General features: G+C 40.9%; 1 protein-coding gene and 1 pseudogene across 1 annotated transcript; one reads left to right on the top strand and one right to left on the bottom strand.

Annotated features, from left to right (window-relative positions):
• Window positions 1-7,656: 7,656 nt before the first annotated feature.
• On the bottom strand, window positions 7,657-34,633 carry LOC147451498 (uncharacterized). Its single transcript, XM_086520391.1, has 5 exons — window positions 34,423-34,633; window positions 34,231-34,297; window positions 8,364-8,461; window positions 8,160-8,288; window positions 7,657-8,065 (listed from the first exon to the last, which is right to left on the bottom strand). Exons 1-5 carry the CDS (start codon window positions 34,552-34,554, stop codon window positions 7,958-7,960), a joined length of 534 nt encoding a protein of 177 aa, XP_086376517.1. The 5' UTR covers window positions 34,555-34,633; the 3' UTR covers window positions 7,657-7,957.
• LOC147451499 (uncharacterized) lies at window positions 27,456-30,568 on the top strand (annotated as a pseudogene).
• Window positions 34,634-72,089: the final 37,456 nt, after the last annotated feature.

The raw sequence follows: 72,089 nt of genomic DNA on the forward strand, positions 1-72,089 counted from the left end.
ATGCAATCCACAAAATGTTGTGTATGAGAACAAGACCGCAATAAATGTAGAATATTCTCATTGCACGCATCACAACAAAAACATCTCAAGGAAGTTAATCTTTTGAAGCGCAAAAAGTTGCTAGTTGGGAGAGGATTGAAGAACCAATGTAATGCCAATCACAAATTTGATCCTTAGTAGCAATGAAATGGGAGATATGGGATCAACCATATCCTTACTGGTGTTCAACATGTGTCTATAATGCATTTCAAGACCAAAAGTAAGAGTAGCTTGTCTAAACGAGAACACTTGTCCATCAGCGTCGATTACATTTGAGATATTTTCAATGACTTTCTTGCTACCATATACATGTGGTAGTGATGTTTGTGAACACACCTAGGACCGTCGATGCATCTTTCCCCTCACTAGGAGTTTTTTCCCCCCGTGCATTGTATATATGCCCATCACTCTAGGGCTAAGTTATCTTTCTATTGCACACTAAGCAATATTAATCTCTATTGTGTACCTTGAGCTTCTTCATCTTCTCCAAGTTGTGTGTGTTTTCGCGCAACCCTATTTCCAACAATTGGTATCAAAGCAGGTTGCATTCTCCCGGGCATAACTGCTAGCATCCCCAGCACACGCTTCCTCACTTTCTCCGATTTGGGTGAGCTTTGGTGAGCGTCAATAGGTCGACAAGTATTTCGGCCTCCGTTTCCACTAGAGGAAGTACTGCACATGCAAATTTGTCCTTTTGTGTAGAATTTTTGTTAGTGCCATTTTGTGCATAACAGGTCCCTTAGAGTCTTCTTTGGGTTGTGTTATATATATAGCATGTGTTGTTCTTGCCTCGTTTCTCCTTCTTTTGGGTAGTTTTCACATCAAGTGCAAGTCCTCGCGATGGCTGACGACAACACAGATGTGTTCAAGATGTTTTCTGTTGAGTATAGATTGGACGAGGACAATTACCATAGAACCAGGACGTACATCAACGCCCTGTAAAACATTCCAAAAACCCTTTCACAAGAACATGTTGCATCATGTAAGTCCACATTGGATACAAGCTATGTTGAGGATGTTGCAAGTTATAGTGCTAGCAAAAAAACTCTTGCTAGAGTTGTTTTGCCTATAATTGAGCAGGCTCTTGGGATGTTAGAAATGCACAAGCTCATGCATTAATTAAACTATCTGTGAATCACATTATTACTCCTCACATTTGCTAATCTAAATCAATTAAATAGGCTTGGGATATTCTGGCATGTCTTTATGCAAACCGCAATGAGGCCAAAATTACATTGTTGTGTAAAGAGATGGAATCAAAGATTATGCATGAGGAAGATGACATGGACGCTTTCCTTGTTGGTATCAAGGATATAAATGAGCAACTCATTTCTGCAGGCGAAGCCATTTTAGACAGCTCCCTTGTGCAGACTATTCTTAATGCTTTGCTAGGTTCTTACCAGACTTTTGCTAGTACTTGGAGACTTATGACCCAATGAGGTCCTGATGTTGTCAAGTTTGATACGTTATGCAAATTTCTATTCCAAGAGTCACTTTCAAGAAAGAACGGGGCTAAACAACATGCAATTGAATAGGCTTTTGTTGCTGCTCAAAGAAAAAGTGGTAGTAGCAGTGTACCCACTTCTCACGGTTCTTCCGCGAGTGGAAAATCACATGTTCCTAATGCTTCTGATGGCAGTACTCGTCTAGGAATTCTAGTGAAAAGGAAAATAAAAGATGTGTTTCCATTATTGCAAGGCCAATGATCACTTGATTAAGCAGTGTCCTAAATTTAACGCAAAAGGAACCAAGAAGAAAGTGGATGGTTCCACTACAAGTGCAGCTATTGTAGAATCTTATATGAAAGGAGATTTTGATGTTGATGTTGATGTAGATGCAGAATGGGCATTTAGTGCACTCTGCACTTATGATCCTTCTGTCCATGATGCATGTATATCAATTGCTACAGATTCTCATGTGTGCTACTTTGATAGTGATGCTACAAAGCACATTACATGACATGTTTACCTCCCTTGAGACTGTCCCTCATGGAAATACAGTCAATTGTGCCAACAATGCCTCTTATCCGATCAAGGGAGCTGGAAAGATTGTACTGACTGCTGTGACTGGCAATTCTTTCACACTTGTTGATGCACTTTGTGTACCTGGGATCAAAAAGAACCTTTTGTATGTATCTGCACTTGCTAGACTCGGTCTTGTTGTCAAATTTGTGGCTAAAAGATGTACATTTCATGATCTCATTTTGGTGATGAGATTGTTACATCTGATATTTTATGCCCTGGGTTGTATAAGCTCACTTTGTAGGACAAGTGTGGGAAAAATTTTGCAAATGTAGTTGTGGATTCAAAGGCTGTTTAAGATGCTAAACTTTGGCATGCACGTTTTCATCTAAATTTTGTCAGTTTGTTGCGTTTACAAAAATCTAATATGGTTGCTTGTTTGCTGCCTCTTGAAGCACTAGTAAAGCATGTTTGTGAAGGCTATAATTTAGGTAAGATGCAACGTTCAAAGTTTCCAAAGGATGGTTCATTTAGGGTTACATGCAGATTGCAGCTAGTGCATAGTGATGTTTGTGGACCTATGCAAACTTAGTCCTTGGACAATTACATTTACTTCGTGACTTTCATTGATGATTACTCCAGGCATGCATGGGTTGTATCCTCTTAAAGCTAAGTCCAGGCATCCATGGGGTGTATCCTCTTAAAGCTAAGTCCAAAGTGTTTATATGCCTCAAGAAATCTCTGGCTATGGATAAAATGTCTCTAAATGTACTATGGACATCCTCTGTTCAGATCGGGGGGGGGGAGATGTCTCGTGGCTTTAATGCATTTTTTATTTTAATTATTCGTTACTTTCATTGATGATTACTCCAAGCATGCATGGGTTGTATCCTCTAAAAGCTAAGTCCAGGCATCCATGGGGTGTATCCTCTTAAAGCTAAGTCCAGGCATCCATGGGGTGTATCCTCTTAAAGCTAAGTCCAAAGTGTTTATATGCCTCAAGGAATCTCTGGCTATGGATAAAATGTCTCTAAATGTACTATGGGCACCCTTTGTTCAGATCGGAGGGGGGGGGGGGGGGGGGGGATGTCTCGTGATTTTAATGCATTTCTGGTTAGTCGTGGAATAAAACACCAATTTACATTGCCGTATACACCTCAGCAAAATGGTGTTGCTGAAAGGGAAAACAAGTCACTTACGAAAATAACACAATGTATGGTCAAAAGTCAAGCTTTGCTACATTTGTTTTGGCTTGAGGGTATCATGTGTGCCACGTATGCACGTAATAGGTGTCCTACGAAAGCTTTGCAGTCTATGACTTCTTATGAAGCATGGCATGATAAAAAGCCATCTATTGATCACATGCGCATTTTTGGCTATTTGCTTATGCTTTGGTACCACAAACGCAACGCAAAAAAATGGATGATAGTTGTTAAATGCATTTTTGTTGTTACAGTATTGAGAGCAAAGATTACAGTTTATACCATCCACAAACAAAATGCAACTTGGTATCCCGAGATGTTGTGTTTGTGGAAGATTCTGTTCAACTCGTGTTGTCATGTACTAGAGACAATAATGTAAGCTTACAGGACATTTATGACATTTGTTGCCTCTTTTCAGTGGTGGAAACCTAAATGTAGATTCAAATGAGGCAAACATACAGCCTATGGGGGGTTTTGAAAATGTTATGGATCATCCTATTTCTTATGCAGATGTACATGATGTACTTGATGTGGAAAGGGCTGAGAATGAGCAGGCTAGAGGTATGCCAAAATGGTTGGTGCATACTTTGCGTGACAGTGAATTGGATGCACCTTTGTCTAGTCGTACTCGTTCAGGTTCACGCCATGCATTTTAACATCAGATTGTTATGCTTTGGTTGTTTCTAGTTTATGTGATATTGAGGAACCTCTATCTTTTGATGAAGCATAAAATTCAAAAAACTGGATTTTTGCCATGCCATCAAAAGATGATGCACTTATAGAAAATGACACATGGACTTTATGTGATTTGCCTTTGTCAAAAAGGCCATTGCTACAAAGTGGGTTTACAAGTTGAAACGTAAGCTGGATGGTGAGATTGATCGCTATAAGGCTCGACTTGTTACAAAAGATTATGCACAACAAAAAGGCATAGATTATGAAGAGACTTTTGCTTCCACTTGCTGTATGACTACTCTGTGGTTTTGTGTGCATTGGCAACTCATTTTGAATGGGATGTACATCAATCAAATATTGTCATTGCCTTCTTGAATGGTGACATATTTAAGAAATCCTATGTAGTGCAACCTCGCGATTTTGTCATTAAAGGGAAGGAAGCTAAAGTGTGCAAATGTAAGTAAGCTTTGTATGGGTTGAAGCAATCTCCTCGTGCTTGGTATGAAAAAACTGACACTCATTTGGTTAAATGAGACTTTCGTAACATTCCAGCAAAAAGTACTTTGTATGTAAAGCGTGAAGGTGATGTACTTCTCATTGTTGTTCTATTGTAATGGAAATGGCCTATGAACTTTGAGAGTAGCGGAATTAGGAAAGTAGGTGAAGCACTTTTAAGAGATTACTTTGTGAGCATAGCGGGTGAACTTAATTGATGGTAGCAACATAAACATGGTACTTAGTTAACTTGGCATGAACAATACTTTTGCAAGAGAGAGAGAGTTTAGAGAACATGACAATAGTTGAGGACCGGATTCATATGGAGCCGGTCCCCCCTCCAATAGGCATTTGTATTATAGTTTCTCCCATCAAGAGAGACTTGGTACAATACAATCTTTGTGTTCCTTGTGACCTTGGTGATGCAATGAAGATGGAAAGCTTCATGCATCACAAACATAACATAACATAAACTTGAAGAAAGCATTAACTATCCCAAGCCTCAGTCCCAAGGCCTCAAACACCTTCGAAGGTGGAGAGAGATAGCGGGGAATGAGCATAGGGAAGAGGAAGAAGAAACATTCCATAGAAGAAAGTAGTTCCTCACATATCATTACTCTTCTTGCTAGCATACATAATAGCATAGTAATGGAGATGGAGAAGATGGCAAGCTTAAGCATTGAAGCATGACTCTTGGTTGGATTTGCATTCCATAGCCAAGAGTGTTGGTATAGGCTTTCACTCTCACAAGCTTGGAGAAGGAGGTGGTGTTCCTCAACTTTCACCAAGTGAGAATAGTCTTGCCAATGAGTGTTTGTGATGGTGTATACCCCCCTAGCTTGCTTTGGACGAAATTTGTTCATATTACAAGCTCATTGGACCCCTCTCCCCTTAGCCAATCACATGCCACATGCAGTCAAGCATATGGGTATTCTTTTGACAAGTGTCCTCCTTACCCCTTAGAGAGAGAGAGCTTAAAAATATCTAGATATTTGTTAGGTGGAAGTGAAAGCTCATTGGACCCCTCTTTAGCCCAACCAATAGCATTCAAGCTCCCATGTGGTTAAGCTTAGTGAGAGTCTGACATGTGTCCCATGTGCTCTTTTAGAATTTCCCTAACTTTGAGATTTTTATGCATAGGAAGTTTCTCAAGCAACTTCCTTATTAAGTGAGTAGGTTCTCTTTTTGACTCAAGCATCTTACCCCCCATGCATAGGAAGCTTCTCAAGCAACTTCCTCATTAAATGTGACAAGTACCTCAAGTACCTTAGTCATCAAGTATGACAAGCACCTTAGGTGGGGTTCCCACCTCAAGCACAACCTTAGCTTTCTTAAGATTAGGTCGGGTTCCCACATCAAGCATAGCCCTAGCTTGCTTAAGTTTAGGTCGAGTTCCCACCTCAAGCACAACCCTATCTTGCTTAAGGTTCCCACCTCAAGCACAACCCTAGCTTGCTTAAGGTTCCCACCTCAAGCACAGCCCTAGCTTGCTTAAGTTTAGGTCGAGTTCCCACCTCAAGCTCAGCCCTAGCTTGCTTAAGGTCAAAGGACTTTTAACACTAACCATTGGAGGTCTTTAATGAAGCTAACCCTAAGGTCTTTTAAGCTTCATTAGTTAACCTTGCTCTTTGACAGACCATCTCTCATTTGGACCCCTTTACCATTGGCCCCGTGTTGAGATAGATCCGTAAGCACATGTCTATATTCTAACCCTTGTTCCCGTTTATTATCCCATATTAAGTGATCAATTTAATATGAGAAAATCATTTGGGTTGGTTAGATATTAGATATTTGATGACACTATATGTGGATGATTTACTAATCATTGGTCCGAATGAGACACATACTACTACTCCCATGGAAGCAGGTTTGAAATTGAGTCTTCATGATGTCGATGATCATATCGATGTCTTATTTATGTATGCAACACGAGGCTTGATATTCAATTTGCAGCCTCATAGGTCAACAAATTTATGCACAGCCCAGGGTTTAAGCATTGGCAAGCTGTTAAAAGGAGTTTTTGCTACTTGAGTGGCACTTTGTATCTTGGGTTGTTTTATCCCAAGGGGGAATCATTGCCTCCAGATTTACATGCTTTTTTAGACTTAGATTGGGTTGGTTGTTTTGACACATGAGTATCCACATATAGTTTTATGCTAGGTAGTTCATGCATATCATAGTTGAGTAAGAAGAACCTAATGTGGCCACTTCCAGTTGTGAGACCGAGTACAGGGCTATCTACATAGCTATGGTTGATGGTTGAGTGTCGCTTAGACTAGCCCTGCACAGCTATGGTTGAGTGTGCATGGCTTAGACGCCTTATGGCTGATTTGGGTGTTGGACAGGTTGCTAACATCATCTACATTGACAGCCAGAGTGCATTGGCACTTGCGAGGAACCCAATTTTTCATGCTTGCATAAAGCACATTGAGGTGCATAACCACTATGCTAGCATTTCGCAAACCAATTCACCTATAGTTTACCTCACACTACATTAGGCTGAAATTGGGACCTCATAATCCCCACATAAAAGCCTCTCGCCCAAGCTACATTGTGTCACCCGTCCATGTGGGGACATCAAGTGTACACTACCTTAGTTTATGCCCTAGTTCACCCTGTTTCCTTGGCAAGCTTGACTATGGAGATCATGCCCACATTGGAATTTTCATAGATGAACAGAACCTCGCCATTATAGTTTCCTTTGCCTTTGTCCTTTAGAGAGTTCTTAGAGAGTTCTTGCCTTTGCCTTTGGCTGTGCAATCCCGAGACAAATAACCGTGCAAAGTAGATGCATAGGGCATATTGAACATAGCTCATGCACATCAACGATAACGTAAGTCTTCACCACAGATTCCAATGTATGGATGATCAACAAACAATGGAAAGGCTAAAACAGGCCAGACCCCAGCGACAAAGCAAAAAACTTACACCAAACCTGTGTTTCTATATGAGAAATGAAATATAAGCAAAAAGTATTGCATGCAAAATCAGCATATGTCACTTATGCAATTCCACTACAGCTTCTGTTGCACTGAATTCACAGTTGAATTAGACTTGTTCCTGAATTTCAAGAAAGATGTTACTCAGCATTTTTACAAGGACACAAAAGATGAGCATAATACTTCGTGTAATGCTTTTCACATCTTTCTTGAAATGCAGGAAAGATGAGAAAGAGGGCTGATGCTAAAAAAAACCTAGGGTTAGTGTAATCCCACGTACAAATTTTGAGATTTACCTCTAAATTTTAAATTTGAAGGTGAGAAAACCTACAAACTCTAGAGAAATTTAGTGTAAAAACGTTCAAATATAGTCAGTTTACCTCTAAAATTTCTCATATGTAGACTTTGCAAGTTTTCAGAAAAAAGTATTTTCAAGCGCTACATAACCCCTACCCAGCACATCAGCTCTTGAAAGGCTATTTTTCTGAAGTTCACAAAACTTAGCACCTTTCAATGTCAACTCGTGTAGAGATATGGCTGAAGTGGCAAACTGATGAATGAACCTTCTATAAAAGTTGATATAGCCCAAGGAAGAACTGAGCTTTGATATTATCCCCTTTGTTGAAGATTGCCCCCACCAGAGTATTCAAGACCCTGACCCATCCACTTTTGAGTCGGTTTCAAGTCTGAAGTCGTATTCCTCAATCAAGCCCAAATTGTCCACTAGCTTATGATAAACTTCACACCCTGCACACTGGCAAAGCAAAGTGTTTCATTTAGCATGACCAGAGCAAATTTTCTGTAATCATTTGGCATAAACAGAGGGAGTTGAATTAAAATGCCAAAACCTGTACGAAGACTGTCCCACGCGCGTAGGCATGAGGATTTATGAGCCGTCGACTCCTCTCACCACAAGCATCACAAGTGAAAGAGACCTGAAGTCTTCTTCGGGGAAGACTTAGATCAATCTTTGATTCCTGCATGAACAATGTGATTCTAATTCACAGGGATTGAAATAACACAATCATCATGCACATTAAGCTGTTACCTACATGTTCTTCTGAAGGCAAGGAGGAAGAATCCTCTTCATGCGAACTATTAGACAATGCAACTGAATACAGATGCCCATAAGCTGCTCTCCGGCCATAGGCTGCAAAGGTAAAAGAATTACTCACAGAGAGAGAAAAGAAAATAAGGAAAATGTAACGTTTTGGCTTATCCATTATAGCTAAAATATTTTCCAAAATATAACCTCAGTTTTGTGAATTAGACTCAGTTTATTTAAAAGGACAACGATTCCTGATACGTCAAATTACTAGAGCATTGTGAAAATTGGTTATCTTCAGCTGCACATGATTTTTTTGGTCGTCTACTAGTTTCCCTAGACAAAAGAACAGCTTTTTCACACCACAATTCTCACATTAGCCATAAGATACTTGTACTTGTGAACCATACCCTCCTCATGCTTTGAGCATACTTATGCTTCCCACACCAGGGCAGCTGTGCAAAATCTAAGAGAGGCAAACATAAACACAGTGTTACCTTGCTGTCGAAAATGCTGTGTGGCTGTGTCGTACCACATCGTGATTTCTTCTGCAGACGCTGTGTCAACTTCAGAGGGCACATAAGATTGTGCTCCATCACAAGCATATCACCCTCATTGAACACCGCACAACAGGTCGTTTCCCCGCCATATCCATAAACGCAACTGCAAAGTTGTTCTCTTCATTATTCAGTCAAGTTTGCAGGTCAAACCCATCCTTCTGCGAAATGTCGTTTCTCACCCATTCTTCACAATGATCACACTTTCGCATGCGCGCAGTGTCCTTTATACCATTAACATTCTCCTGTCCAAACTATCCTGAGATGACCGACATCGACTTCTGCATGATGTGATATTGCCCCATGAAGCTTTTTAAGTCAAAATCAGTTGACCGGCTTTGAAAACAAGTTTCCTATCAATGATAGAGCCCGCTGCATAAACTGATACTAAACGACACGGGACACAAAAACAGCACACTAGACCAACTCTGCACTGAGTGTCATCTACGACCCAAAAGAGCAGTATCCCAATGGTTGCACACCCTGACCCTCTGTTATGTTCAGAGACAAACCACATTTGTTGGGGGGATTTCCTAAGGAGTTTAAGTGACTCCTCTCCTGCAACCTTGATATCTATAGGGTATCAAGCATCCATCCTTTCAGCTTCTTAGCTTTGCGAGGGTCTGAGAGTCCCTTTACATTCCAAAAAGGACACTTTATTTGCTTGACTTCCTGTCCCTTTTGTTCTTTGCTGGGGTAAGACTTTGGTGTAAACTGCATGACCCAAAGAATGAATGTTGTCCTTCTGGATGTCCATGGGTCGGAGTCACCCTTTCTTTAGCTGGAGGTAAATTTTCCTTATTGGCATGATCAGGAGGAGGAGAGGCCTGGTTGAGATCAATAAGAACCTCCTCATCCAGCCTATTAACCTGGAGCTCCAGCTTAGAGAATCGACTTCCTCGTCTTCCAAGTCAGAAGACAGTGAGACTGCCACATCACTTTCTTCAAAGGAGGAAAGGGAGGCCAGAATAGCAAAGCGATTAGGGACCTTGGGTTTGAGCTTAGGAGGGTCCTGTTTTCTCTCCGTAGAGCCATTAGTAACAGGATTCGTACGTTTGCAGAAGTCCTAGGACTAGATTTTGGTGTCAATGAGCATGGATAGTTTGGGCTTTGAGAAGCATATGAATCTGGGGCAGCAAATGTTCCAACTTGGATGAGATAGACTGGGTATGTGGTCTTAGTGGATCAAGACATCTGTCAAGGATCAATACGATCTGGGCGTGATGACTAATATCACTACAATGGGATATCGACAAACTTGACGAGGATGAGATGGCTAGATAGAAAATTTGATTGTGGAATTGTGTGGTGTGATGCATAATAGAGAATGTATTGTCTGGTACTGATGGTAATTGGCATGTATACATGAAGACAATGTTAGCTAAAGAATCGGATTGACTTTTGCAAGTGAGATTGCGGTTGTTACTATTCTTTTGTGGGTGGGGGAGAAAACTATCAAATGATGGTGAGGCATTATACCTACCAACCCTAAAGGAGAAAACTATCAAGTGATATACCTACATGAATCTAGGATAAGCCCAGATTCACCCTTAAAAGGAAAGTGCAAGGTATAACACGGTAGAGCACCCACAAGACAATATAACCATCAACTCCCATCATGCATAGTATTGACTAAATACTATGACAAGAAATATTGAAAGGGGCGCTAGGGTTTTGGGCCCATTGCATCTCCGAGTGGAACTCCACCACTTTGTATCTATCGTGTGGAATTTCTCTTCGTGTGGAATTTCTCTTTTTCTTAGTTTCAAGTTGTGTTTAAGTGCTAAAGTCAGTTCCAGTTTTGTCTGTTATTTGGCACATGGTGCCCAGGTATGTAATACCTCGCTATAACTCTTCTATCTTGGCGGATCATTACCCTCTCCTAGCCACCCCTGACAATAAGTCCTCCAAGTTAAGGAATCGTCGGTTCCATACACTGTCACGTACACATCTACCCTTTGTGCATGTGGACAAGCTACTTCAAGTCTAGGGTTCAGGTCAGCTTAAGAAGTGTTCTGGCACCTTTGTGAGCCTGTGCGCACGTCATGCATGTCCAGGCACTTAGAGTAGTTGCATATCCTCTAGTTGCACACAGCATGATCATCAGCTTGTGCGCACGTCGTGTTCTGGCACCTTTATGAACCTGTGCGCACGTTGTGCATGTCCAGGCACTTAGAGTAGTTGCATATCCTCTGGTTGCACACAGCATGATCATCAGCATGACAGTCAATACCCACCGTGAGCATTTTACAGTGCACAGAACCCATTTTCCCTATTTATCCATTCTTCACTTATTATTAATAAGTGACTTTGTTGGGAAACTGGATAGGGCAAATTTGCTAAGTTTGTATAAATAAAACCTAGCTCTAGCACTTTCTGGCAAAAGAGGTAGCAAAAGTTCCAGCAACTTGCAGTGCACCTTCTCAGCAAGACCGGCAGGCATAGTCACAAGGGACGCATTCCGGGACGGGGGAACGGGGGACGGGGGACGGGGCTGAAATGGATTTTTAGTGTAAAAAAGAGAGCGGGACGGCAAGTGGGGACGGGAAGCCCGAAAAAGGGCGTCCCCTATTACTATGCCGGCAGGAGGCCTAACGTTTTCCAGCCAACAAGAAGCAGATAGCGTTTTTGGTTGCAAATCAGCCTTGGCGTTTTTGCCACACATCCACTGGTGTTTTCAGTTGCAGCACTTGACCTAGCGTTTTGTAGATTTCCAGCGTCAAATCAGCCCCTAGCATTAGTGTTGTCAGTTTTCAGCACTTAGACACCGCAGAATCAGCCCCTAGCCTCGCAGATCTCACCTACCCGCAGCAGATCCTCGCTACACCGTCAGTTCAGCCAGTGTTTTCAAATTCAGCCGCTGTCCGCAGATTTCAGCATCTGCATTTTCAGCGCATCATCGTCGTGTCGTCGCCACCGTCCTCGCCGACACAGTGTGAGAATTCAGCAGTTAGCAGATTTGCAGATTTCAGCCCTAGCGTTTTCAGATTTCAGCCCGTCCTCGTCTTCGTCATCATTGTCGTCGACATCATCGGCAAGTCCATTGCATCTAGACCATTGTACCAGATTTGTGCAATCAATAGCATAGACCTCTCTTGCCATAGAGAGGGGGGCCCTTGGAGGAGGGTTTGAGAATCGTCTAGTGTTGTATTCTTCTTCTTCTTCTTCTTCTCTCTCTCTCTCTCTCTCTCTCTCTCTCTCTCTCTCTCTCTCTCTCTCTCTCTCTCTCTCTATGGAGCTGAGATTTGGGGACCTTCACTAAATCATCACGGGAGGACAGGCCGCAGTGATGGATGGGGGGACATGGAGAAGCCTCTGGTCTCTATGATCTCGCGGCTCATTAGAGCCAAGGCTTCAGTACCACGTGCTAATGTACGAGCAAAGCTAGCTGCCCCCCACCTGGTGGTTGAGGGGCTCACCAGATCTGTCTCCTTCATACACCACATGTGGGAACTTCCCAGAGACAAATATGCACGCCTTGCACTTGAGTCCTCTCGACAGTTAGCCATGCAAGGAGATACAGCATTCTGATATAGAGAGATGACATCATGGTTTTAGGCGCATGGGTTCAGCATAGATAGATTGCCTCCCTTCCAGTACTCACTGGATGTGCCCTCTCTGACTCTTACACAGTCCGAGATCACCAGGCTCATTCGCCAGGACTTGACTCAGCTAGACACGAAGAGGACATGGATACAGCCAGTATAGGAGCTGGGCACGAAGATGGCTTTCTACAGAGAGCTTCTCCTCCAGCTTACGGAGGATGGTTTTGTGACGAGGCCCAGATACATGGACACCCACTTGTCTCATGGGATACGATGTGCTATTGGCCAGATACGCACATCTTCACACTAGCTGGATCGAGACTGGGAGATACAGCGGAGTACCAGCAGAGGCCAGGACATGCCCCCTGTGTGACATCGAGCCTGAGACAGAGTTGCACTACACATGCCACTGCCCCGTCTACTACGAGATACAAGGCCGCTTCCATTGCTTGTTCAGAGAGGGCTTTGGACCATTCTCTAGAGTCATGCGGTACGAGGATCAGAGATGCCTCGGTTTGTTTTTGCTCGAGCTGCGCAGACACAGAGAGAGCCTGATGAGAGGAGAGGCTAGCCAGTCTCAGAGACAGATCACAGACTTCTTTAGAGCTGCCACTGGACACCCGGAGGAGTTACTACCACAGCAGAGCTCGTCCCTTTACACCAGAGGCATACTGATCGACCGAGCGACTGAGCTGGGGAGATCCAGACGCCCACAACTGCGGAGGACTACATAGCATCGACAGAGCCTGCATCAGAGGATTCCGGTCACTTTGGCTCGACATGTACGACGCCCGGTCAGACTACTAACCATGGAGGAGATTGATGAGATCCGCCAACGACCGGTGCTGCATCTCCTATGATCTAGCTATCCCAGCTAGCTGTTTAGCTGCTTAGTCCACACCTAGCAGTTTAGGATTCCATAGTATTTTATTTTGTCATTTTGTCATTCTGTCATTTTGTCATCTTGTTACTCTGACTTTGTATCAGATCCACCACATTGTCACTTTCTGGTCTCATAGATCACTTTGGCCTTTTGAAGACGTTAATATAGCATTTCATTTCAATTCATTTCTCTCTCTCTCTCTCTCTCTCTCTCTCTCTCTCTCTCTCTCTCTCTCTCTCTCTCTCTCTCTCTCTCTCTCTCTCTCTCAGCACCTTCATTCACAATGTCATACACTTTTTTTGCGATCATTGCACTCTCTCACTAAAGGAACGAAAGGCTCTCCCATCTGTAAGTAAAAGGAACCCTTGAGCACAGTTCGGAGCACTCATCTTGAGCAAAGTTCAACATTCACTTCCGTTGCACCTTACATTGGTATCAGAGCTTTTGCAATGTTCTGTATCACTCAAGGAAAGAACCACAAGAATTTTTTTTTGCTTGTTGCGGTCGCACGTAACCCAAGTCCACTTGGGCGTGTCGATTCCTACTCGTGTTTTTGAAGAGTGATAGGTAACCCAAGAAAGAAGGGCTTGTCTAGCCTCCCCTTGTTCCTCTTTTCACTCATTGAGAGTGGACCGTGCACTTAGCGGCTGGCCAATCGACGTGAGGTGAGAAAAAGCAACTTTGGTGTGAGCGCACGGCCGCCAAGGGGTGCGCCCGCAGGGAAGAGTCGAGCTAGGGTAAGAGTAAAACCTTCTCTAACATAGATTGCAAGCTAAAGAACTCAAGATTCTCAAGAACCTCAAGAACTCAAGAATCAAGATCATTGAAACCAGTATTAAAACCAGAGTCAAACATTTCAAATTGGCACCAAGACAGGTTCAAAACAGATACCATCCATTTCAAACAAAGTTTTAAACAATACTTTCTCAAACAAAGTTCAAAAGTATCTAACTATAAAACAACTAGAGAGTTCATTCAGGGTTTTGTTCGGACAACCGAACTTTGAGGACGACTGGCTTGACCTTCTGCATCACGATGATGGTTCGGTTCCGAACCTGGAGAGTCACATCATCCTTGTGATGCCAAGGCATGCCTAATAGAACGTCACAATTGCCCAGCTTCATGATGTGGAAATCAGCTTTTCCATGATAATCTTGAATAGTCACCGAAAGAGCACCAATGAGCGCTACCACTTTCTGAGTTTGCTCCGTGGCTAGCTCAACTTCAATTTCTCCACCCTCTGCATCATAATCAAAGTGCATCTGCTTTAAGAATCCTGGATGGATGAAGTTCTCTGTAGCTCCGGGGTCAAAGAAAATAAGGGCTTTAAAGCCATTGACTTTGCCATATGCTCGACACAATTCATTTGTACTTTCAAGGCGTATGCCAAAGATGTCAGGTACTAATCCAATAGCCGGTTTAGCTTTTTTGGCTGGAAACGGTCTGCTTTAAGAATCCTCGATGGATGAAGTTCTCTGTAGCTCCGGGTCAAAGAAAATAAGGGCTTTGAAGCCATTGACTTTGCCATATGTTCGACATAATTCATTTGTACTTTCAAGGCGTATGCCATAGATGTCAGGTACTAATCCAATAGCCGGTTTAGCTTTTTTGGCTGGAAATGGTCCTGGTTTCTGTCGACCGTCGACGTGGGAGTCAGGGGCTCCGCGGGTCTGTCAGTGCGTTGGGGACAACCAAAATAGTTATGTCCTGTTTGAAAGCATCCAAAACATCGGCCTTCTTGTAGTAAGGTGTCTCTCGTTTGTTGAGGTGTCAAACGAGGCCTTTGTGGTTGACTTCCACGAGACTCTCGAGAATTTGTTCTTTGTTGGCGAGAGTTGTGGTTAGTGGCCGGAGATTCTTCTGTGGTAAACTCTAGCTTTCCCTTCATCAGTTTGTAGCCGACTACGGCATGGTCCATAAGTTCTTGCATGGTGGAGACTTGCTTGGATAGACAATATTCCTACAATGGTGATGGTAGTCCAATGGTGTATCGCTTGCATTGGACCTCCAAGGGAACAGATCTAAAGAAGGACACCAAAAGGTACACGTCGAGAAACCTTTGGTTATATTCGTCCATGGTTTCAGTGGCAAGCATTTTCAAGTTGCCCCACTCTGCCGAAATCCGGACTTCAAACATAGAAGTCATGTAGCTACGTGCAAAAACTGTCTTGAAAGCTTGCCAGGTCCTTGGAGCATGCGGTTGTGTCACGATTGAACTCCACCATTGCATAGCATTATCTTTAAGAAATCCTCCTGCTCGAGAAATATTGGATTCTTCTGTATAGTTCTCTAAAGCATAGATGTTGTCGAATTGCTGTAGGAACTGCAATGCTTTCTTGCTATCTTTCACCCTGGAAAAAGTGAAAATTTTGATTGTCGTGCCGCCATCTTTGAAATCTTTGGGTTGGTTAGGCGCATATCCAGGGTATGGATAATAAGGGTATCCATATGGGCTCCAACCATTGTAGCCTGGTGGCCGTGGTGGTGGTGGAGGTGGGGGCAATGGTGGTGGCAAAGGTGGTTGCACTGGATCAGGGTCAGATGCTGCACCATATTCTTGAAAACTCCCCCGATTGGAACAGACGGCTGAGAAGGTTGCCGGTTGGAAGCTCTTGTACTTTCTGATGTCGGAGGAGGTACCACCTGGGGCATCAGAGGGGGTAACATGTAGTTCAAAAATTGTTGAGAACTTTGCAGCATCGGAAGATTCTGTTGAGGATGCCGCGAAAGAATGTCTTGAAGTTCGTTGAGCAGAAACTGCAAATATTCTGCCGAATCCATGAATTCCAAGTCTTGGGTTCTTTATGGCTTATGCCCTGTAAGACAGAGCGATGAAGACGGGAGCACGCCCGATACGCGATGAAGTAAGGGTGGGAGTGCCTAATAAGTCCAGTGTCGGATGCCGAAGATACCTCAAATAAAATTCCAATAGCTTTGTCTGCTCTTTTGCAGGACCGGTATGCTTTCAGAAAAGCACACGCCTGATGCTCTGATATCACTGTCACAAGACGGGCACCACGTGCCAATAGAAAAGAACAGACTGAACAGACTTTTAACACTTCAATAACAACTGAACTGAAAGAGAGAGACAGCACACGACACGGAGTGGCGGAATTCCACCCCAGAGAGTATTGGCCCCAAACCTTGGCGCCCCTTTCGGTATTTCTTTATATTGCATCAACTCAGTACAAGCCGGTACTGGGGTTTAGTGCTTTTGAGTGAATTGCTTTTGGGGCTCTGCTTCTGGGCATCCCTTGTAAGTTTATAAGAGCCCAATGGGCTACTTAGAAATCCCCAATACTCGTGCCTTGAATGGAATTTGTTGCACAGCATCTAGAGAAGTGGAAAGTCTCCATCGTTTGTTTATGAATTGGCCTCTATCAGCACCCATCCTAGGTCCGCTCAAAAAATTTATACGCTTTACTCCTAATTGGAAGCAAATTCTAGTAGGAGATTTAGTCTAGATTCTGTCTCTTTACTGAAAGGATTTATTACTAATAATTGACTTAAATGACTTTATTACTCTATTGTGCAAGGAGGGTATGCAACTATTGACCTGTCTCGGCATGCGGGTCCTCTGAAAGGCTCACAAGGGTGCCAAACAAGATCCCTAACTAAGAATGACGCTAACCTGTAGCATTAGCTTGTCCAAGTGGCTCAAGTGCAATCCGCACGTGACATCCCCCCGTTAAAGGTGAGACACAACAACTGTTGAACTTCCTGTGAGTGCTTTCAGTACTTTTGATGTTGAATGCTTCTGATGCTTGTGGATGCATAGCAGATAAAAACTCTTTAAAACCGGTGTACTACAGATGTAGATACTGCTGCGATATAAAAAACTGACCATACGAGTTACTAGGTAGCATTACTACTATCACACAATATCAGCCTTGATGTTGACTCTACCTTGTGAGCAAGTACTACCACCCAAATAGTCTTGTTGTGAAACCATTGTGGTTGAAGATGAAAGGTAAGAGTGCTCGGAGGTATTTCCAATGGTTCCATGCCGATAGAAGTGGATGCATGCTATTGCAAATGCGACTGAACAAGAGGGCTAAGGATACTTTTCTTCCAAGTCCTTCCATATCCGTATATGAGGCGAGCAGATCTGGGTACTCAAGATCTAGATCTTCGTGTATTCGATGCCAATCTTCGCTCAAAGACATGACGATGAAGACGAGAGCGCGGCCAATGCGTAGTGGTTGGCTAATATCCGTAGGCAACAAGTATTAGTATGGGATAAGGACACGAAAAGCTAATATCCGTAGGCAAGTAGTATTAGTATGGGATAAGGACACAAAAACTTCTTTGATATAGAGAAAAATAAAATATGATTGTTGTTGGGTTATTGATCCTTTTATTCCCTTGAGTTCGCGAAGCTGAAGCATTTCCAAAGCTCTAATACCAATGTAAGGTGCAACGGAGGGGTTTAATTATTATTGATCGACTTATAATGACTTTATAACCGTACTGTGCAAGTGAGGGTATGCAACTATTGACCTGTCTCGATATGTAGGTCCTTCGAGAGGCTCACAAGGGTGCTAGACTAGATCCCAAACTAAGACTGACAATGACCTGTAGCAATAGCTTGTCCACGTGGTTCAAGTGCAATGTGCACGTGACATTCATGGGTATAAAGCTCGCAGTGAATCCCTTTGGATTATTTGAAAGTAGAGGAGAAATAATTTGTTTGAGAGGATACTCCTAATCTCAGGCTACTGTTTACTGATTTTAATTTGCACGAAAGAGATTTGAGGTATGACCATCTCAAGATTTATCGAGCTAGGATTGTTGTGCTTAGAGACACATGCACCTACTACAAGTGACATTGTCAATATGGCTCTCAACAAGGTACTGCCTCATTCGATCGAGTATGTGGCCAATGACATCATATTGCTTGCTTGTGAAATAATGAAAGCAAGCGTGTTTGTGGACTCCCTCCAAGCTCAAATCGATGAATTGCCCTGATTGTGCACGGTGTTGTATATGAAGGAAAAGTGTTTTGATCAACATGCCTCTAGCCCTGATTGTAGTGCTCATTGCACGGTGTTGAATATGAAGGAAAAGTGTTTTGATCAACCAGCCTCTAGCCCTGTAGTACTGCCCACAAATTTACCCCTGGTTTTATCCCCACTCATCACCTTGATAGTCTTTGTAACCTCAGCCCCGGCTATATATCTAAATGTAGCAGCTCCCCCAACTCTGATTGTAACATCTCCCCTAAACATCTCAAGTCCTTAGGAAGTAGCATTGTAACTTTTTGCTTCTTATAATACACTTCTAAAGCGCTTTTTTTTATTTTTAAAAACATGCTTCTTGACACGTCCAATAAGAGGAATGTTCCTTCACCATCACCTTACTTATCCAAAATCGCCCCACTTATCTCAGCTTCAATTTGATTGAGTGAGGACCTAGCTTTGAATTCAACAACTGATATTTATAAAATCTTGAGGATATAGCTTATTCTCCACAACTACTCTGGGACTGAGAATAACAAATTCAATTGGCACTATTAAGTCCATAATTCACTACCCGGTAATACATTTAACATGGGAACTAATCCGACACGTTTCCTTAGACTTAATCTGCATGCTCGTGTTGTCGGCCGATACTCACCAAGGTGTAACAACCACCGTCAAACACATGTACAAACCATTTATGCGAGAGGGTACTGGAGATGCCTATATGATGGACCAGTCCGGACATGCAATCCTACGAATAGGCTCGCAAAATTACTAGAAATAAATCCCTTGGATTCATAGAAAAGCCTTGGCTCCAAAAAGGTAGTAGTAGCGTGTCCACGTGGCACATAGTGTTAGAGTTCAAATTCCTATGCGATGGTGGCTCTAGTATTTCCCAAGAGCAGATTAAGAAGTGAGGGTTGTTTTGTGGCTGTGTCCAGCTGTATCCGAGTTGACGTACCTTGGTCCTTATCTCACCGGTGCATTCCACAAAGTACCCTTTCGGTAGGCTGGCATGAGGCAGGACCCCCCCTCGCACTTTTTTGGCATGTGTTCAATGCAGAGCTACCAGCATTTTGGGCTACTCTCTCTCTCTCTCTCTCTCTCTCTCTCTCTCTCTCTCTCTCTCTCTCTCTCTCTCTCTCTCTCTCTCTCTCTCTCTCTCTCTCTCTCTCTCTCTCTCTCTCTCTCTCGCGTTTTTCTCTCTTTAGAGTGAAGCGTTTTCTCTCTCCTCTCTCTAGCGTTGTAGATCAGCCCAGCGCCTTTTTCTCCATCTTGTAGTTCTAGCCAGCGATCTCTCTTTCTCTTTCTAGCACTCACATTTCCTTCTGTGTAGAGCCCCAATTTACAAGGTTCTCTTGCATTGTGTGCACCTGTGCCCATTTGGTGGGCGGTACACGGTAGGAGATCATCTACAAGAAGATCTGTCGCGATAGATGAGATCCATCGACTGCCCGGTCTTGAGAGGAAGTTTTCTCACGGTTCCAAACGAGATTGCCGCCCGATTCACCCTATTCCGCAGAAACTTTCTTCCTCAACTATGATACCATATCTTGTCAATGCATGAGGTTTGCACTCTTAGCATGATGGTTATATTTGACAAGCATACAATGTCAATTTTAATGTAAAACTAACGGCCAAAGAGTGAGCTGGGGTACACGGCACATGGATTGTGCGCTCTGACCTCTTTCTTCAAATTTCAAGCCAACAACCAGGTTACACTTATCAGACAAGATCCATTGAAGGAGTTATCCTTGGCGTATCAAACGATATTTATGCTTCTCTCAACAAATTACCTCAAGTCAGCTCTTATCCAGAATGCCAAACGAGAGTGGTTCCTGATAAGCGAGCCACTATTGACACTTGTGAATGCCACTTTCCAACCACTATCGCACGAACAATCCGAGGCCGGCTATGCCTTGGTACCTTTCTCTCACTTAGGATAGACGAGCTTCTTCAATTATCACTTATCAGCTCCACAGTTGTCTACACCGTCCAAGAGCTTAGAAGGGGTGTTAGAGTTTGTCATCTCTAGGGATGCAACTGCTAGTGATGACATCTCCTAGGGGCAAATCTTAAAGAGTGAAGGCCAGCCTGCATGAGGTAGTTTCTCTCACATGGGCCATGTGTCCCATGTTTTCCCTGCTTGTGCCACTAGCTTGATGTGTTACTGGCCATCTCGGTGTCTGGTCACCAGTAGATCTCATCCAGTTTGCAGAGTGCAGCCGGTAACCAGCTGGAGCTACTTCCCGGGCTGTAGATGACAGAAAAACAGGAAGTTCCAGCAGATAATAAGGAGAGTATTCAGCTCTTAGATCGACTTACATAATAGATAGAGAAGGGAAGCTCCCAGCTCACATCATAGCTTAGTAATGAGGTAGAAGGGTTGAGAAATGAAATGAAATGATATATTAACGTCTACAAAAGGCCAAAATGACCTATGAGACCAACTGATTACAATGATGAGTCTAGTACCAAGTCTGGGTACAAACAAAGAAAACTACAAACAAAGAACTGATAGGAGTGCTACCGACTCCTATGGGTGGCTGGTAGGCTGAGCAATGGTATCATGCCATAAAGGTACGAAGTGGGGATAAGTGTCACCATGATACAATATAGCAGTAGCATGAAGCCTATCCTGATCGACACTCTGGGTGTCATGCTAGAATCCTGTGGATCCTCTGCCGCAATCTCCGTCGGTGCTGCGTGGCTCCCCTGAGAGAGAGAGAGAGAGAGAGAGAGAGAGAGAGAGAGAGAGAGAGAGAGAGAGAAATGAAATGAAATGTTATATTAACGTCTTCAAAAGGCCAAAATGACCTATGAGACCAATCAGTTACAAAATAGTGAATCTAATACCATGTCTGGGTACAAAAGAACTAGAAAAGAACTAGAAGTGGAACAAAATACTACTACTACTACTACAATCTAAAACTACGTGGGTGTAGCAGCTGATACAATAGGTACCCGGTAAACTGGATGTAACAGTGTGTGAAACAAAGATGGAAGAAATGGTGAGGATCCGTCCTCATCTGCACTCTAGATGTCGAGAGAGTATAGCTCGAATCTTTTGTTGTAGTCTCCGTCGATGCTGTGTAGCTCCTCTCCTCAGTCGCGGTCGTCTGTATCTCTGTAGCTCCAATGCTCGGTCGATGAGAGTGCCAGTAGTGGTCGAATGAGTGTGGGACGAGCTCTGCAGTGGTGGCTGCTCCTTTGGCTGTCCCATATCTAGTGAAAAGAAATCTGTAATGTGTCTCTGGGACTGCCTCTCTCTAGCTCTCCCCAGTAAAGTGTCTCTATACCTGTGTAACTCAAGTAGATATAGTCCAAGACATCTCTGATCCTCATAACTCATGACCCTGGATAGAGGACCAAAACCCTCTCTGAATAAGCAGTGGAAACGCCCCCGTATCTCATAGAACACTGTGCAATGACATATGTAGTGCAACTCTGTCTCTGGCTCTCTCTGGCATAATCGGCATATCCTGCTGTCTACTGGTATCCCTCTGAATCTACCAGTCTCAATCTCGAGCTGATGTGAGGATGTGCGTATCTGACCAATGGCACAACGCAAACCATGAGACATATGTGTGTCCATGTAGCTGGGTCGAATCACAAACCCATCTCCTGTGAGGTGGAGAAGATGCTCTCTATAGAAAGCCATCTTCGTGCTCAACTCCTGAGGCGGCTCTATCCATGTCCTCCTGGTGTCGAGCTGGATCAGGTCCTGACGAATGAGTCTAGTGATCTCCACCCGTGTAAGAGACAGCGAGGGTGCCACAGAGAGAGAGAGAGAGAGAGAGAGAGAGAGAGAGAGAGAGAGAGAGAGAGAGAGAGAGAGAGAGAGAGAGATGAAATGAAATGAAATGTTATATTAACGTCTTCAAAAGGCCAAAATGACCTATGAGACCAAACTGTTACAAAATTGTGAATCTGATACCATGTATGGGTACAAAAAGACTATAACAAAAATACTACTACTACTACTAGAATCCATCCTCATCTGCACTCCGGATGTCGAGAGAGTATGGCTCGAATCCTCTCCTGTAGTCTCCGTCAATGCTGTGTAGCCCCTCTCCTCAATCGTGGCCGTCAGGATCTCCGTAGCTCCAATGCTCGGTTGATGAGAGTGCCAGTAGTGGTCGAATGAGTGTGGGCGGAGCTCTGCACTGATGGTTGCTCCTCTGGCAGTCCCATATCTAGTGAAAAGAAATCTATAATCCGTCTCTGGGACTGTCTCTCTCTAGCTCTCCCCAATAAAGTGTCTCTATATCTGTGTAACTCAAGTAGATATAGTCCAAGACATCTCTGATCCTCATAACTCATGACCCTAGAGATAGGACCAAAACCCTCTCTGAATAAGCAGTGGAAACGGCCCCGAATCTCATAGTACACTATGCAATGACATATGTAATGTAGCTCTCTCTCTGGCTCTGGCTGGCATAAACCGCATATCCTGTTGTCTGCTGGTATCCCTCTGAATCTACCAGTCTCAATCTCCAACTGATGTGAGGATGTGCGTATCTGACCAATGGCACACCGCAAACCATGAGACATATGTGTGTCCATGTAGCTGGGTCGAATCACAAACCCATCTCCTGTGAGGTGGAGAAGATGCACTCTATAGAAAGCCATCTTCAGGCCCAACTCCTGTGGCGGCTCTATCCAGGTCCTCCTGGTATCCAACTGGATCAGGTCCTGACGAATGAGTCTAGTAATCTCCACTTGAGAGAGAGAGAGAGGGGCGAAGTTCCCTTTTTACAAAGCACTGGCCTCTAAATAGATGCCCCTTTGGGTATTTCTTTATTGCAGTAATATTCACCTGAAAGGAGCTTCGAGAAATATGGTGCCCAAAAATGGTGTAGAATGTGTGTGTACAACTGGATATACAGCCCCTTGAATAGGGGTGTGCACTGTGTGCATTGCATAGGTAACTGTGCCACTTGTTCGCACTTGCCTCTTGCACAACTGTGAAAGGTTTTAGGGTTAGGATTTCTGCAACGAGGTCACAGACGCAACTGATCATTGCATTCATTGTTTTGGACACACCTATGCACTCATCAGAGGAGTTCACACGAAATATGGCCATGCTTATGGCATATGGGATCACGACATTCCCAGAGAAGACACCACCTTCTTGGGTGGACAGACACTTACCACTTAACCTCGACACGCCAGATTACTTGCTTACACAGGAGCATCTACATGGACTTAGGGAGAGGATCTTGGATCTCTTCTTGGACAGGTTCATTGCTTGGATCTACAGACTGGAGTGGGACTTCAGTGCTTTGAAGGACCTAGCCTGGCACTTTGTGAGCCTCTAGCAGGAGGTGCATGCACAGGCCGGTCACAATTGTATACCCTCTCTTGCACAGTACAATCTTTTCAGCATGAGCATTTTCTACCGCGTGAACCACCTCTTATAGGTCATTTATTTATAAGTGACTTTTGGAATTCTTTTTAAAAATCATGAGTTTGTTGGAAAAGTAAGTAGGGAAAATTGCTAAAGATCTATAAAAGAAACCCATTGGGCACTCAGTAGAAGCAGAAGAAGCAGGGACACAAGGAGGCAGGCACCCAGCAATCAGGTAGCACCTCAACAGGAGCCCTAGCGTTTTTCTCAAGAAGAAGAAGACCCAGATCAGCCTAGCGTTTTCAGTTTTCAGCCATCAGCCCTTAGCTTCGCGGATCCTCCCCATTTCGTAGCAGATCCTCGCCGCATCGACCAAGCCGAGAACCAATGAAGTTTACAGCCAGATCAGCCAGCGTTTTGCATTCTCAGCCAGATCAGCCTAGCGTTTTTGCATTTCAGCCCAAGTGCGACTCGACGGTTGCAAATCCAAGCCGCAGTGCCGCCACAGTAGCAAATCCCCAACAAAGCATCTAGCATTTTCAGTTTTCAGCCATTGACGTCGTCGTCGTCGACAGCATCGTCATCGTCGACATCATCATCGTCATCGTCATCCCTATCTTAACGACGACACCTTCGTCTTCGTCATCGTCATCGCAAATCCCTATCTTCACGACGACACCTTCGTCATCATCACCGCACATCCCGCACTTGACGACAACATCATCGTCACAATCATCATCATCGTCGTCAACATCATCAAGTACCACAGCATCAGTACCCATTAGCATTAGCATCTCAGCATTTAGTCATTGTATCAGCATTCTGCAAGAATAAAGAAAGTACTTGCTCTGGCAATAGAGCAAGGGGGCCCTTGAGGGTTGGGACCCGACATCCCAATGTCGTCTCTTTTCTCTCTCTCATCTCTTTCTTTCTTTCTTTAAGTCCAATTCAAATTCTTTCAAGTGAAGTAAAGTGTCCCTTGTGTTTGTGTGCAGAGTACTAGATCCGAGCAAATCCTTATTCTCTTCCGCTACACCTGACATTGGTATCTGTGTGTGCTTCGGCTTCGCAAACTCAAGGTAAGAACCAAAGAACCCAAGAAGAACCATCAAGAACCCAAGGAACCTCTCCCAATTTTTTTTCCTGAAGAATCTTTGGGCCCCGACCATGGACTTACCAGATCCCTCTTCATTGCCATGTCTTTGAAGGAAGATCGACATCGGATACACTAGAACCCAGATCTTGAGTACCATCTCCTAGCTATGTATGCGGATATGGAAGGAGTTGGAGACAGGATCCCTAACCTCTTCTGCACTCGCATTTGCATGTAGTGTCCATCCATTTCCCTCTTCATTGAACCTTTGGAAAGGACCCTAGAACCAAACCCCAGTCCATCAGCACCGGTAATGTTTTCACCACAGTCAGTGTTCGGGAAACAGCTCTTGCTACAGCAGGCAGAGTCAGCACTATCTGGTATAGAGCCGAGGCTGATATTCGGCAATCATAGTAACGTTGGAGAGTGACGCTTACAGGGTGTTTGCATCGCCAGCAGTACCCACACCATCCGCAGCACGATCAGTCCCTGGTTTCGGAGGAATCTGCATTGGTTTGTACATCCACAGCATCAGAAGCATTCATCAGTCAACATCAGAAGTACAAATAGAAGTTCAGCAATTGTGCCTCACTTTTAACGGGGGGAAGTCACGTGCGCACTTCACTTGCGCCACGTGGGTACACTGCTGCCATAGTCTAGTATGAGTTTTAGCGTAGGACCTAGCTTGGCACCTTGTGAGCCTCTAGCAGGACGTGCATGCCCAGGCCAGTCACAGTTGCATACCCTCTCTTGCACAGTACAATCATTTCAGCATGAGCATTTTCTACCACGTGAACCGTCTCTTATAGGTCATTTATTTACAAGTGACTTTTGGAACTCTTTTTAAAAATCATGAGTTTGTTAGAAAAGTAGGTAAGGCAAATTGCTAAAGATCTACAAAAGAAACCCATTGGGAACTCAGTAGAAGCAAAAGAAGTAGGGACACAAGGAGGCAAGCACCTAGCAGTTAGGCAATACCTCAACAGGAGCCCTAGCGTTTTTCTCAAGAAGAAGAAGACCCAGATCAGCCTAGCATTTTCAGTTTTCAGTCATCAACCCTTAGCTTCGTGGATCCTCCCCATTCCGTAGCAGATCCTCGCCGCATCGACCAAGCCAAACCAAGAACGTTTACAGCCAGATCAGCCAGCGTTTTGCATTTTCAGCCAGATCGGCCTAGCGTTTTTGCATTTCAGCCCGAATGCGACTCGACGGTTGCAGATCCAAGCCGCAGTGCCACCACAGTAGCAGATCCCCAACAGAGCATCTAGCGTTTTAAGTTTTCAGCCATTCACGCCGTCATCATCGACATCGTCATCGTCATCGCAATCCCTATCTTGACGATGACACCTTCGTCATCGTCATCGCAGATCCCTATCTTGACGACGACACCTTCGTCATCGTCATCGTCATCGTCATCGCAGATCCCGGACTTGACGACGACATCATCGTCGTCATCGTCACAGTCACCATCGTCACCGTCGACATCATCATCGCCGTCAACATAGTCGTCATCAAGTACCACAGCATCAGTACCCAACATCTCAGCATTTAGTCATTGTATCAGCATTGTGCAAAGAATAAAGAAAGCCCTTGAGGGTTGGGACCTGACATCTATGTGTCGTCTCTTTTCTCTCTCTCTCATCTCTCTCTTTCTTTTAGTTCAATTCGGTTCTTTCAAGTGAAGTAAAGTGTGTTGGGTTAAAGGCTTAAATAACCCCTTTGTACATTTTTATACTTTGTCTAGATTCACATTGAACCTGGACACATTTTTTTTAAGTCATTTATAATAAAAGTGGGAAAACCCAAAACTCACTTATTGAGTTTTCCCCAAAAACGTGAGCTCTCTCTCTCTCCCTGCTTCAATCCCTAGCGCTTCCTCTCTGCTGCATCCGCCTCCTGCTTCTTGCCCCAATCCTGCACTACATCGCGACGCGCACCTACCAGTACCCTCTGCTTCGCGCTTTCAACTGGTATCAGAGCCCTAGGGTTTCACAAGGACCTGCGCAGGTGGCTGGATAGCCAGCAAAAGGTGTTTTCTTGCGACAATCTCCACTTCTATCGCGAACCCCCTTGCTTCCGGGGTCACCGGGGATACCTAGAGTGCCAAAGCAGCCCAAAACAAGCTGTTTTTAAGTCAAAAACAGGTTATTACAGCAAAGTACAGGTTCTCTCATGATGTATTAAGTTGTGGGAACACTTGTACTTGGTCCCTACTACCCTAAATCAACCAAATTTACTGAAAATTAGGTTCTAAAACAAGTTTTTAGAGCAAATTACAGATTTACGCAGGTTTATGCAAATGTACATTTGATGTATTTGGATTGGGGAAAGTATTAAATGCTGTAATTCCCGAGCATTAAGCAAGTTTTGGATGCAAAATGCCCTTTTCAAGTCAATTTTTTGTACTTTTATGCTAAAAATTGGGGCTTTTATCCATACATGCTCCCAAAGGCTGTGTTTTTGCATTATGTACACTCTTTTGAGGTTAAAAACAACAACATTTGTTGTTTTTGGGCAAAAATTTGCTTGCTGAATTTTCTGCACAAAAAATTCAGAAATTGCTATTCTTGCCTAAACTTGCATAGTTTTGGCTCAAATTGCTTCTGTGACACTTTGGAACTGTTGTGCACATTGCGGTGAGGTTATGTTCTGTTTTTGGTGCATTTTGCCCAAAAAAATTCAGCATTTAAGCCCTCTTGTTTGTGCAACTATGGCATCGACTTCCTCTGACGTTAAGAATCTCTTCGAGATCAAGCGGTTTGAGGAAACAGGTTTTGATCTTTGGAAGGATAGGATTCAAGGAATCCTCTTTCTTAAAGATTGTGACAGGGCACTTGAAGCAGAGAAGCCAAAAGATATGTCAGATGCAGCATGGCTTACATTGAACAAGAAGGCCATTACGTACATTAAAATGGCCGTCTCTAACGAGATCTTGGTAGATCTCAAGGGTCTTGTCAATGCGTCTGAGTTGTGGGTGAAGGCAACGTATGAGAATACGACCCCAGTTAATCAGGTGCATTTGATGCAAAAACTTGTTGGCATGCAACTAGATGAGTCCAAGAGCGCTGCAGAGCATTTGTCATTGTTTACAGGCACTCTATCTCAGTTACAAGACTCAGGTTTGGCCCCTTTTGATGATAAGCTCAAAGCTATCTTCTTGCTGATGACTCTACCTGATTCTTGGGAAACATTGGTAGTCTCATTGTCAAATAATCCCAACTTGACTTTTGATGGAGTTAGGGGTTCAATATTGAATGAAGAAATTAGGAGGAAAGCAAGTGGAGAAGGAGGTGGCTCAGCCAACATGGTTGAGGCAGGATAGAGAAGAAGAATGCCTATGCACAGAGAAGTAAGAGTAAGAGTAGAGAAAGGGGAAATGCCAACAAAGGCAAGGGTGATGTGACATGCTATCAATGTGGCAGGAAAGGTCATAAGAAACCCGACTGCAGGTTACTATAAGGCAGAATTGGAAAGGAAGAAGAACGGTGGAGACAAAAAGAAAGAGAAGAAGGAGATCAAGACAGATGCACAGGACAGTCCAAAGGACAAAGAAAAGACCAATGTGGTTTTAGTGTTGTTATTGAGGAGCTGGTAGATATTGAAGGCATCTTATGTGCCACTTTGTCAGTTGATGATGCTCATAAGTCTAATGTCTCTCTCAATGTTCATACACAGGATATGCAGATCACCAAGCATGATCTAATTGATGCTTTATTGACTGTTAATGATGCATTATCCCAAACTTGGATAGTTGATTCCAGTGCTTCATTTCATGTGACTCCTATCAAGGAGTGCTTTTCTACTTTTGTTGCAAGCAGCCATGGCCATGTTTACCTTGAAAACAATCATGCATGTTCCATTGAGGGTATTGGCACCGTGCATCTTTCTATAGATGGCACAAATGAGATTGTCTTGCATGATGTTAGATATGTGCCGGGAATCAAGAAGAGTCTACTTTATGTTGGTTAGATGGATATGCATGGTTACAGCATTTTGTTTGAGAGAGGATCATGGAAGATGACAAAAGGCTCAAGGCTGATTGTAAAAGGTACAAAGAAAGGGACACTTTACTGCTTGCATGGAAAGGCATTGTTGGGAAAATTTATTGCTTTGGCTGAAATTAACTCACATATGGAGTTGTGGCATAAGAGGCTTTGCCATATAAGCCAAAAAGGCCTTACTAAGCTTTGTAATTTGAACAAGCTTGATGCTAAAGGCACAAAGCTTGATTTTTGTAATGAATGGCAATATGGCAAGCAAGTGAAAAGTTCTTATTACTCCCATGTCTCTCGCAAATCTAATGTGCTTGATCTTGTACATTTTGATATTTGTAGCATGCCCACTAAATCTATGGGGGGTGCACATTATTTTGTCTCTTTCGTTGATGATCATTCTAGAAAAATTTGGGTTCATTTGTTCAAACCTAAGGATGAACCCTTTGCTGCATTTAAGATATTTCATGCAATTGTGACCACTCAAACAGGTAAAAAGCCGAAATGCTTGCGTACGGATAATGAGGGTGAGTTCACAAATGGTGAATTTAACAAATTTTGTGAAAATTTGGGCATTAAGATGGAGCTTACTGCTCCATACAGCCCCTCTTCTAATGGTGTGGCTGAAAGATACAATAGGACTTTATGTGAGAGGGTGAGATGCATGTTGTCTACAGCTAATCTCCCTCATGGATTTTGGGGAAGCTCTAAAAACTGCAGTGCATATATGTAATCGATTACCTCACATGTCTTTGAAAGGTGACATCCCTGAAGAGGTTTGGTCTGGTAAACCTCCTTCATATGATCACTTACGCGTCTTTGGTTACGAAGCGTTTGTGCATGTAAGGCCTGAGTTGAGGAGTAAGCTGGATGCAAAGTCCATTAAAGGCCTCTTCATGGGATACGATGAAGAAGGTGAAATGGGCTATAGAATTTGGTTACCTTAGCTCAAAAAGGTTGTACGCAACCGGGATGTTTTTTTTAATGAGGCAAGGCTGCTTAAAAACAATTGTGCCTCTAATGGTGACCATAAGAAGGTCAAAATTCAGTATGTACAGCCACCTATAGGCCTAATTTTGACCCTCGGGATGCACCACATATGGCTAAAAATGTTGATGAACCAGTGGTGTTTGAGCTAGATGATGTTGGACAGCAAAATGAGGCTCCTGAAGGGCATGTGCAGGCACATAACAATGCTGAAAACAGGGCTGAAAATGATGTACAGCAGCCCTTTGTTGATGATATCATTGTTCCACCTGATGTAGACCCATTTCCAGATAATGTGGATCATTGGGTGAGGCATTCTACTCGTCCAAGGCGGAATGTGAGTAGATATGATCCCTCTTTGCATTATATTATGCTGACAGATGAAGGGGAGCCTCTCACTTATAAAGAGGCTAAGACATGTGAGTCAAGCAGTAAGTGGGAGCTTGCAATGCAAGAGGAAATGAAGTCCTTGTATGCAAATGATACTTGGGATCTTGTGCCATTGCCTAAAGGGAGAAAGGCTCTTCCTAACAAATGGGTATACAAGATTGAGATTGTGGATGAAAAACCCAAGTACAAGGCAAGATTGGTTGCAAAAGGATATGCACAGAAAGAAAGAATTAATTTTCAAAAAATCTTTTCTCCTGTTGTAAAGCTTACAACTTTACGTGTCCTTTTTGCTCTCGTTGCGGTGCTTGATTTGGAATTGAATCAAATGGATGTAAAGACAGCGTTTTTGCATAGTGACATTGAAGAGGACATATACATGAAACAACCTGAAGGTTTTGTAGTTCCTACACGTGAGGAACTTGTATGCAAACTGAAAAGGGCTCTGATGGTTTGAGACAATCATCATGGCACTGGTAAAAGAAGTTTGACACTTTTATGTTGTCTCAAGGCTTTAAACGCAGCCATGCAGATCATTGTTTGTATACGAAAAGGGATGAAGATGGTAGTCCCATCATACTTGTTCTCTATGTTGATGACATGCTGCTTGTCGGGAAACATAAGATTAGTCTTGATGCTCTGAAACATAAGCTAAATTCAGCATTTGCTATGAAGGATTTGGGTGATGCAGAGCATATTTGGGCATGCGTATTAAAAGAAATAGAAAGCTGAAATTGTTGTTTTAATCTCAAGAAAGGTACATTGCAAAAGTACTTGACAGGTTTAATATGGCTGATGCTAAGCCTCTTGGAGTACCTTTACCTCCATACACTAAGCTTAGCAAAGTAGATTGCCCAAAGGATGAGGTGGCATTGAAAGCAATGAAGGGAATCCCATATGCATCAGCTTGTGGTTCTCTTATGTATGCTATGGTTGCCACTCGTCCCGACATTGCTTATGCAGTGGGAGTTGTTAGTCGATACATGTCGAATTCTGGCAAGGCGCATTGGAAAGCTATGAAATGCATTTTGAGATATTTGAAAGGTACACAATCAAAGTGTATTTATTATGGAAAAAGTGACTTGAAGTTGCAGGGATATTGTTATGCAAACATGGCAGGTGACATGGATACCAGGAAATCTACTAGTGGATATGTATTTGCCATTGCTGGTGGTGCAGTCTCTTGGTGTTCTAGGTTGCAAAAAATTGTGGCATTGACTACTACTGAGGCTGAATATATTTCAGCCACAGAGGCTTCAAAGGAGGCCATTTGGTTGGGCAGACTTGCAAAAGAACTTGGCATGCCTGCTCATACACCCGTGTTGGGTTGTGATAGCCAGAGTGCTGTCTATTTAGCCAAAAATCCAATGTTTCATGCGCGTACCAAACACATAGATGTGCGGTACCACTTCATACGTCAGGTATTGGAGGATGGTCTAGTCGACTACCTTGACTAAGATCCATACACAGGATAACCCTGCAGATGTTCTCACCAAGAGTCTTGCTAAGGCTCAACATGAGCATTGCATACAGCTAGTGGGAGTTGGTTAACTTAAAGGTGTCATTTATGCCTTTAAGTGGAAGGTTGTTGGGTTAAAGGCCTAAATAACCCCGTTTTGTACATTTTTATACTTTGTCTGGACACTTTTTTTTTAAGTCATTTATAATAAAAGTGGAAAAACCCAAAACTCACTTATTGAGTTTTCCCCAAAAACATGAGCTCTCTCTCTCTCCCTACTTTGATCCCTAGCGCTTCCTCTCTGCTGCACTTTGCCTCCTGCTTCTTGCCCCAATCCTGCACTACATCGCGACGCGCACCTACCGGTACCCTCTGCTTCGCGCTTTCAAAGCGTCCCTTGTGTTTGTGTGCGGAGTACTAGATCCGAGCAAATCCTTATTCTCTTCCGAAGCACCTGAAAATGTTCAATCTGTTCTTTTCCGTTGGCACGTGGTGCCCTCCCATTACGTCAGCCTAGTGTTTTGCATCAGCTCAGCCCAACGTTTTTGCATCAACTCAGCCTAACATTTTTGCATCAGTCCAGCCCAGCATTTTTGCACCAAATCAACCCAAGCCCAGCATTTTTACACTAGATCAGTCTTAGCGTTTTGCATTAGATCAGCATCAACACGAAGTATTCAGTATTCAGCAATTAGCCATTGTATCAGCATTGTGCAAGTAATCTAAATCAAGTACTTGCTCTAGCAACAGAGCAAGGGGGCCCTTGAGGGTGGTTGGGACCCGACATGCAATGTCTACTCTCTTCTCTCTCTACCTCTTTCTTTCATTTTGTTTAGTTTAGATTCTCTCAACTGAAGCAAAGTAACCTTGTGTTTGCGCGAAGTACTAGATCTGAGTTAAAACCCTAAACCCTTCCACGACACCTGAGAAGTCTGGGAGTAGTCTTAATGCAAGATGGAAACGCCAAACTTATGAAGGAAGATGTTCTTTAAACCAAAGAGGGTTGCACAAATCTATGAGAAGGATCTTTTAGCAATTATACATGCGTTGACTCAGTGGAGGCATTACGTATATACACCTAGATGAATCCAGGATAAGCCCAAATTCATTGTTAACGAAAAGTGCAAGGTGTAGACTCATGGTAGTCACCCACAAGACAATATAACCATCAGCTCCATCATGGATAGTATTGACTAATACTACAACATCCCCACCAATGTCGTCAATGCCCAATAGTGGGTGTAGAACTAGGTATGAACTCTCCCACACAAACGCACGAGCATGCATCAATACAAAGATCCGCATACAGAATTTTTGTCATCACTCTAGAGATGCAGGGCAGACTCAGTCATCATGAAGCCTAGCACTAACAGAAGCATACGAAAACTTAGCACAAAAATGAGGTAGAAAGAATTAGCACAATCTCAATTGGTCGTAACTCGGATAAAAACTTCACAATGTGAAGTCTGCATGTTCGCTATAGGATTAATGAATAGACCTAGATGAATCTAGGATAAGCCCAAATTCACCCATAACACAAAGTGCAAAGGTATAGACTCATGGTAGTCTAGTGAGCTAGTTCTTGTCCTTTGCCTATTTTGCAGGCGTAGTCGAGGACGACTACTCTTCTTTCAAGAGGGGGGTATGCCACAAGTGTGACGACATGGCACTACCCTAGTGGACGTAAAAGGGCCCACTAGAGAGGGCAGACCTAATCCCAATAAGCAGGAACTACAAAAATTGCATAGCAGGCTTGATGACGTGGCTTTCGAAAAATGCGCCACGAATTGCACTGCCATGTGGCACAGCAATATGAACGCTCTATGAACGCTCTGGTGGATTTTGTGCAAGCTTTTGGGGTCTTAGCTTTTGGACTTGCTGAAAAGCAACTGGGGCGCCTAGTTTGGGGTCCCCCTTGTACGTACAGATGAGGATGGATTCATCACCCATTGTATCTTTCTCTTGTATTTGGGCACCCATTGTATCAATCATCACACATATCCCACACAATTGTAGCTAGTAGCACTTCTAGATTCAATTTAGTATCTCTTTTTTTTTTTTGTGTACTCAGACATGGTTTCAGATTCACCAGTTTGTAATAGATTGGTCTCTTAGGTCTTTTGGCTTTTTGAAGACATTAATATATCATTTCATTTTCTCTCTTCAAGTCGTTGCAGTTTATGTTTCGTGTGTTGGTATTGATTTCTTGCTTGGATTTTCTAAGCATGTTACAGCCTCTCTCCATGCTAGGGACCAAACTCGGAGAAGTGTTCACTTGCCGCTGTTGTACCAGCTGCTCATACTCTTTCAGAGAAGTTGATCACGAAGATTTTGGGTGGTGCACTACTTGCCTACAGAGGCGAGCATACTTGCACCTATGTCATTGTTGTCAATCATTTCCATCCATCTTTTGTTGCCAATTCTTACACACACACCGTTCACACATTGTCTTGGTGAGCTACCAAGAGACTAGATTCCAAGTGTACTGTTCTTACAAATAGTTAGTTCACACCTAGTGGGCAATGGTACAAGTGGCCATCTTGATGTTACATGAGGGGCAATGCATAGATAGGTGAAAAACCTATGCTATTTGATGACATTCCTCATCCAATTGCGAGAATTGAGAAGCAAACTTCACAAAAATGCTTGGGTTCCCTTACTTGTACAGATCTTTTGTTTGCTGATAGAACTGAAAGCAGGAATACTCCCCACATCGTTCAGCAAAATCTGCCAAAAAAAAAGCATCTATTCAGCTGAGCAAACATCACGTTTGTGAAAAATGACTACCTTACAAGGAAGTGCGACTACCTTGCAAGGGGACAAGTGAACTTAAGCAGCAGAATGGCACCAACCTTTTCGCGGTTTTGGATTCCTGTATGCTTAAGAGATCCTTTCAGACTGGCGGATGGATAACGTGAGAATTCGGGAGAAGAACCCTGCAATCTAATAAGCTGAACTCTCGTTGGAAACGTAGCTGGAAACATTACTGACTTGACTCACGTGGCACAACCACCCTGCCCATTTCCAGTATGGCTATAATCCATTGTTTCAAAAATTGTCAATCATGCGCAGAGAGAGAGAGAGAGAGACATGAAATGTATTTAGTGACGTCTGCAAAAGGCCAAGATGACCCATGAGACCAAAAGTTACAAAGAAGGGGCATCAAACAACGACAATATAAGGTAAGGCTTTGGCCTCTCAACCTTCGGGTTGTGGGTTCAAATCCCTTGTTGGGTCACACTCTAGAGGGACACCTGATGTTCACGTTGCTAGGGCTCTTGCCCTTGGACACTCAAGTGCATCCTCCTCTTGGGGTGGGTCACCTGATAGCTCGCTGCTACGAGTTCTCTCCGTCGTTCCCAGGACGTGGTGCATCAATTAGGTGGCCACGGTGATGCCTACGCGTGGCTCTTGCCCGATGGTACGCAGCCCTTGCCTGACCATGTAACATGGCTAATATTTGGAAGGGATAAGCACCTCCCCCTATGGGCCCTCTGGGGTGTCGAAAAAAAAGGACGAAGGAATCCTCTTGCATGGATCAATGGAGCATGGTATATATCTCCTTCCCATTAAAGAAGCGATTAGCCCTTGACCCATTTCTCGTCATGATAGCCTGGATCCTCCTCTGTAAGCGGCATTGATATAATGATCTCCAGTCGTCTTGAGCAGTGTATCTAAATGGCTTTATCCACAAAGATGCCCGTTGTGGGAGCTCTGACTAAATCCTACGTGTAAGCCTAGGAGGTGAAAAAAAATGTCATATGTCGTTGTAAAGGCTATCAATACACACGTGTATTATCTCTCAGCAAAAGTGTAACCATCATATCAAAATCGCTTATGTAAATATGCATAAGCTCACTTTTAGGACGTCCTTTGGATTGTATTGAGTTTTCGGTGATGTTGTTAGGGCTTACCAATGCTCTTGCAATGTTCAATAGGATGTTGGGTTGGATATTTAGAGAATGAATAACCATATTATTTGATGGTATCATTGTATTCTCCAAGTCCAAAGCAGCGTCAAGAACATCTGACACACATGTTCAGGCTTGTGATCAATGGAAAGAAATGCAAGTTCTTTATTCAAGTTAGCGTGGATCTAGCAAAAGTAGAAGTTGTTCGCAATTGACCACCTTTGATGAAATTGCATGGAGTTAAAGTCTTCTTGGGCTCATGACCTTACTATCAAGGGTATACTAGACAATTTGCAACGATTTCTTAATGCCAAGTCGATGGAGGAGTAGGACTATGCAGATATTCCTTAGTTGTTAGAGTTACATCTTGAGGCTCTTAGAGTGATAGAAACCTCTCCAAAGTGGAGATCAATTCAACCATGGAGTTTGGTGCAATGTGTGTTGCACAAGAGGGGAGCCACTTCACTCCCTTGTCACAAATAAACATGGATTGGGAAAAGGGTCAGTCACTTTGTCTTTGGCAATGATGGTGGAGTCAGTGTCTATTGAATCTTGACTTTATGTACGTTTTTCGTATGTAGTGGAGTGCGATTACTCTTCTTTTAGAGGGGGTATGCCTAACCAAAAGAGCAAGGGCCGAGCAAAGGCCTACTAGAGGCAAAGCCTAAGGAATTGTGTACGGACATTGCAAAACACAATGGTGTTCTAGTTCTGTGAGGATTAAATTAATACATTTAGTCATGCATTCTGTAATGTTTGTATAAATTCCATTTGAAGCCCATCTAAATTTATGTTTGTGTGCTTTATAAGTAGGAAAGAGTACAGGTAGTTTTTGTTATTAGCTTTGTAACCTAGTTCTTGAAGTTGTGTTGTAAGTAGATTCCCAGTATCAGTTGGGTTAAGAGAAGTAATGGAAAATTTGTCTCCATTCAATCTATCTAGTGCTTCCAAGTGCACGAGCTGTTTACATATAATTGTAGCTGTATTTCCATCTTTGTCAAGTCCCACAATAAAAAATTTAGAAGCGAGATCTCTAATCTTTGTAAGTATATCTAGAGTATACCAAGTAGTGTTAGTGTGGGTTCAAGTTTACTACCTTGTTTGAGAAGGAGTGAAAAAGTAGTTGAGAGAGGGTATGGAACACCTCTGACTCCAGTTAAAGTTTATTAACCAAGTCAGTTAAGCAATTAAGAAGGGCAACAAAAGCCAAGTGAGGGTTAAGTGGTGGAAGAGGAACATGATTTAATCATTTGTTAAGCAAAACACGAATCTCATGATCCTTGCAAATGTCTAGGTTTGAAGTACAAATGTGTGATCCAAATTTATCAAATTGAGATGTAAACTCAGTATGATTGATGCAATTACAAGTAGGTACAATGTGTTGCCTTAAAAAGTTGATATTGTAGAACCAATTTTTTAGTGGAAACGTGTCCTTCTAGCCAATATTACCAAAAATTTGATGAAAATTTTCCATAAAGATGGATTTAGGTGGGTACATCGTGCTACTTTTGCAAGGCTTCCAAAGCCTCTTCGTACCTAGCGTGTAGTTAATTCTCCCCACCAATGAGTAATTGGTCATAAATTTTATTTTTCGTCTCCATTGCCAAGTACCCGACAAAACGGCAATGCAGGTTGGCTATCATGGGGCCAAAGATTTGTTATCTGAGAGTAAAGAAGCCCGTAAAGAATGCTTTATCAAAATTTTGCATGTAATAGGATAGTAGAAACATCAATTGGGCATACAATCCATAAAGTATGTCATCTATAGGCTCGCTTGATAGATCATAATATAGCCCTTGATTGCCCTCGATGAATGAGATCCATGGAACATGTTATAACCACGCTGATAGAGCTACCATTTTTTGAGCCCAAAAATTGTAAATTCATCTTATGAATGAATGAAAAACCCATCAAGTCCAAATCTTTTACCTTCTTGTATTTTTCTACAAAAGTATATAGTCCGTAGTTGAGGCTATGAGCTTCTGCCATATGTGATTCCCAATCCCATTTTATCCTAAATTGGATTGAGTTTGTCATCTTTATACCTTGGCTAAGATTAAAAAAGCCGATTTTTGTAAAAACCTTTTAAATTTTTGGATAATGAAACATACATCATTGTCTCTGAGTGCTATGTATTCTCCCTCTACATTTTGGTGTTTATATCTCCCTAGTGGATCCAAAGCATTCAGGGTTGTGCATCTGAACAATCCTAGCAACACAATTAGCTCTCTCCTTTGTCCTTTCCTCTATCTCGTTTTCTTTCCTCTCTCAATGGCTATGGAGACGCCAACGAAGAAAATGCAACCCTAAACATCTAAAGTACGAGGAGGAAAGTGATAGGAGGTACGAAGGCCATCTGTGTGATACTAGTTGTTGGGCAGTTAGCTATGGAGGTTCAAAATAGATGAGTGACATGGCTAGTGTGAGAGGTACAGGAGAGGTAGAAGGTAGAGATAGAGAGAAGAAGAATGCACGAGCTGCTTACATAAGAAATAAAAAAGTGCACACGTGATTATTTCATTTATAAAAAGAGGTGCCTTTTATAGGCTTTACAAGTTGGACTTCATAGATTTTTACAGGCTTTGCCAACTGGTAAGATATTTTCTTTTTCTTCTACATCATTCATGATGCCACCATGGCTTAGCTTAGAGGAGCTTCTCAAGGCCAAGACAAATTGGGCTTACCAAGAGACTCTAGGAAGGAAAAGATTTTTTTTCGAGATGGAATGGGGCGTTCATCATTACAAAGCACTACAACAATGGTAATTACATGTTGATGGAGGGATAGTAAGCTTTGTAAAACACATGTCAACAGATGGAGATTAAAGCAGTACTTTGTTGAGGTCTAATCAAGTACCAATGTTGGATATTCTAGAGGAGGAAAACTCCTCCACCTCAACTAAAAAAGAATCGAGTATGGAACTAAAGAATGGATGCCTCTAAACTTGAGGGAAAGCTAAACTGGCCGTCTATCAAATTTTTGGTTCACCTCTCTCCTTTGTGCAAGAACCTCACCTAATTTGTTCACATTTATTACCCTCAACTATCATTATTTCTACTTCATACCTTGTACATTCATAAAACAATAAAACTTATGACGATTACTATTCGATCTCTCTCTCTCTCTCTCTCTCTCTCTCTCTCTCTCTCTCTCTCTCTCTCTCTCTCACACACACACACACACACACACACACACACACACACACACACACACACCCTTGGTCACAACATCTGACTATGATTGCTAGTTCTAATTACAACACACACACACACACACAGTCATAGCATCTGACCTTGATGGCATCAGGGGGCTTCTGATTGTGCCCTGGATCACTGTATCTGACTACAAAATATGACATCCAACCTTTAAACACTCAAACTTGCTTTAAGTTGGTGCCTCATAGGAGTCTACCGTATGCTTTACAAAATAAATATTGCTATCTCTTGCTATGGTGAAACACTACAGCTAAGTAAAGCTTTCCAATTTGCTATTTTTTTAGCATGGTACCTCTAATTACCTAACCCCATGGGAATATTCCCTTGTGGAAATAACCCTTGGAATGAAAAAACCCCTTGTGCGTCTAACTGCTAAAACCCCTTGTGGGTTTGAATTACTGGTAGTTTGTTGTGTCGAGGCAAGTCTCTTCCCCTTCCACTCATGAAGCGTCACGATACATCTTGATCAAAGGATCGGTGGCTTGACACGACTCTGAGCCTTCAACAACGTGGTATGATTCAAAAGGCATCTCCCCCCCTATGCTAGGTGTCTACGACTACTCCATAACTGCGGGGTATGTAGCCTCTTCCACTATATAAGGTGAGGGGAACTCCCTCACTTAGATTTGGTGTAGACGGGGTTATGTCAGTTTGATGCTTGGCTTCACAAGAATCTGTTGCTGTGATGATGGCTTCACTTTAAAGGTTTTATTCACCGCCATTAATGTTTACTGAGCATTCTACCACATTGGCTTTTTTAGTCTTTTACTAATGTTAATAGAAGGTATACTTGATTCGATGTTGCAGGGTTTTGGAGTAAAACTCTAAAACGAACATTTCTGCCCCAATTTTTTTTTTGGCAAAACTGTACATTTGGATTTTCTTTAGCTAAAGCATATGTTTGATAACCTTGGCACTGTTAATTGCACATCAACTGATGATTTCTTTTTGCTTCCTGCCTGGTACTGTTTACATACTTACTCACTCTAGTTTTTTGTTGCTTGACAATAAAGTGGCATCAATTCTATGGTTATTGATCAGGTTGTTACCTAAATGTGGTATACTATGGTAATACGGGGAAATTGATCTAACTAATCACTGGTTGATACTCTGAAATATTATGTGATGGTTCATATTCTGGTGGGTTATGAGGAGCTTCAAGGAAACTTATCATGGAAACTTTTGAAAATTGATGTTTCTTTGCATTAAAATTGATACTTATGGTGAGAATAGTGGCATTGCTAGTTATGCTGCCAGAATTTGAATTTGGAATATTGCAGTTGTTCTTTTGGGTATGTTATATTCAATTTGCAGTAAATCTGAAACATTGGTGCTCCGGCTATGGCTCTGGCTCTGGCTGGCACTTCTCTGACACTTCTCTTACTCTGGAAATTTCTTCTCTAAATTGTTGCTTGATCCTTTCACTTCTTACTGGCCTCTACGTTTTGCAGGATTATAACATGGTTTGGCTTTGTCCTGGTTTGGCTTCATACATAATCTGGTTTTCATAAAAAAAGCATTGGCTTAATTTCTGATCTGGCCTTGAGAAGTACTAGTCTAGCCTTTTTTTGCTCTACCACTTGTGTATAGTATGGCATGAGGGAGGCTACTTACATTGACAAAACACTAAACCTTCAGCTTGATACTTAGTCTATTAGCTTAAAACTGGTTCTTTTTTTACTACGTCTGGTTGGCCAGCTCTAGCTCTGGCTCTGGCTCTGGCTGGCACTTCTCTGGCTCTGGCTAATACTACTCTGAGCTGTTTTTTCACAACATCCTCTCACTTTTTTCTGCTGGCCTTGCTGGACTTTGTCTTGCTTGCCTTGAGGTGATAAATCTAAAACATACCACTGATTACTGGATTAATACATTTAATCTAGTCCAAGTTTGCTTAATCTAAAAATACAAAAAGCTCTATACTAACAAGTGGATATTGGTCCTTTTTTCACTACATCTGGTCTTTTAATCCTGCTCTCTACTTATGGATAATGATCTGGTGCTTTAGATACCTAAGTTTGTTATGATATTATGATTTGGGGGAGACTATTTTGACTTACAAATTTGACCTTCACCTATTGCTTGGTTGGCGGGGCTTAGATCTGGTTTTTTACATACAATTTCCACTATAGCTAGTGAATACTAATCTAAACTGGTCTGAGTATAACTGGTTGTAGCCAGATTTTGTACCTTCAGCTTGATACTTAGATTGTCGGCATTGCATCCGACCGACATAATGATACAGATCTGGCTATATCTAGGTATAGTTTGAGGTGGCGTGCTTTATGAGGCTGGCTCTGGCTTTAACTCTGGCTAGTACTTCTATGGGCTGATAGTTCAGTTAACATTCTAAAAGTCAAAAGGAAACCCTTTTATGGTATTTGGTGTAAATGAAGATAAGTGTGCATACCTGCTGCAGAGTACTGGGAAACTCTGAAACTTCTGGTTCTTGATGTCTGGCCTATAGCTGGTCGCATGATATTCCTAGTTGATTCTAGCCTTTTGATCACCGTCATGATAAACTCAGTTGGATCTTTCACTTCTAGGCTTTGTTGATAGTGTGATATGGGGGAGACTGTTTTGAGTTATAAAATCTGACCTACAGATGACTGGCTTAGATCTGGTTTTATTAACCTTATTCATGCAAATCTAATTGAGGATTAAGGAAGGTACAGGGTTTGTTATAAATGAATACTTGCAAAAGGATGCATACACCACTATGAATTAGCAAATCCTTGCTTGGACATTATAGTTTTGGAAAACAGGTTGAAATGCTTAAGTATTTTTTGTAAATCTATATTTAAGGACAATAGCTAGTCAAAAAAATTTAAGTTGGACATGGATAACAACTGATAGGTTCTTTGAAGCTTGCCATACATAGCCAAGTCTAACATATATGTTGTCTTGACTATATGGATGCAAGTGAGAATTCTATCTTGGTTTAAAGAGGTGTAGCTTGCTACAGTCCGACTTTGAAAACACTTGATGATTCAATTGGGATAGTTCTGATACCTTTGTACAAGTTCATTTGAAATGATACTTCATTCTTGTTATGTTGTACAATTATGAATCAAAGACTCAGTTTTTTTTGTACTTATCTTTGCCTAGACATCTTTAACCAGTCGTCTTTTTGAACATCTTGTTCATTGGTGTGTTATTTATTTTAATTAAAACAGCTACACACACCCCTCAACACCAGGCCCTCCCAGGCAACTGGGATGACCAGGACACTGGCTTTGGATTTTTTTTTGTGTTTGTAGGCTTGGATTGACCCACTGTCTTTAATTCCTTGACTGGTTGACAGGTGTTAGGTGGTCTTTCCTTTACTATAGATTGGATTCCTACTCACGACTATTGTAGTCTTTATGGATCAGTCGGTTTTAAGTAGCAGGTTAATCCAATTCTACTTACCTATGCTTTAGCAAATTGTATTCCGACAATTACAGGTACATGCTACCTATTACTCATATGATGACCTTTTGGAGCAAGAGGACAAGCTTGACGATTATCATCCAACAGTACTCAATGACAACCATACTTGTTACAAACTGGCTGACAAAGCCTTAAAACTCCTACAGGAGTAATGTCTTCCTTGAGGACTATTCTTGATATTGTACTAGTACAGACATTTCTTCCCTCTTCAGGGACACTCCTAATTAGCTCTTCTATGCTAAAGAATTCAAAAACTCATCTTTTCTCATGAGGCAGTAAGCCCATACACAATGGGCCTACTGCCAAAACCCATTGTGTATGGTGCCTGGGATAGGGCGGGTACACACACACACACACACACACACACCCTTGGTCACAGCATCTGACCATGATTGCTAGTTATAATTACAACACACACACACACACACACGTCACTCACACAATCATAGCATCTGACCTTGATGGCATCAAGGGGCTTCTGATTGTGCCCTGGATCACTGTATCTGACTACAAAATATAACATCCAACCTTTAAACACTCAAACTTGATTTAAGTTGGTGCCTCATAGGAGTCTACCGTATGCTTTACAGAATAAATACTGCTATCTCTTGCTATGGTGAAACACTACAGCTAAGTAAAGCTTTCCAATTTGCTATTTTTTTAGCATGGTACCTCTAATTACCTAACCCCATGGAAATAGTCTCTTGTGGAAATAACCCTTGGAATGAAAAAACCCCTTGTGGGCCTAACTGTTAAAACCCCTTGTGGGTCTGCATTACTCGTAGTATGTTGTGTCAAGGCAAGTCTCTTCCCCTTCCACTCATGAAGCGTCACGATACATCTCGATCAAAGGATCGGTGGCTTGACATGAATCTGAGCCTTCAACAGTGGGGTATGATTCAAAAGGCATCTCCCCCCCATGCTAGGTGTCTACGACTACTCCATAACTGCGGCGTCTGCAGCCTCTTCCACTATATAAGGTGAGGGGAACTCCCTCACTTAGACTTGGTGTAGACGGGATTATGTCTGTTTGATGCTTGGCTTCACAAGAATCTGCTGTTGTGATGATGGCTTCACTTTAACGGTTTTATTCACCGCCATTAATGTTTACTGAGCATTCTACCACACTGGCTTTTTTAGTCTTTTACTAATGTTAATAGAAGGTATACCTGATCTGATGTTGCAGGGGTTTGGAGTAAAACTCTAAATCGAACATTTCTACCCCAATTTTGTTTTTGGCAAAACTGTACATTTGGGATTTTCTTTAGCTAAAGCATATGTTTGATAACCTTGGCACTGTTAATTGCACATCAACTGATGATTTCTTTTTGCTTCCTGCCTGGTACTGTTTACATACTTACTCAATCTAGTTTTTTGTTGCTTGACAACAAGGTGGCATCGATTCTATGGTTATTGATCGGGTTGTTACCTAATACTATGGTAATACCGGGAAATTGATCTAACTGATCACTGGTTGGTACTCTGAAATATTATGTGATGGTTCATATTCTGGTGGGTTATGAGGAGACTCAAGGAAACTTATCATGGAAACTTTTGAAAGATTGATGTTTCTTTGCATTAAAATTGATACTTATGGTGACAATAGTGGCATTGCTAGTTATGCTGCCAAAATCTGAATTTGGAATATTGCAGTTGTTTTTTTGGGTATGTTACATTCAATTTGCAGTAAATCTGAAACATTGGTGCTCTGGCTCTGGCTCTGGCTAGCACTTCTCTGACACTTCTCTTACTCTGGCAATTTCTCCTCTAAACTGTTGCTAGATCCTTTCACTTCTTACTGGCCTCTATGGTTTTGTAGGATTATAACATGGTTTGGCTTTTTCCTGGTTTGGCTTTATACATAATCTGGTTTTCATTAAAAAAAGCATTGGCTTAATTTTTGATCTAGCCTTGAGAAGTACTGGTCTGGCCTTTTTTTGCTCTACCACTTGTGTATGGTATGGCATGGGGGAGGCTACTTGCATTAACAAAACACTAAACCTTCAAGTCGAAACTTAGTCTATTGACTTAAATCTGGTTCTTTTTTTACTACATCTGGTTGGCCAGCTCTGGCTCTGGCTCTGGGTGGCACTTCTCTGGCTCTGGCTAATACTACTCTGAGCCGTTTTTTTTGCAACATCCTCTCACTTTTTTTTGCTGACCTTGCTGGACTTTGTCTTGCTTGCCTTGAGGTGATAAATCTAAAACATACCACTGATTACTAGATTAATACCTTTAATATGGTCCAAGTTTGATTAATCTAAAAAACAAAAAGCTCTATACTAAGCAGGAGATACTGGTCCTTTTTTCACTACATCTGGTCTTCTAATGATGCTCTCTACTTATGGATAATGTCTGGTGCTTTAGATACCTAAGTTTGTTATGATATTATGATTTGGGGGAGACCGTTTTGACTTACAAATCTGACCTTCACCTATTGCTTGGTTGTCGGGCTTACATCTGGTTTTTTATATATAATTTCCACTACAGGTAGTGAATACTGACCTGAATTGGTTTGAGTATAACTGCTTGTAGCCAAATTTTGTACCTTCACCTTGATAGATTGTCGGCATTGAATCCAACCGACATAATGATACAGACCCGGCTATCTCTAGGTATAGTTTGAGGTGGTCTGCTTTATGAGACTGGCTCTGGCTAGTACTTCTCTGACTCTAGCTGGTACTTATTTGGGCTGATAGTTCAGTTAATATTCTAAAAGTCAAAAGAAAACCCTTTTATGGTATTTGGTGTAATGTTGATAAGTGTGCATATCTGCTGCAGAGTGGGAAACTCTGAAACTTCTGGTTCTTGATGTCTGGCCTATATCTGGTCGCATGATATTTCTAGTTGATTCTAGCCTTTTGATCACCGTCATGATAAACTCAGCTGGATATTTCACTTCTAGGCTTTGTTGATAGTGTGATATGGGGGAGACTGTTTTGACTTATAAAATCTGATCTACAGATGACTGACTTAGATCTGGTTTTATTAACCTTATTCATGCGAATCTAAATGAGGATTAAGGAAGGTACAAGGTTTTTTATAAATGAATACTTACAAAAGGATACATACACTACTATGAATTAGCAAATCCTTGCTTGGACATTATAGTTTTGGAAAACAGGTTGAAATGCTTAAATATTTTTTGTATATCTATATTTAAGGATAGTAGGTAGTCAATTTTTTTAAAGTTGGACATGGATAACAACTGATAGGTTCTTTGAAGCCTGCCATTCGTAGCCAAGTCTAACATACCTCTTGTCTTGACTATATGGATGCAGGTGAGAATTCTATCTTGGCTTAAAGAGGTTTAGCTTGCTGCAGTCCGACTTTGGAAACACTTGATGATTCAATTGGGATAGTTCTGATACCTTTGTACAAATTCATTTGGAATTATACTTCATTCTTATTATGTTGTACAATTATGAATCAAAGACTGAGTTGTTTTTATACTTATCTTTTGTGAGGTCCTCACCCCGTCGTCTCAAAGGACGGATCTAATGGTAAACCTGGTGGCCACTAGATCTACAGCGGAAGCAAACAAAGTGGTTTATGGTTCATCTAGCGGACGATCTCTCATCACAAAGTGAGTCGAGTTCGAGCCTACTAGCATCGAGATCTAGTTCCACCCCGCAGGGGAAGTGTGATTAACTTATCTAGCGATCCTAAGACCCACCTTCCAAGAGGAGAGAAGTCCCGAGTGCCGTTTTCCCCATGTTTCAGAGGCACGTACACTTGAGGCTTCGCCGCTCTTGGGGCAATGAGTAATACTAGCGCTGATTTATAACACTATGGGGAGGAGAGTTCCCAACCAATCGAGACCACCCTTTTATTAGGCATTGGCAACCGGAGCCAAGCCCCCACTTTCCACCCCATACTCACACTTCCTTTGTTACCTAATTACTACCACAATGGTTGTTCAACATATAAGTTCTTTGTTTATTTTTCCGATTCACAAGTTCTTTAATACAGCCCTTCAACCAGTATTGCAAAGCGGCACCAAGACAGTAATTCTAGTAAAAATTCAGTCAAAAACTCATTCATTTAAAGTTCCAATGCTCTGGAGGCACGAAATCCCCCCGCGAGTGTTTACTCCACCCGTTTTCGCCTAGTTGCCCATACAACTAGGTTTTCCACCGCTTAACCAGCAGTCGTGGACTTCCACCGCTTAACCAGCAGTCGTGGATATCCACCACTTAACCAACAATCGTGGATTCAAGAGCCCTTAACCAGGAACTCTAGCTCCTGCGAATAACTTCGCGAGCTGCCCCCTGTGATCAAGAGGGGGTTCGGACTAGATCAACATTGGAATTGAAAATGAACTAGCTGAGCTAAATTTTCCCTAGCAACCAATCTTTCCTACTTTAGACAGTATATTCCAAAAGCATTCTTTCCTACTTGAATATAAAATACAATTAATTTAAATGCCGTGGTTTCCGTTGATTTCCAACATGTTGGGAAATGTGTTTTTCATCCTACCTTATCGAATGCAATGCTACTTTAACAAACTTGAATTAAAACTTGACCTACCTCCACAATTGCCTCGTCATTGCTCCGTGAGATGGCCGGTACTTGGTCGACCATGGGAGCTTTTCCCTTTCCATTAGTGTTGCTTGTCCCCGCCTCGCGGTCGTGGGAACCACTGAAACGAGTTCTCTTTACCGAGGCCATTTTATACTCACTACTTAATTGACAACTTGGAAAAAGAGAGCTAACATCGAGAGTAACATACAACCATGATGACGGATTAGTTTCAATAAGCAAATCCCCTTGTACGAGAGGTTAGATTTACTTCAAGACATAGAGATTCCCGATAGCACCATACTTGTTCTATGGGAATAGGCTCTAAGGTTAATTACTTGACCTAGATAATTATGATTCAGATTTTTACTTAATCAGTTCTACTAGAGATGAAATAGACGTGCTTAATCACTTCTTAATGCAAGTAGAGAATTGCAGATTTACTGTATGCATAGATGAGAGGATTTCTCCCTTCTTAATGATTAATGATGGATTAATTTCCCCTAATTAAATCCTAATCCATGAGCAATTGATTCTAATTTAATTTTTTACCCATTATGGAGTAATAGAATGCAATGGACCATTCCCACCTCAAAGCTGACTTGATTTTTAATCACAACAGTGACTAGTGGATGATTCCTTAAACACGCATTAAACTATGATTAAGAGTGACTAATTGCTTGCATGATTAATAATTAGATTAAGATTTATGCAATAGATCATGGATACGGAGAATTAGACAGTATCTAATGAGTATTTTGACTATGATTATGCATATTAGATGCGGAATTAAGAGGATATTAGAGAGGGAATTACAACAAGCATGAATTGAATCGAAAATTACCGAGGTTACGACTGAATTCCTCTCAAAATTCTGTTGCAAGGGCCTACTTGAGAAGAGAAACGGGCAGCACCTTCCCTCCTAGCTCCTCTTCCAAAGACTATGTCTGTCGGTTGCACCTCCTCAAGGTGTGTGTGTGTGTGTGTACTTAGTGTGTGTGTGAGCATACTCTTATATAGGCTCACAAGCTGAAAAGTTTGAATTTGCCTGCTATATGCATCTGGAGGAGTACTCACTTCATGCATGGCAGCTCTAGGTGCATACTTACCAAGTGTCCCAACCTGCTCAAGAGCTCACTTAGTCTCTCTCTCTCTCTCTTGCATGGAAAGTAGTACACGAGCCCTGTGAGTGTGTGAGGGTGCCCTCTTACTGCCAAACTCAGTCTACAGTGGCCTGGAGCCACTTCCCACACAGCCCTCGAATCCCGGTGCCTCCCCGCACAACTTTAGAAAAATTTAATTTTAACCTAAGACGGGCAATACGAATCAGAATTTAATGCTAAAACTTGCTGTACTAAGCTGGAGCTAAGGTGCATAATCTCGAGTACCTACCATATTTAGCAGCCCTCGGCGTCCGGAAATGCATTTTTTCAAATTCGGGGTACGGGTGCATTTGTCGAGACGGTCAGAACTACACGGGTCGGGTGACCAAAAACTTACTATTTTTGGAAATTTTTCACAAAAATTGTTTTTATTCATTTTTGAAAGCTCTATAACATTCTAAACATCATGGCACCGACAGCTTTAGGAAAATTTCCAAATTAGTAACTTTTTGCAGTAAGGTTATTTTGTGATACAAGGGTGCTCTTTAGCTCGGGGTCAGAGATCTTACATCTTTGCCTAGACATCTTTAGCCAATCGTCTTTTTGAACATCTTGTTCATTGGTGTGTTATTTATTTTAATTAAAACAACTACACACACACACACACACACACATACACACATTGGTCATTGACAAAACAATGTATTCACTCATATTGCTATACATAGCTTTGGACTTGGAGCTTAGGAATTAGAAAACAAGTGTTCACCTACTAGATCACATTCAATACTTCTTTTGGAAATTCAAAACCCACCTTGGATTAGTGGTTTAACTAGTGGCAAGTGTAGTTGAACCAGCTAAAAGGCAGCAAAAAAAACATTATGCCGCCACTTCTACTAGAAAACCTGTTTGCATTGTATAGGTACTTACCATATCTTACAATAAAAAAACGGCCACCCTGAAAGATAATTTTCTTATAAGACACACATACAGTTACTGGTCCAAAAAAAAATACTAGGAATCAACTAGGACTTTCTTAAGCCCCGATTCTACTTAATTCTCCAGTTTTAGTCTTTCTGACAATCGAACACCTGGTATTAGGCAGAGATTCATTATATTTCTTTGAGAAGGTTGTTTTCCTACGTAGAGGCTATATTGCTCAAGGCATGAACCACTCTCAATACACTAATAAATAATAAATTTATCTCCGACGTGCAAGGTTGTTTTAGAGAAAACTGATTCGTTTGGACATTAGGGTAAAACCCCCAGTATCGGGACACCCCCAAGTTGAAGGACTAGCAAGGCCCCATTATAAGTATGACATGTAGTCCAATAGACGTATAATCAATCTTGGGTAGTTGGTAGCTTCACTGACTCAAAGTGCTGAGATGACCGTTTGATATGAGATCAAGCCTTGCTAGGAAATTGTCCCAAATTACCCCTACAGTATGTCTCGGCCCACCCATGCCATTTTTTTACACTGTGTTTCAGAAAAAACCTGCACGTGTTCCTTGCACGATTCGTCAGAGTAAGATGCACCATTCATGTTGATTGCCGAAGGTCCTAGCTCTTTATCATGCCCCTCAGCACATGAAAAGTTCCATCATTGGCTTTGATGAGAGGGCCCTAACTTCGTTGTGCTTATGTTGGGGGTTTTACCCTAGCGCAACCATAGGTGCCCTCCTCACGTTGATAGAGCCTCAATCTCTCGTGCGCTCTCGCTCACTTTCTCACTCTCTATTGTACACACACACACACACACACACACACACACACACACACACACACACACACACACACACACACACACACACACACACACATTTAGGTTCTATTTAAAGCTTGACGAGGCAAGGTCGAACAAGCGCCATTCTCATACGCACACACACACACGCGCACACGCACACACACACACACACACACACACACACACACACACACACACTCACAATCATCGATGCAAGCTTAAGCATGTTGCAGTGCTTCATCTCTGCGCTACTGCTTAGACAAGTTTACACACAAACTCCTATGTTATTTAGCAGAGAATTAAGTATACATTAATACGCACTACCATACACACACGAGCTTGCATTCTTGCTACTATTCATCGAACATGAAGCATGCTCTGATGCTTGAGTAAGCCACGATCGACAAGATCGAGCCTTCACACTAATACTAGGCATGTTGGAAGGGACTTTGAAATACTCAGTTGGCATCGTACAAGTTCTATCAATGCCAATCATCCACATGGTGGAAATTTCAATCGTCGGTGACGCTAAAGCATCTACATCTCCTACCTAGGTGGTTTATAACTTCAAATTTACTCCTCAAATCTTTACTTTAAACATTTCTAATTCTGATGGGGAGCTTGCATTTATAAGTATGTTTTTCAACTGAATACAATGGCCAACGTTATTAAGCGTTTAAAATGCCTCTTTATTGGATTTTTGGCAAGTTTCAGTAAGAGTTTTACATTTATGGTGACTGTTGCTTTATTTTAGAAAAAGTGACATACTTTTAGAAAAGGTGATGAAGGTTAAATTCTAAACCAATCCAAACTTTATAAGAAGAGTACCTAGGGATGAATTTCAACAAGATTGTGAAGGAGCACATGGAAGCCTACCATTCCATTGTCTAACAATAGCTTTCTCTAGTTCAAAAACAAATCGATGAAGGCTATGACAAGCATGTATAGTGCTGTACTCTTTCTCTTGTTTTGCTATTCTCATAGAAACCAACAAGGATCAATTCCTCACCTATCAGCACATGACAGGGTAAAATAATATACCTCCACCATTCATCTCCTAAAGCTGGATCAACAATAGCCAAGGCATGTTTTGTAATTTTTTTGGACTCTTGGTAGAGTAGAGGAAATGTGTGTGTGTGTGTGTGTGTGTGTGAGAGAGAGAGAGAGAGAGAGAGAGAGAGAGAGAGAGAGAGAGAGAGAGATGGTACTTAAAGGGTCTACATGAGGCTAATGATTTAAAAATTCCCAAATCCCTAAATTTACATTGCATTTTAACCATTATTTATTCTCTCTCTCTCTCTCTCTCACTCACCATTTCGGCGAGCTTGATGGAGAGAGAGAGAGAGAGAGAGAGAGAGAGAGAGAGAGTCTTTGTTGGTTAGGGTTGAAAAGGGGTGGACTTACCAATTGAAAATCATATCTTACCAATTCCTGCAACTCCCAAAATACCTTGATGCTCTTCTATTTATAGGCAATCTCCAATCAATAGATGATCTTCTATTCACAGAATTCATTTAACTTTCCCATGCTTAATTTATTTTTCAACCTTAATCTTCCTCTCTCTCTCTCTCTCTCTCTCTCTCTCTCTCTCCCCCCCCCCCCCCCCCCCCCCCCCCCCCCCCAAATTTCCCTCTATCTCCGCAATGCCATAAAGTATGGTGAGCGTGCGCGCTCACCATACTTTATGGCCTTGCGGGGAGAGAGAGAGAGAGAGAGAGAGAGGTAGATTGGATTGCCTAAGTGCTAGCGCTTAGAATAGGAGGATGAGCAAGCATGTATGAGAGAGAGATGGACAAGGGCATACCTTGAGAACGTGTCAAAACAGCTCCTCTACGATGAAGCTTGGCATGGAAAATCGCATGGGTAAAAAATCACGAACTATGCGGCCTCAAATCGGACACACACATACGGATGGCGTGAACTGTAGAGTTCTGACTTCGTGCAATCTCAGCCTGCTCCTCCAAATGTAGACCGTGCTCTCTCTCTCTCTCTCTCTCTCTCTCTCTCTCTCCCTCTCATCACGTTTTAGAGCCTTTGTTTTGATATGCAACGAGGGAATACCCTTTGTTTTGATAGGCAGCGTTTCTAAGCCTTTGTTTCCCAAAATGCCATTCAAATTTTCCCAAAAATCCAAAACACCCTCGGTTGTGAAAGTAAATTTCTCAAAAGATAAACAAAATTGTCACTTTTCATAAGTAGACTAAATGTCTATTAGTACAAGATACTTAAACTAGAATTTGAGTTGTTTATGTAGGCTTTGGAGATGATTTGCTTCATTGTTTTTAGACATAATTGCCTTTTTTGGGAGGTGATTTGTGACAAATAACATGCTAAGCTCTCAAAAAAGGATCTCAAGGCAAGATAAAGAATAGGGAAAATTACCAAAAAACACCTCTAATTTGTGGAAACTCCCAAAATATGCCTCAAATTTCATAAGTTCCCAAATTACCCCCCATATTTTGTCATTCTTTCCCAAAATGCCCTTCAAATTTTCCAAAAAATCCAAAATACCCCTGGTTGTAAGAGAAAATTTATCAAAAGATAAAAAAAATTGTAGCTTTTCATAATAAGACTGACTGTCTATCAATAGAAGATACTAAAACTAGAATTTGACCTGTTTTTGTAGGCTTTGGAGATGATTTGCTTCATTATTTTTAGACATAATTGCCTTTTTTGGGAAGTGATTTGTGACAAATAACACGCTAAGCTCTCAAAAAAGGATCTCAATTGTCAAGCCATGATAAAGAATAGGAAACAATTACCAAAAAACACCACTAATTTGTGGAAATTACCAAAATACCCCTCAAGTTTCATTAATTCCCAAATTACCCCCCAGATTTTGTCATTAATTCCCAAAATGCCCTTCAAATTTTCCAAAAAATCCAAAATACCTATGGTTGTGAGAGTAAATTTATCAAAAGATAAAAAAAATTGTAGCTTTTCATAAGAAGATTGATTGTCTATCAATACAAGATACTAAAACAAGAATTTGAGCTGCTTATGTAGGCTTTGGAGATGAATTCCTTCATTATTTTTAAAAATAATTGCCTTTCTTGGGAGGCGATTTGTGACAGATAACATGCTAAGCTCTCAAAAAAGGTTCTCATGGATTGTCAAGATAGGATAAAGAATATGGAAAATTACCAAAAAAAACCTCTAATTTGTGGAAATTTCCAAAATACCCTTCAAATTTCAAAATTTCCCAAATTACCCCCCATATTTTGTCATTAATTCTCAAAATGCCCTTCAAATTTTCTAGAAATCCAAAATACCCCGGTTGTGAAAGTAAATTTCTCAAAAGATAAAAAAAATTGTAGCTTTTCATAAGAAGACTGAATGTCTATCAATACAAGATACTAAAACTAGAATTTGAGATGTTTATGTAGGCTTCTTATGAAAAGCTTCTTTATTTTAGACATAATTGCCTTTTTTGGGAGGTGATTTGTGACAAATAACATGCTAAGCTCTCAAAAAAAGGAACTTAATTGTCAAGAAAGGATAAAGACTAGGGAATTGTGAACAATCGAGCTAAAATAGTTACAAGGGTATTTTGGGAATTTTTGAAATTTGAGGGATATTTTGGGATTTTCCTCAAATTAGAGGGGTATTTTGGCAATTTTCCCTAAATAAAATTCAATGGTTAGAAATTCAAGGGAATCTTTTTCAACTATTGACATTCTATTTACAGTCTCTAGAGTAGTTTTTCGCAAAATTTTAGTATGTGGCCAAATTACATAGTATACTTTGAAGAGAAATAGATTGGGTTCAACAAGTAGGAGTGTTAGTTATATATAGAGTGAGAGGTAGAAGAAAATGATAGACATAGTAAGGGAGATAGATATTTAAAGTGTCTCGGATGCCTATAAATATATGATATGGGGCTGGTTTGGAAATTCGTATATGCAATTGCTTCTGCTTGATTTGTTGGGCAATGGCTTCATCCTCATTGAGCAAGGTGAGTTTATTTTTTAATAATGTTGGCAATGTCCCCTTGTTGCTTGATTGCCCATCAAGATATTTGATGGTGAATCCGATGGACTATGGAGCTTGCGGTGACAGTAAGATGTTTGCCATCATTTCAACTTCGGATGGTGACATTCAAACGGAGGTGGAAGATGGTGTACAAGTAAATCAACAGTTTCAATTTGTGCTGGATTCAACCATGTCTTCAAGGTTTCTATTGATCACGCGTGACAATGTTAAAATATCCTCAACACCAAAGGTGGCAATTGTGAAATTGTCTGACAGCTCCATTGAAGGACAAGGATGAGCTATTCTGTGTACTAGAGGAGATGTGGCCACTAATTCATACACAGAGGTAAAGCTCTCTCCTATCTAGTTTATGTATCATGTGTGCTCCCTTTGGATGTCCTTACCTGCATCTTTGTGGGTTGTAACTCAGCTTCAAACATTGGATGCAAGAAGCTACAACGACACGTATTGGTTTTGGTGCTGAGTCCCAATTGATTTGGCTCAGAAACAGTTACGGCTACAAGTTTTTTCACGGTTCTTTCTCCAAGACAATCCATAGATCAAAGCAAAAGATTTCATGTGCTCAAAATGTCAGTTAATGGCCCATGATCTGGTCTTGAGCTTTGTAAATAGAATGCGGCAAGATGGTAGTGGAGACCTTCAAAAAAGTTGGGTTTTCTTCAATCACGTACATAGAGTAGCAGGTAGGACAACAATGACAGCCCATGTCTACAACCCTGCATAAGACCTACTAACATATCGACCCTCTTCTTTTGATTTTGTTTGTAACAAAGATTAATCAATGCACTCTTAGGATCCAAGAAATGCAGATAATAGCCATTTGTGAGATGAAAGAAGAAGACACACAGGTGCAAACCATGTTTTGGGAAATGATGAATTCAGTGCTTTTGGAAAGTGGGCACCTTTTAGCAGATTTTAGAGGATTCATGGCAGATGAGATTGGGGGCAAATTGGAGAGTTATTCAATCTGTATTCAATGGAGGTCGTGATAATGTTATGGAGGGAAGAGAACATTCTTGCTTGTTTCATTAGGAGAAAAGTTTACAAATTCACACCATGCAATACGTGCATAAAAATTTCTAGGATGAAGCGTCTATGTGAACTTTGGCGATGTGCAAGGAGCAAGGATGAGGCAACAAGCTAGTAAGGGACTATTCGAGCTTGGTGGGCAACTAGTAAAGTATTCGATAGTAACTTGTCCTAGATGGATTGTTCGCTCAGTTGGTGGCACGTGCGTTAAGCTCGCTGGAGAAAGCACTTTGTTGGGGTAAAACTATGTGGAATATGTATTAGTGGCATGTATAATTATTTACTTCAATGCATTTACAAGACTTTTTTTATGTTGCAGGAAGTAGATGATTTGTCATACATTGCAACTACAAACCTTACAGAAACAAAGCATGCAAGATGCTAGCCGGTGAAGGATATAAAGAATTGTTGAGCTTGTACGATGCAAGCGTTTCCGATCTATCAAAAGCATTGTTGCAACGTGTAAAGATGCTTGATTTTATCGAAGGTAGATATCATGGAGCAGGTCCTTTAACAAAAAAAATTGGTCAGCGTACACAACAAGGAAAAGCATTAAGTGCGACAGCCATTGCTAACGAGATTGAAGATGGTCTAGGCAATACGCCCCCATATCAAAGTCCGGAAATGGAGGGAGATAATATTACAGTAGCCAGAAGGTGCAAAAATGCTAGTATAGTACATTCTGAGGAGGAGAACACATCGCACCGACCTGAATATATTACACAGAATGTTCCTTGCAATCGTTGAGGAACACAAACAACATTTACAATGGCAGCTCAAGAGGTCGAAGATAACGAGAGTGGTCTGATAGTAGAAACATACATAAGACAATGTGGGCACTGCATCATATACGAAAGGGTAGTAGGGTTCAATGTCAAGGGTGGTTGGGTTCTAGATTTGGTAAATGCAAGAAAAACATAAAGAACACAGGTGCATGTGTGATTGCACCTTCCTTTTGGGGGATTCATACATGGGAAAGGTGATTCCACTGGTCAGGGAAGCGCTTCAAAGGCACAATTCATGTGGTTCTGCAATGACAGTGTGGATCACACGTGGAAAATCTGCAACACAATTGCTCAATGCCTTGCAAGAGTATCTGAAACTTGGCCTGTGGAGAAGGGAACAAACATAAATGCCTTGGAGCTGTTGGATTTGGAGACAGGGGGCTTCACAGTAAATAAGATCGCAGCAAGGAAAACCAACAATGAGTGCTATCGGCCAGGAGTATCAATTCAGGCCTCTAAGAGAATTGAATCAGTCTCATAACCATGGAGGCACATGTTATTCAACACATTGTTGTAAAGGAAGGCATGCATAAGAAATTCTTCGTGGAGACATCTTCTTCTCAAGTTCGAGGAGACAGTATGAAGTGCATGTCACCAGTAGTCCGATGTGTTCATGTGGAGACTTTGCAGAACGAGTGGTGCAAAGTAAACCATTTATGGCTTGTAAGCATATATACTACATTTTCCTATGCTATTTTGGATTGGATTTGAACCACAATATGTTTGTCCATCAGAGCAAGCTTATAAATGAAGATCAGCTACGTGCATTCAATTATAGAGGTGCAATATAATTGCCATTGATCGCTTGCAACTTTGTATGTAATTGCGGAGTGATTTTGTATTGAAACTCTTTTAATGAGAATTCCATCTTCAAGATGATGTCATCTCAATTTTTTGGAAAATCGTTGACTTTATGCATAACATGTTTCTTTGTTGGTTGGCACTAATTGTTTTGCAGTTTGTCTACTTGAGGCTTACCATCTTACTTTGTTTGTATATGCTATATATGTGCTGGGTTGAAGTCATTTTACATTTTGTCTGCTTCGTGCATAACATATTTGTTTCCTAATAGATGTTGTGTACTAAACTAAAATTGTGATATGTGATGGGACTCACATGTCTTAAAAGTGTGGATTGTACCATATTGTCCTTCGAGTATGTTTCTAGCATACGTTTTATTAAAGACAACCATAGTTTGAAAATTCTAAGAGATTGATAAATAACAAAGAAAGCGCCCTCCAAAAAGCTACAAGGAGATAGATTTTTGCTAGAAAAAAATTACGCAAGTAAAAGAAAATGAAAAAGCTCCCTCAAAAGCTTCCTTCAAAAGCTCTCTCCATACCCGTCCCCGTAGTGGCATGCCTACGAACTACTTTATTTTGGTGCTAATTTTTCCTAGGTAATGTTTCTTTTAATGCTAAACTTCATTGTGCCCGAGCTACGAGAGAAACTCAGTACATAGATCTTTGTATTTATGTATGCTTGTGTGTGTGTGTGTGTGTGGTTGTGTGTGTCATTACAAGAGATCAATTGATTATTGATGCTAAATTATTGACGTTGTTGGTGGGTATCGGTATATACGTTGGTAAGATTGGAGGGAGTCTCAATTTGAATAAAAATCAAAATTTATAATTTTGACGCCTATATCGACGCTTATACCGACACCTATACCGACTCCTTGCTATAAATCAGAACCTACAGGCTCATTTTTGTGTTTTGCCTCTCATTTCTCTCCTTTGTGCTTCTCTTCGCTCGACTCCCCCTGACTACATACTTGCAAATCTGATAAGTTCGGCTTCATACAACCTATTATTGATGATCACCCACGCTTTTGGAGAAGAAATGTATGTGTTTTTCTTAGTTTATGTTAGAATGAAGGTATGTTTGTGTGTGTGTAACAATGTGTTTGTTTCTTGTTTTTGCAGGATTTGCTTCAATCTTTAGGGCCTTTTGCGCTCTCACATTGTTCAAATGTGAGTGCTCTTTCCTTTGTTTTATGCATGCACACACACACACACACACACACACATAATCATGCACATGCACACACACAAACACATTTACACATAAAATATTGTAATTAATAATAAATTTTTAAATTTGGTTCTTCATTTTAATTTTAACATGAATATTTAATTAAACAAAGTAATTTAAACTTATTTTGTTGGGATGCAGGCTTTTGTTGCATCTCTTGTGTGAACAATCTCTTCCACCTAAAAAAGTCACGTGTCAATAACCCATGCAAAAAACCCCTTACAATCCTTGTGTAAAGACTAGCCACTTGTATTTGTGCATAGGCAGCCACATCTTGTGCTCATGTGTCAAAAGGTTGTCTATTTGTATATACCTGTATAAAGGCATATTATGTTGAATAATATTAAGTTTATCATTTGCAATTACACTCTATTGTATTGTGCAATAGTATCTCTCTCAAGCTCTACACTAATCTCTCCAAGCATGCCATTAGCATGAATGGCACATTAATCCATCCACCATAACTAACAAGTGGTATCAAAGCTGATGGTTCCATAGTTACGCGTATTAACCTCTTCCTTTTGATCATCATTAGTACCTCAATTGGTTGCGCTAATTCTCTTGCACTATTTATAAATCTCACTCTCTAATTATCACCTGGGATATGAGCATGCTCCACTACCCATGATGATTAGAGGAGAGGGACTTAATTCCATATGTTTTGCATAATCTATCAATTATTTTTGCATTTTAGTGTCGATTTCTACACACTTTTAATCTTCAATTAACTCTTTTGAAATCACAATACGCATGCATTACTTGTGAGTGAAGAAGGTGTTTGCTAAGAGCTTTCCGTTGAGAATCATCTTATTCTAATTGGGCTTCGTTAGTGCAACCAATTAGTCAGACAATTTTGTATGATTAAGTGCATTGTTAGCATGTGCAATCTTTGCATAACAATAGCTTAAAAGTTCTTTTGTGTATGTGAATATGTGTGGCTATGGAGACAAAAGGGGCGGGATCCACCTCTTTTTCTTTTGAGGAGGAGAAAGGCCTGACTTTCATCCATTATTATCGAATGTTTCAAGACCAAACACGTGCACTGTAAAGATTTTGAAGCTACTCGACCAACTTTGGTGGAGCTGGAGAAATTTCTCATATCTTTTGCAAGCTCTATACTTGGCCTATATTCTCTCTCTGCCTTCAACTTCAATAGAAGCTTTGAAGCTCACATCACAAGGCCTTCAACCTCGCCAACTTCAAGCATCCTTCATGCATTCTTGCCTACAACTCGTTGGCTCCAACTCCTCAATTTGGCAACCGTTTGAACTCCCCATTGGTGTACTAGTCGAAAAATAGTGTTCCCTCCCTGCAATTGGATCAACCCAATTCAATACTACAAAAGAATCGTCATCTATCCCTCAGCATTCTGAGTCAACCCCAAAACTATTGCCGTCCTTGCTAGTCTGAGTTAGTCGTTGGACAACACCTCGACTGCCTGCACATCCTCAGCTTAAGCCTGCAACCTATATTGCACTGGCTTTCCCTGGCCAGTCGCTCGGATCATCAACACCCTCATCTACAGTCTTGCACCCCCCCCTCTGTATAACGCTTTGACATCATCACCTGCACCCACCAAACCAGCTGCATCACTGAGCTCCTGCTGCCATAGCTGCTGCAGATCCTAATACCCATCAACTCTTGGGACCCTTGTATCGTCTTGTTCACACCTACCTTTAGCCCGCATCATCCTCTAACCATACGCTTGCTCACCCACCTCTATCAAATGTATATATATATATGTATATATATATATATATATATATATATATATATATATATATATATATATATATATATATATATATATGTATGTATATATATATATATATATATATATATATATATATATATATATATATATATGTATGTATATATATATATGTAATGGCCATTTAATTTTTCTTATATATATATATATATATATATATATATATATATTATTATTATTAACTTGCAAGCACCTATCCCATGGCCACAAACTCTGCACCTCAATAAGGCCAAAAAGGTTATTCCCATAGCCAACATCTTTGCCTCTTCTCTGAGATCAATTAAAAAAAAAAACCTTTCAATTCCTGCAAACCCATTGGCAAGTGAATAAAACTCGCTCTAAAGGTGGAATTTTTTTCAAAAATATCCCGTCTCAACCGCCTTGGCTACTCTTCCTATGACACCCAAAATTATCTTCCCCAATTGTGCTTATATGTGTGCCCACCAAAGTTCTTTATGTTTTGTGAAGAGGTACTCCATGAATTTGGAGAGTGACTTCACAATCCGTTTGTAAAACCATTGAAATTAACTGCTCACAAGGATTGGATACTGACCAATCATCTGGGTAAGACCTTCCTCTCACTGCACACGGGAGTGCACCATCATGGGAGAAAAGGATATCGACGAATTCAACAGTCATGGTTTTCACACGTGGCGATCAAAAACTAAGAGCTACTTAATGTGAAAGCAATTATGGTCTGTCATTAAGCCGGTAAGTGACGATGACAGAGTCAAAACATGACAAAGCCTTGCACAATTTTCAGTTGAGGACGATCAAGCTCTCAGCATTCTGCTCACCTCACTTGTTGATGACAACTTTGTGCATTGTGTGGATGATTGCACTACTGCACATGAAGCATGGATTACCTTAGAGCAACATTTTGGCGCTATTCCCATGCATTCTAAAATTGCTTTAAAAATGTAACTTTATATGGAGCCTGGAGAAGATGTGTCATCTCTCATCAATAGGCTCAAAAGTATTTGTACACAGTTGACATATATAAAATGCCATGTAGATAATGAAGACAAAATTGATGTGCTTCTCAAAGTAGTACCAGATGTAGATTTTGGCCAAATTGTAATAGTACTTAAAGAGAAAGAACCAATCCCTAAAATTGAAGATGTAATAAACTCTCTTTAAGAGCACAAAAAGAAACTCAAAGGCAATCAACAACCGACAAATGTCACTTTTGTAATCTCATCCAACCACTACAATTGGAATCACAAAAAAACTTAAAGTGCACACATTGTGGCAGAACAAACCATCTTTCAAAGGATTTCTATGAAGTCAACCCTTGTTGCATTTGTGGCAAGAACAACCATGCTACAAAGTATTGCAGACTCAACAATAAATCTTCACAGGTTACCAATCACAAAGAGAATTTCAAAGATCAAACAAAAGCAAAAATGAACCTTGCCACCACTGAAGATTCTGACAAAGATAACGATAACAATATTGGCTTGGTGTATGATGATATACTATGAGCATTATCTCAATTGTACCTTACCCTCTATTTATGCCAGGGGACGCTTGTGTATGTGCCTACACCCTGTTTTTTTGTGTGCCTACACCCTTTGTGTCTAGGGGAGGCAATTCTGTGTTCAAGGGGAGCCTTGTGTTTTGTGTGTCTCACCCTAGTGTTTTGAGGGGAGGATTGTGTGAGTGACATGCAACCAGAACCCACATAGGGGAGGATTGTTGGGATGCGGGTTTTTGTTGCATCTCTTGTGTGAACAATCTCTTCCACCTAGAAAAGTCATGTGTCAATAACCCATGTGAAAAACCCCTTACGATCCTTGTGTCAAGACTAGCCATTTGTATTTGTGCATAGGCAGCTACATCTTGTGCTCATGTGTCAAAAGTATGTCTATTTGCATATACGTATATAGAGGCATATTTTGCTGAATAATATGTATGTCTATTTGCATATACCTATATAGAGGCATATTTTGCTGAATAATATCAAGTCCATCATTTGCAATTATACTCTATTGTATTGTGCAATACAATCTCTCTCAAGCTCTACACTAAACTCTCCAAGCATGCCATTAGCATGAATGACACATTGAACCATCCACCATAACTAACATATTTAACATGAATGTTTAGTTAAACAAAAATGACTTGTTAAATTTTTTATGTTTAGATTTAGATTTGATTAGTTAAAATTTATGTTATTTCATTTTAAATTTAAGTTTGAGTAGAGAAATCATTAGTTACGTTAGTTGTAGGTTTATGTTAGGAATTTACTTTAAAATTAATGTACACCATATTTTAACTTGATGTTAGGGTTAGAGTGCTCTAAATCAGTGTTAGAATGCTTTAGGTTGGAGAGTGTTTTTTTGGGTTTAGGGTTAGAGTGAACTTAGCGTGTCATGTTGCTATAGAGTTTTAGGGTTAAAGTGATTTAGTTTAGAATGTTAGGGTTAGAGTGTAATCATTAGAGTGCTTTGGGTTAGTATGTTAGGGTTGAAATGTTTTTGGTTAGAGTACTCTACATTAGAGTGCTCTAAATTGGGATGTTTTAGTTTAGAGTTTTTAAAGTTAGAGTGTTAGGGTTAATCTGTTTTATTTTAGAGTGATGTAGGTTAAAGTGTTCTAAATAAGAGTGCTTGAGGTTAGAGTGTTCTATCCTAGGGTTTAGGATTGGAGTGATCTAAGTTAGCGTGTCATGTTGCTCTAGAGTTTTTGGGTTAGAGTACTCCAAGTTAGTGTGTTAGGGTTAGAGCGTTCTAGGTTAGAGTACTTCAAGTTATTGTTAGGTTAGAGTGCTTTAAATTATTCAATGTTACATTAAGTTTTTTAGTTATTGTATCACGGTAGCAGGCTCTACCCTAAAGAAAGTTGTTAGTGCTTTAAGTTTGAACCGTTAGTGTTTTGAAGGACTACGTAAGAGTGAAAGTCTACAGAGGTCTTGAGTATGTTAGGGTTTTGAATCTTTCTGACTTAGATTACGTTAGGGTTTTGAGTAGCTAAGCACTATGTAAGAGTTTGAAAGTATACAAAGGCTTGATTAGCATATATGCAAGAACGTTCTTTTTTCCATAAAGCAACTGCAAGATTTACATCATCAACCTCATGGTCACAAGACACCCCTACTCTTAGATATTTCTCCAATCTCATCACAAACGCAACAAAGGAGGCAAATAGCACCCCGATAGAGGCCATCTCCAAAGTTAAGGGCTTTAGCAGACATTTGTATATTAGAACTTCCAAAATGCATGCTGACATACATACGTTGCGTGACTTGACACATACCTCAAAATTTTGCATGTTATTGGATTTTTAGACATGCAAAATAATATAGCACCTTGACATATAGCACCACCCGAGTCGGGTGGGCTTTTTATCAACCCTTGAATCAAAAGTTTGATAAAATCTCTTGATCTGAGAAGGAAATCCTAAAAGTCACTTGACCATAAATATTGCTTGGATATTAAGGCCCATATGTTGTTCTAATAGCTCAATCACTTTGTGCACCTCACAACCATGATTATATTCACATATTCTTATGTAAATATAATTTCTCCATAGCCATTGTCTCTCCTTTGATCAGATTCCTTGTTGCCTGGGCAAGCTTCCATAGAAAGTCGATCTCTAGCTACATATCTACTCCACTATAAGTAAACTTCTTAATTTTCATTCACTCATAAGCTTCATCCTGTAATTAGCATGAGTTTGTAAGTGTCATGCTCTTCGGCATGAGTTTTTTAGTGTTATACACTATTTAAATTTAGTATGTGCATATATTATTCTAATATTTATCTTTTGGTGAAGCATTTATCTTGCAAGAACTTGCCATGAAGCTCTTCTGTACCAACTTCAGGATGAGGGAGAGACCATCGTTTGAGAGGCATTATCTATCTCATGAGTATGGTTCATGTATACTTAGTTATGGTTATGATAAAAGTTATAGTTATGATTAAGTATACTTTTTCATTTTATATAGTTTTGATGATACTTGATTATGGTTTGATTGTGGATATGGTTATGACAAAGATCAAGCTCATAGTTATGGTTGTTTTGGCTATGGTAAATGATATGGATGTGCTTATTATCATAACTTTATTTTTCAAATTTTAAGGAAAAAGGAAAAGTGTTTGAAGCCCCTACTTTAAGCAAAGTAGATGCTGACTATTTTTGTGGCCATAAGATAACCGAGAGAAAAGAACTATAAAAATAGAGGGTGATGCAAAATCTTAGCTAAAGGGGAGGACAAATAAAGTTGAGTACATGGAAGGCAATCGACAAGGAGCCAAAAATAGTAACATGTGAGACAAAGAGCCAAAAAACATGCACCAAAATATTTATGAACCTTGGAGGCCTATATAAGAGGGCATATGGCAAGCACAAAAACAAAGAGCAAGAGAACTCTACATCAAAAATTTTGCATGATGGTAAGAGGACACTGTTCTAACAATTTTGACACTGTTATGACTCCCTCCAAGGTGATCAACCAAGGCATAGTCCTTGGCATATTTTGCACAACGAGACTCCAAAGGCCTCGTTGACTATGCACAAGGGACACCCATTCATTAGAACTCAAAATTTCCGAAGAGGTCATCCACATGAGTAGTATTTTAGCCCGAGAGTGCTTGACCGTAAGCTAGCTAATTATTGATTAAACCTCCTTGTTGGCTAAATCCTCAAAAAAATGTGGGGCTAAGATTGATTTTTTGTCACCTTAAGCTAAAACATGTGTAGAATAAGCATATGAAAGAGTATTAGAACTACTTATGATGCAAGGAGGTGAGTGCCTTGTGGATGCATGCCCTAATAATTAGGGAAGAGATCCCTTTTTTATATTTTTAGTATGTTTCCCTTAATCACCCTACAAATTATTACTGCTCATCCCTATTTTTTTCCTTTTCCATCATTTGAAAGTCATAGGGTAAAGGCCTTGATAAAAGGACAAGTCCCTGTACTAGGACAAAGATAAGGGATTGACGAAGCACTGAAGTACTAGTGGAGGAACGGTTAGGTTACGATGACGTGCCATGATTCTATTGACAAGCACCCAGGTTCAATATTGGATCTTGCGTGTCCACTTTTACGCTCAAGTGTGTCCAGTCCTAGTGGGACATCATTTTTTTATAATGGGAAAAATGAAAGTATTAGCAGAGCTGAAGCGTAAAATTTCATGTGCCTTTAAAAGCCAACATCGTTTGCTTTGTGATGAACTCCTTTGCGCTCAAAATCTTGGAGATTTCATGAAGATTGAGCGTTCACAATCTCAGTGTCCTTAATATGGGGCATTTACCCTATGTGAAGCATGGTTTCCCTTCTACTTATTGTGGCATATGTGGTAGGATGTGTTCCTTGGCATATTGATGTATAAACCTTGCACTATAGTCATATCCTTATGTATTTTTTTATTGTTCCATTTGTATAACTCTAACATCCATGTGGTTTTGATTAATTCTAGTAATACACCCTTTTGCCTATTCTGTATACGCGTGATAAATGGCCACAACTTAAGGTTGGTCGAATGCTGTCAATTCCATGAAGCCCCTCCAACCTAAATGGCTCCTGCTGGAGTCACAATCCTTAATCACTGGCTTTACGATAAAGCAACAACCATAATCTCCACCAACGAAGTTGTTATCATCAATCACATTTGATTGATATTCAAGGAAAGAATTTTGACCATGAACTTTTGTGTGTGCACCCATGGCTCAATCCACCAAAACACTACAACATGCCTATTGTTGTGTATCATAGTGATGGTTAAAGCTATCAAGATTTTCCTATGGAAATCATTATAGAACCACATTCTTACATTGATATAAAATGGAAAAATAAATATTGATGTTTTTGATACTGCATGCCTTTTTTATAATTGTACAAGTTTTATAAGTTGATCTCACTACAAGAAGCCTATGTCCCAAAAATGACCAATAATTTGATTATCATGACAAGAGACAAGCATGTGTTTTTCTAATTCAAGTTGAAAGATCTATTCAACAAAAGTATTGTTTGGTCTAGTAAAACCTATTTGATCACTATTGAAAGTTATCTCTTGAGAAGAAAGTTACTGATAGGGCATTTTCTTGCCTGATGGAACTTGCGATGAGCAAGAGGATCCCATGATTACCGAAGAATAAGCTATGGGTAACATCTCTTCTATCTCAAGGTGAGTAACTATACCTAGTGGTTAGCAAAAAGAAAGGATTTTGTCGGTTTCACGAATAGACATTAAGAAAGCCTTTACAAAAACTATGTTGGTTAGACAAAGAAAGTCCACGAGTAGCGGCAAATTCATAACATTGGATGATTCATTTTGTTAAAAGATAGGAATATCTTCATTAGACCTTGTTTGAGAAGGAATTGTTTGGGTGATGTTTGAATGACTATATGAATGAAATCATGGTTGAAATTTACAAAGGAACCCTGATTGTACATGTAAAACAATGTAGTAGTAATAAAAAACAAGAGAAATGGGTGAGTACAATGTGAAAAGTGGGAGACTAGTATCTAATTGTGGAACAATCTCATTATTATTTACATTAGGTTAACAAGACCTTGAAACAATTCTGGGATTCTCTAAAATTTGTGTATAAGGCTAAAAATAAAGCCCACATTTTTTTTTGGAGCAAACAATGTTACAATTACGGAAGATGAATGGAGGCTATTTATGACATCATCTCACTAAAATGCAAGACCTTAGGGGACAATTACTCAAAATTGATGATGAATTCCATAACAAAAAAACATGATCAATTCCAAAAGCACAATTTTTTTTCATATTGCAAGAGATAGGCTCACCAAATCAAAAGATATCACTCATAATCCTCTATCTTCAAGAACAAGAGTCAATGAATAGGTAACAATATCTTCCAAGTTGTCACCTCTACCCAGTGAAGAAGCTCCTTCCTTGTGTCTGTGTTGCGAGGGTGAATCACACCACCCATAAAGTGCATGTAACACAACCTAGATCAACATCGTCAATCGAGGAAACAAATGACACAATAGGCACACAAAGGAAATCTCTTTAGCTTGTCAGGCTGAGATCATCCTACACATACAACACCCTCGAAGGCCAACTAAACCACAATCTAGAATCTCACTACTCTCAACTACACCACCTAAGCCACATACACACAAATGGAAGGAAACCCATCAAATCATACTAGAATCATATGAAACTTAAGGAACACCATCCCCTCACTAGGATATATCTGTCCCAAAGCCTCTACACTCAAAACCCTCGCTCTAAACCTATCTACGAAAAACACGTTTAAAGATAGAGCAAAATTTTGAAAGTATTCGAAAGTGAAATCTATGAGTACCCATGCGTAGCTTATGTTGCTACAATTCTAATGACTACTTGCAAGTAGAAACTGACATCATTTGATATACTTATGACCACGAATAGCTCGTAGATGCATGAGCACGTATGCTCCATTCTGCGAGGAATTCTTGGTGTTATCGCGTAGCTCTTGCCGAGGCTAGCACGTTGTTGTTTTCAGTTCTCCAATGCGATGAACGAGCAGGGAGTAGCACCAGGCTAAAGCTCTCGCTCTCTCTCTTCTTCTCTCACACAGAGTCGACAACAGCTTAAAACTTATGATTATGATAAAAGTTCTTACAAAAGTGACCTAGGTACCTTATATACTAAGGATACCTTAGGTTAACCAAAAATAGAGTTTGAGGGATCAAATGGCTTGGTATTTAAAATCTAGAAGTGCCATTGCACCCTAGCTTCTGCAGCTAGACTACCTACTTATTACAAATGATGTTTATAACCATAATCCTCAGCATTCCATAACTCTCAAAGAATAAGGCTTTGTTGAGTTGTGTCGTGTTGACCCAGCCGTCAACATTCCCCCCCTCCGCGTTCATGTCGTCCTTGACATGACATGGTTGTCGATGTCGGTGTGGTCTTTGTTGTCGTGTTACTGATGTAAAGAAAGTATAGGCTATAGCCTTTACACGAGCTCGTCTAATTCGATGTACCTAGTATTCACATGATTTGGGAAAATCATAATTGATGATGAACTTTATGTCCTTCGCATCCATGCTCTGAGCTGCAACATATGTTTCTATCATTATAGGTGTATTGCCAGATCTAAATTCAGAAAGAACCCAATCTCGTTCAGCTTGACTCTTATCATCATGGATAGAGAAAGCTCCATCCATCACTTGCTCCAGCAAATTTGTCAATTCTAAGTATTTGTGATTCTCAAAAACAACTTCTACAATCTATAAAATTGAGTGATTGGCTTTCAGCTCTTGTGAGCCAATGACAACTTTGTAAGGATTCTATAGAAATTGTCTAGCTAAACCTTCAACTTCTTTAGGCCAAGTTGCACTTCAATGCAAAGTCTATTTGTCAGGCTGGGAGATAAATTTTTTTTTTTTGAGGTTCAAAACCCATGTCCAACATTTGATCTACCTCATCAAGGACAATATTTTGAGATCCTCTGATTACTGTTGTTCATTGGTGACTCCTTTGTTCCTGCATCAAGGTGATCAAGCTGCATTTGCCATCGTTAGCTTTAGTTTCTTGTGTAAATCATTATACTGCTTCTACTTGATACATGACTTAATTAAAGCCCAACAAACCCCAGTTAATTCCCCAAGTTAGTAACTTGCTTTGAAAAGGGCTTTATCTGACATCATTTGTGATAGATGATCATTTATGAGCTATCGTTGTCCATTTGTCCCCAAAATTCATATACATGATGTACAAGGTATGTAGATGGTTATCATGGCTTTATATTTGAAGAAATTGCATCTTTGGCTAGCTAGGGATTATACTTTTTTTTTCTGGTGAAACCCTTAGCTTGTACTCTCTATGCATAGACTTTGACTTGTATTTGGCTTTATAAGCTAATGTTTTGGATTTTAGTCTTGAGAATGACTGATGGGGATCTCTGGCACCTTTTGGCTACCAAACATATGTAGGCATCTATCATGAGAGGTGATTGAACAATCATTTCTGCCCCTTTTTTTCTTGTCAGTATTGTTAGTCCCTTTTGTTCATTAAGTCACATACAAGATAGAAGATTTACAGTATAAATATCTACTTCATGTATATGGCCTTGTAGTTGCGTGAAGCGTTTGATGGCAACTTTACACTTGATGGGTGCTTTCGTTTAGTCCCATCACCAACTTCATTTGTCCTTATAGTCCATCCCAGAGTTTTAGGACCATTCTCATTCATGTTTGGCCTCATGTTGTTGTTAAAGGTTGATCAGAATTCTTTTCTTACCTCTGACATTCCTGTACCTTCTTCTATTTATATTGCTCTGCAGTCTTTTCTTCATCTGGATTATGGATTTTTTTTCTATTTTTCGCAAGAAAATCTCAAAAAACGACTAAATAAAACCAAAATTAAACTCAACATAAAAAGCAAAATCAAGCTAATAGAAATCTAAACACTATGTGCACTATACATATTTCCCTAGGGGCTCATATACGGTTTTTGTCCCCGTACTCCTCTTGTAACTCTTCTATGAGGGCATATACTCTGAATTTTGTCAAGAAATCATCACGATCAAAAGCAAAAATTCAATACAACTCACAAAACATTGCCCTCTAATACTCATAATACTAGGTCCGCATTTAGAATGCCTCCCCCCCTCCTATTTGGAGTCCTCCTTGACGACAGGATATCGCCAAGGGTATGTGTTGTGCTTGGGCAATCAAAAATTGTGCCTATGCAGGCCTTGTAATGTAGCCTTATTATGCATACACAGTCAATGTATGGAAAAGATTTATGCTGTGCAATATGTGGGTATAAGCAATTTGCTTATTGGCATTTGCTAGTGAGGCTTCCTATTCTAAGCAATATGATGTATTTTGAAGCTCCTGTGTAATTTGCTTGATTGAAGGCTGTATAGCTTTTTACGAAGGCTTACTTATCTGTTTGATGCTTCTTTGGAAGTATAACCCTGGGTGGTTGTCGTATTTGGCATTGTTCTTGAGAGTGGGTTCTCTTCTAGCTGTACTGTAACTATAGCAGGAATTGAAAGAATTCAAGCGACGGTGCAATAACAGCAGCGTTTTTGGTTTCCTTTGGGACCCACTTCTTCGTGATTTTTGGTTGTTTTGTTGGTGCTGCTCGTTTGGGAACCCATACTTGTCCCTGCTTTGTTTGTGTTTGAAGACACTTCTTTGGGATCCATCTTGTCTTTGTGTGAGTCAGCAACGGTCTTTGCTTCATTACTTGTACTCTTGGTTGGCGAGAAGATTCAGACTTTGGGAGTTGACACTTTGGAAGTTGACAATCTAACCGCTTCGGAATCCACATGAACTCCTGACCTCTTTGTGCTTGAATCAACTTCTTTGAAACCCAAATTTAAGTTGAAAAAGCTTGCGACTTTGTGTTTTTCATAGATGTTCTTGCAGGCTTTGATTGATTTTCTGTTGGCATTGGATCTTGCAATTTGTCATCAGAGATCTTCATCTTCTTGATCCATACCTGCTTTTGGCCAATCTGGCTCTTTGGTATCCATATTTGTCGAACTTTTTGGTTCCGACTTGTTGTTCTTTGCTTTTGGTCTTGTTTGGTTGTGATGGAAGCTGCTAGTGATGGTGATGACCTAAGTACCTGGTAGGGGATGTCAAAAGAATAATCACTATTACTGCTATCCTCAGTAAGGTTGCATTCTAGCACTTTCTCTTTGTGGTTTGGATGGTTATGGAAAGTTGCTATCTGTTTGCTCTTGGGTTGTTGTTTTTGGGATGACTTTGGTATCCACTTGATTAGAGTGTTGGTAGCTCCTTGACATGGATGTATTCTTGTTGGTTGAGTCTCTTCTTCATGTAGGGGATCCACGTACGAGGATGCTTGTTGCAGTTGCGTTTCCATGAAGGATTTTGGAATCCACTTTTAATGCACTTTATTCTTGTAGTAGTGACATTGATACCTGGGTTTTTGATCTGGATGTGCGCGTCTGTTGCACGTGTCAATGCAAGGGACTTGCCGTACACTATGTGCAAGCCACAAATGGCTACAAGCACACAACATGACTAATCTAGCAAGCTTAAGAGAGCAAGGGTGTATCACTCACCACCCTACGCTCGCCTTCGTGGAGGATTCCTCGCCGTGAAGAAAAAAGAGCTACCATCGTGCCGCACTCAACCGCCTTGCCGCCATCGTGCCGTTGTTGCAATGCTTGATCACACACTCTCTCTCTCTCTCTCTCTCTCTCTCTCTCTCTCTCTCTCTCTCTCTCTCTCTCTCACGCATATACACACACACAAGGAGATGAAGAAGAAGAAGAAGATGGAGATGGAGCAAGAGCACTCTTCACTTGCACAAATGAGAGAATAAGTGATTTTTAGGTTTAAGTGACTTTTATATGAGCTTGCCCATTCACACTTGGACACCCATGCAAAGCCAACTAGCCCTTGAATGTTCCAGTTAGAGTGCACCTCCCATCGGTGATCAATCTACCCTTTTTCGATTGGACCGACAAGCCCGGTCCTTGACTCTACCAAATAAATAATACGGCATTTGTAGTAGGTGATAGGGTGTCTGTGAGCCGTGAGGGTTAACATGCCCCCCTTTCTGATGTAGATTCCGTCCTCGGAAACTATTGAGTTGAAGCTCATCCGTCGAGGTGGAAGAGCATTTGAGATGAATGTCCTTAGCCTTGTTCAGTCACTACAAAATCAAACAACATTGGCACAGTAATTGCATTCTCATATAAAATTAAAAAGCATATGCAGTTGTAGGCAGACAAATTGATTGGTAACAGAATTTTAAACCAATTGTCAGCAATAAACATTAAATTCTAATATAATCAAACGCATAAACAATTGTAAGGTCAAAAACTAAACAAGTCTGGGGTCGCTAATTTAACGGTCAAAAGGCACTAGAGATCAACTATTAATACCATGGGTAAGCTTCTCAATTTTCTTTGGTCAATTAAGTTGTTTAATCACGAGAGCCAAGTATTTCATGTCCGAAGGTTGACTAGAGGCTATACCTAGATGTGAGGTCCCCACCCCGCCGTATCAAATGGCGGATTTGATGGTGAACCTGGTGGCCACTAGATCTATAGCGGAAGCAAACAAAGTGGTTCAAGGTTCAGCTAGCGGACGATCTCTCATCACAAAGTGAGTCGAGTTCGAGCCTACTAGCAATGAGATCTAGCTCCACCTCGCAGGGGAAACGTACTTAACCTATCTAGTGATCCTACGACCCACCTTCCAAGAGGGGAGAAATCCCGAGTGCCTTTTTCCCCATGTTTCAGAGGTACGTACACTTGAAACTTCGCCGCTCTAGGGGCAATGAGTATTACTAAGTGTTGAGGTTGTATCGGCCCGACCATTCCATGTTTCTCTCATCTTGTGTCTCTTTGAAGGGTAGTACCTGCTTTGGTTGTTATAATATATTGTAGCTGGTACTAGCACTTGTTTATTAGATACTTCCATCATCTGCATATATCTCATGTCTATAGGCATTCTAGCACCTGGCTGTGGAGGTTGTTGTCCTAAAACAAGCTGTGGCCTTGCAACTCCTACTAGTCCCGATGCATTTTGTGTAGTGTATCTAGGTGGAGTAGGTGCTACTGGAACATGCTGTACATACCTCTACCTAGCATATTCCATTCCATAGTAACACTCTTCTCTCGTATGGTTTGTCCATTTTCTCTCAAATTTGCACCATAGAGGTTCTTGGAGGTTAGAGTTGACTAGAGGATAAAGTCTCTGAGCTAATCCTTCTATAAGCTTTATTTGCTCACTAGATACCTCTGACTTTAATGTGGGTTGGGTTCTTGGTGAATCACTCCTCTGAGAAGCTGTGTCACTCTCACACTCAGTATCATATCTTCTCAAGGTTTTGCTTTGGTTTGGATAGGAGTAAGTTATAGGGGGTGGTGATGCTACATATGGTCCTATTGTGACCGTAATTCCACCTCTATAAAAGTCATTTTCTATGGTTGCATTTGGGTACAACCATGGTCTATTAGGCAGATTCACTTGAGGAGACATGCCTGCCATCTCTGTGATCATTTCATCTCTCGT

This window comes from Adiantum capillus-veneris, chromosome 9 (genome assembly GCF_014529385.1).
Source record: "Adiantum capillus-veneris isolate H3 chromosome 9, ASM1452938v2, whole genome shotgun sequence".
In the NCBI taxonomy this organism is placed as follows: Eukaryota; Viridiplantae; Streptophyta; class Polypodiopsida; order Polypodiales; family Pteridaceae; genus Adiantum; species Adiantum capillus-veneris.

What these genes read in the sequence shown, in the direction of transcription:
- LOC147451498 (XM_086520391.1), bottom strand. Translation starts at nt 34,554, where the DNA reads ATGTTTCCAGCTACGTTTCCAACGAGAGTTCAGCTTATTAGATTGCAG. An exon ending in GAATCCAAAACCGCGAAAAG is followed by an intron (nt 34,298 to 34,422) that starts GTTGGTGCCATT and finishes TTTTTTTGGCAG; the next exon opens with ATTTTGCTGAACGATGTGGG. An exon ending in GTGGGACAGTCTTCGTACAG is followed by an intron (nt 8,066 to 8,159) that starts GTTTTGGCATTT and finishes TTGCTTTGCCAG; the next exon opens with TGTGCAGGGTGTGAAGTTTA.